Source organism: Castanea sativa, chromosome 12, assembly GCF_040712315.1.
Source record: "Castanea sativa cultivar Marrone di Chiusa Pesio chromosome 12, ASM4071231v1".
Taxonomy (NCBI): domain Eukaryota; kingdom Viridiplantae; phylum Streptophyta; class Magnoliopsida; order Fagales; family Fagaceae; genus Castanea; species Castanea sativa.
Genome location: NC_134024.1, coordinates 12,074,239 through 12,146,327, shown reverse-complemented (window position 1 = coordinate 12,146,327; position 72,089 = coordinate 12,074,239). Strand labels below are relative to the sequence as shown.

Here is a 72,089-nt window from a genome sequence, read left to right as displayed (position 1 = left end):
GTCCCAGCATGAAGATCACTCTTTGCATCTTGAGCAAGATGAGGACCGAGAGGGTAGTGTACATACAATGCATACTAGCAGGAGTAGGAGTCATTCACGAGGTGGAAGCAGAGTTCCTCACGAGGAAAATGCTAAAGCCATGCAGAAGAAAATTGACCACCTGAAGAAGAAGTTACGCCGCAAAAGGCGAAGGCGAACTCCTTCCTTTTTTGATCCTTCTTCCGAAGGCTCTAAGGATGATAGTTACAGGCCAAGGTCAAGAACTCCCCTAGATGAGTCTTTCTCCTATAAGGAAGACAACTTGCATGAACGTAAGGGTAAAAATTCTTTTTCCAGGGGCTTGGGAAATGATGCTATGGGTAGGGCATTACATCAAATCTCTAAGTCACCCTTCACACACAGGGTGGAAGAAGGGAAGCTCTCTCGGTGCTTCACACAACCAACATTCATCATTTATAATGGCCGAAGAGATCTTGTGGAGCCTGTGAGTCATTTCAATCAGAGGATGGCAGTGAATTCTAAAAATGAAACTTTAGTGTGCAAAGTCTTCCCCTCCAGCCTAGGTCCTGTGGTGATGAGGTGGTTTAATGGCTTAAGGGCAAGTTCTATCAATTCTTTCAGGGAACTTACCAGAGCATTTGGTTCTCACTTCATTACATGCAGTAGAGTTCCTCGGCCCTAAGATTTGTTATTATCCATGGCCATGAGAGAAGGGAAACCCTGAAAACATACTCAGACAGATACTAGGAGATGTTCAATGAGATTGATGGGGACTTTGATGATGTAGTGATAAGGACCTTTAAGGTCGGCCTACCTGCAGAGCATGACTTAAGGAAATCTTTAACCAAAAAACTTGTAAGGAGTGTATGTCGGCTCATGGATCGCATTGGTGAATATAATAGGGTTGAGGAAGATCAACAGCAGGGCAAGAGAAAGGTAAAGGTTATTCCTCAGGAGAGCAGGAATTTCAGGTCAGATAGATATAACAACAACAGGCCCAGAAGAGATTTTGCCGGGCAAACTGGTCTTACCACTCCTCAGGTGGTTAATACTATATTTCAGGAACTAGTGCACCAGCTGTTGGAGAAAATCCAGAATGAACCATTTTTCAAATGGCCCAGCAAGATGGCAAGAGACCCCATGAGGCGCAACCAGAACCTTCTTTGCCAGTATCATTGGGAGAGGGGCTATACCACTGAGGATTGTCGGACTTTGTGGAATCATTTGGAGTAGTTGGTTAAGGAGGGAAGGCTAAAACAATTCTTATATCGACCTAATGGATAGGGAAACCATCCAGGAGCGGTGAACCAGGACAGCACTTCATCAAGGCCTCATTTGGGCACGATCAATGTTATTTTTGCTGCTCTTGGAAGGACTGGTTCTCATCCTTCCAGGGTGATGTCTGTAGCACGAACCCTGGACGAGGATTCTAGGTTTGAGCCGAAGAGGATTAAAGGGAATATCCTACCAATTTTAGGTTTCTCAGAAGAGGACAAGGTTGGAACTATCCAACCACATGATGATGCTTTGGTAGTTACACTGAGGATAGGGGCTACGACATGAAGAGGGTGATGGTTGATCAGGGCAGTGGCGAGATATCATGTACCCTGACTTGTTCAAGGGGCTAAACTTAAAGCTTGAGGATCTTACAGCTTACGATTTGCCATTGATAAGCTTTGAGGGGAAGGCTATCATACCAAATGGGCAAATTAGTCTGTTTGTGCAATCAGACCCAGATGTGGTAAACGTGGATTTCATTGTGGTAGATGCCTATTCTCCCTACATGGCCATTATGGCAAGACCTTCGTTGCATGCTATGAATGCTGTATCCTTAACTCTACATGTCAAAATCAAGTTTCCATCTAGGGGATCAAATCGAGGAACTAATTGGGAGTCAATCTATGGCTAGACAATGCATGGCGGCTGCAATTCTGCATCGGCCTGGATTGGAGTTCTTGACCTCAGCTGAGGGGGGCCTATAGCAATCAATGTCTCTGGCCAGACCTAGTGTGGCAGCAATAGAAGAAGCTATGTGTGAGGAATTGGAGAAGGTTCTTATAGATGATGACCCTGAAATTTTTTTTCAAGAAAGAGTTCAATTGCCACCTCAGGAGAAGATGAAGCTAGTTACGTTTTTAAGAAAGAATTTGGATGTATTCGCGTAGAATGCTAATGAAGCCCCCGGGGTTGATCTGAGTTTCATTTGTCATCATTTGAATGTCAATCTAACTGTAGTGCCGAGGAGGCAACCACCTCGGTGCTCCTCTAAAGAGCATTCTAAGGCTGTCAAGGAAGAGGTGCTCAAGCTCAAGAAGGTTAGTGCTATCAAAGTGATGTTTTATCCTGAATGGTTGGCTCATACAGTGGTAGTAAAAAAGAAGAATGGGAAGTGGAGAGTATGCGTGGACTTCACAGATTTGAACAAGGCTTGTCCTAAAGATTCATTCCCAATGCCTCGTATAGATCAGTTGGTGGATGCTACTGTTGGGCATCCTCAGATGAGTTTTTTGTATACTTTTCAAGGTTATCACCAAATACCTTTGGCTTTGGAGGACCAGGAGAAGACTGCATTTGTCACTCCTACGAGAAATTACCATTATAAGGTAATGCCTTTCGGTTTGAAGAATGCAGAGGCTACCTATCAAAGGATGATGACTAGGATGTTTGAGCCATAGCTGGGAAAGACTATTAAAGTATATGTGGACGACATGGTGGTGAAAATTAAAGCAGTTTCCACTCATGTGGAAGATCTAAATGATACTTTTCAGACGCTAAGGAGGTACAAGTTGCGACTTAATGCCTTTAAGTGTTCTTTTGGTGTGGAATCAGGTAAATTTCTAGGTTACATGGTAACTCACTAGGGGATTGAAGTTAATCCAGCTCAGGTCAAGGCAATTAACAACTTGCACCCACCTCGGAATCCCAAAGAAGTTCAGAGGTTGACAGGGATGACTGCTGCCCTCAACCGGTTTATTTCTCGATTTGCAGATAGGTGCGAGCTTTTCTTCTAGTTGTTGAATAAGTGGAAGGGATTTGAGTGGACCGAGGAGTGTGCTTCAGCTTTTCAACAACTTAAAGAATATCTTTCGTGACCACCCATTATGTCTCGACCAGAAATTGATAAAGTTCTGTTCGCATATATTGCGGTGGCTAATCATGCCGTTAGTTTAGTTCTCATACGGGATGATAATGATGTGCAGAAGCCAGTTTATTACGTTAGCAAGTCTCTACATGAGGCCGAGGTGCATTATTTACCATTAGAAAAAGCGATCCTAGCAGTAGTGCATGCTACGCATAGGCTTCCCCATTACTTTCAATCTCATACAGTTGTTGTTTTGACTCAACTCCCTTTTAAGTCTATACTTCGGAGTGCTGACTACACAAGAAGGATTTCCAAATGGGGTACCATTCTAGGGGCTTTTGATATCAAATATATGCCTCGCACTTTTGTAAAGGGACAAGTCCTTGTAGATCTGGTGGCAGAATTTGCTAAGCCTTCATTAGAAGAGAATGTTAAGGGATTGGACATGGATGAAAAATCAGTTGGCATGATCTCGTGTAAAGAACCTTCGATGTGGAAAGTGTATGTTGACGGAACAGCGAATCAAAGAGGATTTGGGGTTGGGTTAGTTCTGGTGTCCCCTAAAGGAGTTACTCTTGAGAAATCCTTGAGACTAGGGTTCTCAGCCACCAACAATGAGGCAGAATATGAAGCTTTACTGGTAGGGATGGACATGGTTCAGAAAATGGGTGGAAAAATAGTACAAATGTTTTCGGATTCACAATTTGGTGGTAGGTCAAGTGGAAGGGAAGTTGGAGGCTAGCGATCCAAGAATGCAAGGATACCTAACCCGGGTCAGGTATATACGGTCCAAATTTGAATCTTTTTCCTTATTACATGTATCTAGGAGTAGGAATACCATGTTGACTCTTTGGCCACACTTGCGACATCCTTAGCGCAAGGCCTACCTAGGGTTATCCTCATTGAAGATTTGTGTAAACCCACTGTGACGAGTGGTAACGCCATCTGAATTCATCAAATTAGGGTACGCAGGAAAGCACCTTGGTTCTGGCTGTCCAAGGACCAGAAATTGTATAAACGCTCTTTTTCAAGACCATATTTGCTATGTATACACCTGGAAGCAACGAAATTACTTTTGGAAGAGTTACATGAAGGGATTTGTGGAAGTAACACAGGAGGAAGGTCTTTATCTCACAGAGCTCTTACACAAGGGTATTGGTGGCCCAATATGCAGAGAGAGACACAGGATTATGCAAAGAAATGTGACCAATGTCAAAGATTTGCTTTTAACATCCATCAACCTGAGGGTGTCCTTAATCCCTTGTCTAGTCCTTGGCCTTTTGCTTAATGGGGCTTAGACATTGTAGGGTCTTTCCCAAAAGTAGTAGGGAATAAGAGGTAGTTGCTTGTTGGAACAGACTATTTCACTAAATGGGTTGAAGCTGAGCCCTTGTCAAGCATTAGGGATGTGGATGGGAAGAAGTTTTTTTGGAAAAATATTGTTACTAGGTTTGGAATTCCTCATACCCTTATTTCAGATAACAGCCTACAGTTTGATAGTAAGGCCTTCAGGAGATATTGTTGTGATTTAGGCATCACGAATAGATATTCCACTCTAGCTTACCTACAAGGGAATGGGCAAGCCGAGGCTGTCAATAAAGTTATAGTTAATGGGCTCAAAAAGAGATTGGATGAGACTAAAGGGAGGTGGGTGGAAGAATTGCCACATGTCTTATGGACGTATTGAACTACACCTCGAAGATCCACTGGGGAAACACCCTTCTCTATGACCTATGGAGTTGAGGCTGTGATTCCTCTGAAAATTGGGTTTCCAACATTAAGAACGAGCTCTTTCATCCCAAGCAGTAATGACAGTTTATTGGAAAAAAAGCTTAGACCTAATGGAGGAACGGCGAGAAAATGCCATCGTACAACTAGCTTATTATCAGCACAAACTTAAGCAGGGATATGATTCCCATATGAAACTAAGGCCACTAGCACCTAGAGACTTGGTATTGAGGAAAGTTTTGAGTACTGCTAAAAACCCAGCATGGGGAAAATTGGGACCTAATTGGCAAGGACCTTATCGTATCACCTCGGTCGCTGGTATAGGGGCATATTATCTTGAAGATTTAGATGAAAATGTTGTACCATGTCTCGAGAATGTAAACAACCTACGAAGGTACTACTATTAATGAAAAACATTTTTATCATTTTATTTCCGTTGACATTGTATTGCGTTGGTTATTATGTTTTCAAGTATCAAACTAAACCTTGGTCATGCGTGGATCCTCGGACCACATGCCTTGTATAAATTGATTTTTTATTAAATGTTGAATAGAACCTTATTTATGTTTGGTCCTCGGATCATCTACTTTGGGGAAATTAGCACTTCAATTCATTTTTCCAAGTATCAAACTGAAACTTGGCCATGCCTGGATCCTCGGACCACATGCCTTGTATAAATTGAAATTTTATTAAGTGCTAAACAGAACCTTAGTTATGTCTGGTCCTTGGATCATCTACTTTGGGAAAAGTAGCACTTTAGTTCATTTTTCCAAGTATCAAAATGAAACTTGGCCATGCTTGGATCCTCGGACCATATGCCTTATATAAATTGATATTTTATTAAATGTTAAACAAAACCTTAGTTATGTTTGGTTCTCAGATCATCTATTTTGGGAAAGTTAACACTTCATTTTTTCATTTTTTTCTACATATTAACTTGAAACTTGATCATATTTGGCTCCCTAGACCACATATCTTGTAAAATATTGATTACATTTGACCCTCGATCGATCCATTCTTGGGTCAATTGGTATCTAATGTGGATTTTGGCACTATATTTCTTGCCGTTCTAGTTGCATATCTTAAAGAATCCCAAAAATGATGAATAAATGGGGGTTCATGAGCATCACTTAAAGCATTTGCAAGTATGTTAAACATGTTTATTGTCTGGTTCATGCCTCGCCTGGTTAAAAAAAAATAAAATAAAATAATAAGGAAACATTAAACACTTAGAGGAAATAACTCGATATCTTCATTAATTTAAAGTCTTTTTAGAAAGAAAAATTGTTTACAAAGCGCCAAGCTACATTAAAATAAAAGGACAACCAAGCTAGGGTGAAGAAAGGACAAGGCTCAATCACGTTTATCTTCAACGGGCCCTTGGGATCCTTTAGAGGCTGGATTGGAGCCGAGGAATCAGAGGCAATCCTTTTGCCTTTTGGATCTTCCATGATGGTGATAGGGATAGTAGCCAGGACAAGCTCCAATGACTCGGTAGCTCCCTTTTCCTTAGTAGGTTCCTTGGGAGCATTGGGAGGTTGGGTATCATCATGGGCCACCCCTTTTGTTGGTTTAGCAATTTGCTTAGTGGCCTTAGATTGCTTAGCGTCCTCAGGCTCACGTTTAATAGAGGCAAGGGCTTCAGTTGAGGTACCTTGTTCGGCATCTGTTTCTTGAGCAGCAGTGCCATCCTTGGGGCTAGATGAAGCAGAAGCTCGGATGGCTGGGGGGTAGTAGACATTTTCTGCCCTCCAATGGGCAGAAGAGGCATCAACCCAGCTTGGGTAAGTGCCTCATTCCACACTTGGAGGCAGTAATGCCTACATACCTCCGAGAACTGTGATTTGAGGTCTTCCGTTGTCTCAGCCACACCAACCTCGTATCCATCTTGCTTAGCTTTGTTCAATGCCTTTTCAGCCTCTTCTTTGGCTCTTATAGCTTTTTCCTTAGCCTTGTTGGCCTCTTCCCTAGCCTTCTCAGAATCCTTTAGACTCTTCTTTATGGCCTCTATTTGTTTCTTCTAAAGGAAAAAATTCTGGTTTTGTATCTCATACAAAACACATAGCAGAAGTAATAAATAAGAATCTATTTCATTCATGATTGATAACGTCCATTATGTAAATTTCAGAATTTAAGAACAAGATAGCGTACCTTGCTGTGGAGAAATTCAAAACAAAGATTAGAAGCACTTGGGAACACTTTTAATCTTCACTCTAATTCCACTTTACGCTCAAGATGTGTGGTCTCTCAATCAATTTTTCAAAGGGAGAATGAAAGTGTATCAGACACTCTCTCACACACTGTTTCTTATTTTTCTTACTAATCTTCTAAAAAAAAAATCTGTATGTTTCTCCCTTTATAACTAACTGATTATCTAATTGGGTTGGCCTATTGGGCCTTTCCAATTGGGCTTTAGTGTGTGGCTTGGAGTGGGACCAAAAGGAACCAATAAGACACTAGCTCCAATGGGCCTTGGGCTTTCCCGTCAACTCTTGACAAGTCCAAAGTTACCATTAATTATATTTGATACCACTATATAAATATAATTGCACTCTAGGCCTTATTAATAAATTATATCCCAAGACTTTATTATACATGTAATCCCTTCATAAAATATTCGTAGTAACACAAAGTTATAAATGTAGACTGCCACTTTGTAAATTACTACATCTTATCCTTGAGTACCCGGTTTAATCCTTTAAAGTTATTCATTATATATTTATGAAATCCAATTTCATAAATATATACTTAAGTAATTTCTTACTAAAGTAGTTAGGCCTAAACTCTCTAAATAACTGAACCCATTAAACTTATCTCAAGGGAATATTTTATATTTCCATCAAGAGACTATGAATTCCATCTTGAGAATATATGTTCCATCAACACTAAATGTGGCTGCCCAACATACTAAGGTTTTGACCGTCACTTTAGATCTCACTCCTGATATATCAAAGTAACCCACACCTCATGATCAGGTCCATTATTCTCTCAAGATTAAGAGTTCATGCAAATAGAAGTCGTGAAATTTATTATTCATTTGACAGTCGTTAGAAGAATAATAAATCTCACAACAGTCCTGTTCAATATGTCTTAACTCTTAAAACATATCAACATATCAACTAGAAGTCTCCACTTCCATGATCAAGACAAATCATCTTAGTTGATACGTTATAGTCTTCGCAGATGAAATGCCCAATTTCATCACCGACTACGAACTATAAATTCTGAGTTTACAAAGAACTTGTGATTTACATCTTCTGTGACTTTTCACATAAATCACATACAATGCATCTCATGGACTATATGATAATGTCCCATATTCATGTTACCATTATTTTAGATAATAATAAAATAACTTTATCAATCACAGTATTAAGTTATACATCATGTCATACATAATGTCATACATAATATCATACATAGCATCATACAATAGGATTTAAGGGCACTAATCCTGACATCTTCGCTGCTGCATTTTCCTCATCGGCTTGGCGAAGTTGCTGACGTTGGGCTTCAGCTTGTTTCTCGGTTGTCTTTAAGGCTGCATCAGCACTCTTCCATTCACTTTCTGCCTTAGCTAATTGAGTAGTCACCTTTTATAGTTTCTTCTCCTTTAGCTCAAGGGTCTTCTGGTTATAGCTGCACCTTGATTCCTCATCTTTAAAGGCTTTGTATGTGTTGATAACAATCTCTTCAGCTCTGTGAGCAGATTGGACAGCCTGTGGATAGTGACAAGGTGGAACACAGAAATATTTTCAAAGTAAAAAAAACCTAAGTACAAAAGAGAAATGAAACGAATGAAAGGTAGATAAGATCTTACCATGGCAAGCTCTTTTTTCAATGTCATAAAGACATTTTGGTCCCTCATCTGCTTAAGCTCATGCATGTCCTAGGGCAGTAAAAGAGCTTGTTCAAGCGCATCTGCCACACAGGCAGCTGTTCTTGCGTTTGAACCCCTAATGGATGCATCGGTGTTAACCGCATGGTCATCCATGGTCATTGGGGGAGCCCAGATTGGGACGGATACAGGTGCATGAGTCTTGGTCCATCTTTCCGACCTTGTCTGCATTGTGCGAGCCTGTTTTTCTCCTTTTTCAGGCTCCACCTCATTGGGAAGGAGGTCTTTCCCTCCCTCAGTCACATCCTTCCCCTTATGCTGATCCATCTTTCTCTTGTGATTAGCTTGGTTAGCGCGTTGGGGTTGGGTAGGTGGAGGAGGAGGGAGTTTGGGATGAGAAGATTTCTCTGGGCCCTTATCCTTTGTCTGAGGAAGTTTAGTTTGAGTTACCTTCTGGAGCTCTTGGTTTCCCACTTGGGCTTCCATTATATCTTTGAGGTTCTATTTAGGCTTGCACTGGATTTCCATCGTGTCGGGGTTATGGGTGTCTTCTTGTGGATGACTTGAAGAGGGGATGCTGAGGACAGCAACTCGATCCTTAGGGGAAGGGGGTCGATTGAAGACTTCAAACTCGTCCTCAAAATTTGATACTTCAACAACCTTTTCTTCTTCCTTTTTGTTGGGTTGAGAGGAGGTTGCTTCACTAGTTGTGTGTTGAGTTGGAATTGGAATGAGGGGAATACCGTCTGGTATGAGTTGTATGGGTTGTCTAACAAGGGTGACTTGAGGAATGGGGGCGCCCTCAGGTAAAAGAAAACCTTCGGCAGCAACGTTAATCCAATGTAAGCGTGGGTCCTTTGTTCTGATCACGCACTTCGGCGCCTGGAAAGCTTTGGATATAGGATCGTAGTCGGGGATTAAGTGAGCTGCTCGAAGTTGATTGTCTGTGTGCACAAATACTTCAGCCTTCAATATTCTGTCTAATCTTGTGAAATCAACAAGATGGGAATGGCGAACCACTGCGTGTGGGTTTGCAAAGTTGTTGAGAAGAAAAACAAGGTTAGAATAAGTAAATGCTTTTATATAAATCCATGTATAAAAAGAATGGTTGTGAATAGTTCAATCAGATCCAAAACTTCACCTTGTTCCCCCTCCCTTGTCGGACAGGGAACACTGTCGTACCAATCCCATGATATGATTAGGAAGTCTTTTTTCATACCCTTGTTAGATTCAGGGAGGTATTGGATTAGTCTAACTTTTGGATACCTAGTTTTTAGGTAATATATCTGTCCTTTTAGGTGGTGGAGATTATAAACCCAATTCACGTCATGATGGGTGAGTCCTAGGTCCATCTTTTCATTTAGTGCATCTATGGAACCCAGAATCCTAAACATAGTTGGGGTGCATTGGGTAGGAGCTAATCAAAAAGCCCTAAGATAATCCCTAGTAATGGACCTTATTGGGATTTTCATCCCTCCTTCTATAAACGCTATCATCGGGATTGCCACCTCTCCCGTTTGTCTTTTTTCATGCCACTCCCCTTCCGTACAGTATGTAACAGAAACCCTCGGTGGAATTCTATACTTAGCCTTAAATTGTTCTATTTTTTCATCTGAATTTACTAGGGATGTAAATCTACCCATTTGTGGGAGTAGGGAATGGGTATGGTGAAAGAAACTAGAAGATGGGTGAGCTGAGGAGAAAGAAGCACAAGAGAAGAGAGAAGAAAAGGAAAAAGGAAAATAATGAAAGAGGGAGTCTAGGAGAACTTACTTCAAGAATGACAAAGTCGCCTCGACTTAATTCTTGATAAATGTGAGGACGCGTGTAGATCGCAAAGGTTGGAAGATACGTTTTATGAGTGTTGTAGAGTGTAAGAGGGTTTAAATTGTTAGTATTTATATCAGTGGGAGTTATGAAGCGGGAAATTTCCCGCCTATGTCCCAATGTAATCCTCAACTGTTGGATGCGCGTCATGTCACTAAGCGTGAGGGACAGAGAGACGTCAAAATTTAATTTGGGGACGCTTCGCATGTCGAAACGTCAGGAAAGCGCAATGGGCAGTTCAAAAGTCATCATCCCTATTAGCAGAGATGTGTGAAGGGGATAGGCCCAAAAAGCCCAATACAATGAAATTTATAGAGAGTGGGCTAGAAATCTAGAATCTAGTGATGTTAGATAACTAAAAATGATGGGCTCGACCACGACATTACACACAAAGAATTTTTTATATGATGTATACAGTCTTTTTTTCTTTGTTTTTCCTCCCATTTTCTAAACCATGTCCATCCCTACCAGTAAAGCTTCATATTCTGCTTCATTGTTGGTAGTCGAGAACCCTAGTCTCAAGGATTTCTCAAGAGTAACTCCCTCAGGGGACACCAAAACTAGCCCAACCCCAGATCCTCCTTGATTCGCTGCTCCGTCAACATACTCTTTCCACATTGAAGGTTCTTTACACGAGATCATGCTAACTGATTTTTCATCCATTTCCAATCCCTTAACATTCTCTTCTAATGAGGGCTCAACAAATTCTGCCACCAGATCTGCAAGGACCTGTCCCTTTACAGAGGTGCAAGACATATATTTGATATCAAAAACTCCTATAATGGTACCCCATTTGGCAATCCTTCCCGTGTAGTCAGCACTTTGAAGTATAGACTTAAGAGGGAGTGAGTCAAAACAACAACTGTATGAGATTGAAAGTAATGGGGAAGCCTACGCGTAGCATGCAATACTGCTAGGATCGCTTTTTCCAACGGTAAATAATGCACCTCGGCCTCATGTAGAGACTTGCTGATGTAATAAACTGGCATCTGCACATCATTATCATCCCGTATGAGAACCAAACTAACGGCATGATTAGCCACTGCAATATATGCGAACAGAACTTCATCAATTTCTGGCTGAGATATAATGGGTGGTCGCGAAAGATATTCCTTAAGTTGTTGAAAAGCCGAAGCACACTCCTCGGTCCACTCAAATCCCTTCCACTTACAATAATAATAATAATAATAATAATAATAATAATAAGTAAAGCAGAGAGAAAATTCAATTAAATTTCAAATTTGAATTCAGTTAGAGTCTAATTTTGCGCCATGTGTCTCATCTAATCTAAATTTTAGAATTTTGTGCCAAGTGAGTTAATTTAGTGTAAAAATTGAATTCCAATTAAAGCTTAATTTTGCGCCATGTGTCCCATCTTATCTAAACTTTTAAAGTTTTATGCCAAATTAGTTAATTTAATGTAGAAAATGAGGAGTTTAATATAATAAACCATAAAAAACATAAACATATAACTAAAAAAAATTCAAATTTATAAGTCATCTATATATATATATATATTAATAGGTAAAGCTTAGAAAAAATTGAATTAGAATTTGAAATCATAATCCAATTTTGTGCAATGTATCTAAATTTATGTGGAAATTACACCATAATTATCCACTTAAACTTGTACCAGGTGTCTACTTAAGTTTTTTAATCTTTGTTTTAGGTGAGTTAATGAGTGCGAAAGACTAAGAATCTAATATTTATGAATTATAATTTTTTTTTAAAAAGCAATCACATGTACTCAATAAAAATCATCATATGTTTCTCAAAAAATAAATAAAATAAAAATCATCACATAACAAAAATCACCACACGTTCTATCTTATTAAAAATTATGAAAAAATGATCATATGTAGTATTAGATTTGGTAGGAATTTTAAAAGTGACTAATCACATTTACTTAAAAAAAATAATTTGACTAATTATCTAGATTTTATGATAAAAATTGTGTTTAATTTTAAATGTATTTGTAGGGTCAATGGGCCCAAGAGTATGTGTTGGGTTGACCCAAGAGTATTTGTTGAGCTAAAGGCTCAATTCAAGGACACTGAATGGTCCGAGGATATAAAAATTTCAAACCACGAAGTAATACTAATAGGTAAAGAAGTGATATTTGATCAAGCATACCCTAGAGGGTGGTCTAAGGAAGAGTATGTCCTCGGCTATGTAAAGTCGAGGTAGGAGAAGGGCTGGTTAACGTCCACAGACAATACTCTAGAAAATCCTATAGGTAAGGGTGAACATGGTAGATGTAGAAGATAAGAAGAAAGACGGTGAAATATCTAAGATAAAGCTGTTATTACCGCATTGAATGCTCTGCAACTACTTCTTTGGCCGCATTAATGGGGAAGTGATGCCTGAGTATCAAGGTTCAACCTTACAACTGCCTCTAAAGACTTCAGGGGTGGTGGATGAGACAAGTATCTAAATCTGTAATCTAATCCATACGTGGAAGAAGGGGAGAAGAGGGAGGATGACATAAAAGGAAATGGAGACGTTCAGAAGGGTGATCCGGAAAAACAGGAGAGAAAGCACTATATACACTTTGGTATCCACAATTGTAACCTATCTTTGGAACGGTGAGATATAATATAAATCATTCTCGGCTTGGGTTTAAGGAGAGATTCTGTCACTTAAACAGTTCATTGTACATGATGTGGTAATCTAGCCCATTATTTTTGTTATCCAACATTACTAGAACCTAGATTTCACGCCCACTCTCTACAAATTTCATTGTATTGGGCTTTTTGGGCCTATATCCCTATTCCTAGTGGGTTTGGGTGCGAATTGTGACCTTACAATTGACGCCATCTATGGAAAGTCTTGTATTTTAGGCGGTGTAGCATTATGGTAGGTTTAGGTCCACACCATGCAAAGTCTATAGAATCTCAGCGTTAGGATCACTTCTTACATCTTGAGCAAGAAAGAGATCGGAAGGCAGTGTGCACACGACGCACACTGGTAGGAGTCATTCTTGAGGGGGAAGTAGAATTCCTTATGAGGAAAATGCTAAGGCCATGCAGCGAAAGATTGACCACCTGAAGAAGAAGTTGTGCCGCGAGAGGCGAAGGCGAACTCCTTCTCTTTCTGACTCTTCTTTTGAAGATTCCCAAGGTAAGGTCAAGAATTCCTTCTAGTGAGTATTTTTCCTATGAGGAGGATTATCTTCTTGGTCGTGAGGACAGGAAGCCTTCTTCCAGGGGCTTAGGAAATGACACTATGAATAGGGCATTGCACCAAATTTTCAAGTCACCTTTCACAAGTAGGGTGGAGGAGGGGAAGCTTCCACGGTGGTTTACCCAACCAAATTTCACCATTTATAATGGTCGTACGGACCTTGTAGAGCATGTGAGTCATTTCAATCAAAGGATGGTGGTGCATTCTAAGAATGAAACTTTAATGTGCAAAGTCTTCCCCTCTAGCTTAGGACCTATGGCGATGAGGTGGTTTAATGGCTTAAGGGCAAGTTCCATCGATTCTTTCATGGAATTTACCAGGACATTTGGGTCTCACTTCATTACATGTAGTAGAATTCCTTGGCCATTGGATTCATTATTGTCTATGGCCATGAGAGAAGGGGATACCCTAAAAACATACTCTGACAGGTATTAGGAGATGTTTAATGAGATCGATGGTGATTTGGACGTTATAACGATAAGGACTTTCAAGGTTGGCCTTCCTACTGAGCACGACTTAAGGAAATCTTTGACCAAAAAACCGGTAAGGAGCATACATTGGCTCATGGATCGCATTGATGAGTATAGGCGGGTTGAGGAAGATCAACAAGAAGGTAAGGAAAATGCGAAGGTTATCCCTCATGAGAGGAGGGATTTTAGGTCGGACAGATACAACAACAACAGGCCCCGAAGAGATTTTGCCGGGCAATCAGGTCCAACCACTCCTTAGGTGGTTAGTACTGTGTTTCTGGAACCAATGCATCAGGTGTTGGAGAAAATCCAGAATGAACCATATTTCAAATGGCCCAACAAGATGGCAGGGGACCCCATGAGGTGTAATCAAAATCTCCATTGCCATTATCATCGCGAAATGTGTCATACCACTAAGGATTGTAGGACTCTGTGGAATCATTTGGAGTAGTTGGTTAAGGAGGGAAGGTTAAAGCAATTTTTGTATTGGCCTAATGGGCAGGGAGACCATTCAGGTTCGGTAAATCAGGGCAACACCTCTTCAAGGCCTCCTTTGAGTACAATCAATGTTATCTTTGCTACTCTTGGGAGAACTGGTTCTCGTCCTTCCAGGGTGATGTCCGTAGTGCGAACCCTTGTCGAAGAGTCTAGTTCTGAGCCGAAGAGGATTAAGGGGAATGTCCCACCAATTTTAGGTTTCTCAGAAGAAGATAAGATTGGGACTATTCAACCGCATGATGATACTTTGGTAGTTACGTTAAGGATAGGAGGCTACGACGTGAAAAAGGGTGATGGTTGACTAGGGTAGTGGTGCAGATATTATATACCCTGACTTGTTCAAGGGGCTAAGTTTAAAACTTGAGGACCTTACTGCTTATGATTCGCCACTGATAAGTTTTGAGGGGAAGGTTGTCATATCAAAGGGGCAAATTAGGTTACTTGTGCAATCAGGTCTGGAAATGGTAGAAGTGAATTTCATTGTGGTGGATGCTTATTCTCCTTACACAGTCATTGTGGCAAGACCCTAGCTGCATGCTCTAGGTGCTATTTCCTCAACCTTACATGTCAAAGTGAAGTTTCCATCTGGAGATCAAATTGAGGAACTAGTTGGGAGTCTGTCTGTCGCCAGACAATGCATGGTAGCTGCAATTCTGCATCAGCCTGGGTTGGAGTCCTCGACCTCTACTGAGGGAGGCTCATAGCAATCAATGATTCCTACCATGCCCATGTTGGCAACAGTGGAAGACCCCGCGTGTGAGGGGTTAGAGGAAGTTGTTATAGGTAATGATCCTGAAAAATTCTTTCAGGTAGGAGTTCAGTTGCCACCTCAGGAGAAGGAGGAACTGGTTAAATTTTTGAAAAAGAATGTTGATGTGTTTGCATGGAATGCTTATGAGGCCCCTAGGGTGGATCCGAGTTTCATTTGTCATCATCTAAATGTCAATCCGGCTGTGGTGCCGAGGAAGCAACCACCTCGGTGCTTATCTAAGGAGCATTCCGAGGCCGTTAAAGAAGAGGTAATTAAGCTCAAAAAGGCTGGCACTATCAAGGAGGTATTCTATCTTGAGTGGTTGGCTCATACACTAGTAGTGAAGAAAAAGAATAGAAAGGGGAGAGTATGCGTAGACTTCACAGATTTGAACAAGGTTTGTCCTAAAGATTCTTTCCCAATGCCTCGTATAGATCAGTTGGTGGATGCTACTGTTGGGCATCCTCGAATAAGTTTTTTAGATGCTTTTCAAGGTTATTACCAAATACCTTTGGCTTCGGATGATCAGGAGATGACTGCCTTTGTCACTCCTACAGGGAATTATCATTATAAGGTAATGCCTTTTGGTTTGAAAAACACAGGCGCTACCTATCAAAGGATGATGACCAGAATGTTTGAATCATAGCTGGGAAAAACTATTGAAGTTTATGTGGATGATATGGTGGTGAAGAGTAAGATGGTTTCTAAGCATGTGGAAGACCTAAATGACACCTTCCAAATGCTAAGAAAGTACAAGTTACGCCTTAATACTTCAAAGTGTTCTTTTGGTGTGGGATTAGGTAAATTTCTGGGTTACATGGTAACTCATCGGGAATTGAAGTTAATCCTGCGCAGGTCAAGGCTATTAATAGCTTGCAGCCACCTCAGAATCCTAAAGAGGTTCAGAAGTTGGCAGGGATATTAGCTGCCCTCAATCGGTTTATTTCTCAGTCTACCGATAGATGTCGACCTTTCTTCCAGTTGTTGAATAAGTGGAAGGGATTTGAATGGACCGAGGAGTACGCTTTAGCTTTTCAGCAACTTAAGGAATATCTTTCGCGACCACTCATTATGTCTCGGCCTGAAGTTAATGAAGTTCTGTTTGCATATATTGCTGTGGCTAATCATGCTGTTAGTTTGGTTCTGATACGAGTTGATAATGGTGTGTAGAGGTCAGTTTATTGCGTGAGCAAATCTTTACATGAGGCTGAGGTGCATTATTTACCGTTGGAGAAAGCGATCCTAGCAGTGATGCATGCTACATGTAAGCTTCCTCATTACTTCCAATCTCAACTTCCTCTTAAGTCTATACTTCGGAGTGTTGACTATACTGGAAGGATTGCCAAATGGGGTACCATTTTGGGGGCTTTTGATATCAAATATATGCCTTGCACCTCTGTGAAGGGTCAAGTTCTTGTTGATCTGGTGGCAGAATTTGCTGAACCCTCATTAGAGGAGAATGTTAAGAGGTTGGACATAGATGAAAAATCAGTTGGCATGATCTTGAGCAAGGAACCTCTGATATGGAAAGTATTTGTCGACGGAGTAGCGAATTAGAGGGGATCTGGTGTGGGGCTTGTTTTGGTGTCTCCTGAGGGAATGACCTTTGAGAAATCTTTAAGACTGGGGTTCTCAGCCACCAATAATGAGACAGAATATGAAGTTTTACTGGTAAGAATGGATATGGTTCAGAAAATGGGTTAAAAAATGGTGCAAATATTCTTCGATTCACAATTAGTGGTGGGCCAAGTGGAAGGAAAGTTGGAGGCTAGAGATCCGAGAATGCAAGAGTATCTAACCTGGGCCAGGTATTTACAATCAAAGTTTGAATCTTTTGCCTTGTCAAATATCTCCAGGAGTATGAATACCCATGCTGACTCCCTAGCCATCCTTGCCACATCCTCGGCACAAGGCCTACCTCGGGTCATCCACATTGAAGATTTGTGCAAACCCGTTGGAACGAGTAGTGACACCATTCGAATTCATCAAATTAGGGTGGGACCTAGTTAGATAGATCCTATAGTGTCATTCCTTAAAAATGATATATTGCCTAAAGAGAAGTCTGAAGCAAATAAAGTACGCAGAAAAACATCTCGGTTCTGGCTGTCCGAGGATCAGAAATTGTACAAATGCTTTTTTTCATAACCGTATTTGCTGTGTTTACACCCTGAAGCAACGGAATTACTTTTGGAAGAGTTGCATGAAGGGATTTGCGGAAGTCACACAGGAGGAAGGTCTCTATCTCATAGAGCTCTTACACAAGGGTATCGATGGCCCAATATGTAGAGGGAGGCACATGATTATGCAAAAAAGTGTGACCAATGTCAGAGATTTGCTCCCAACATCCATCAACCAGAGAGTGTCGTTAATCCTCTTTCTTGTCCTAGGCCTTTTGCTCGATGGGGTCTGGACATTGTAGGGCCTTTCCCAAAAGCAATAGGGAATAAGAGGTGGTTGCTCATTGGAATAAATTATTTCACTAAGTGGGTTGAAGCTGAGCCATTGTCAAACATTAGGGATGTGGATGTGAAGAAGTTTGTCTGGAAAAACATTGTCACTAGGTTTGGAATCCCTCATACTTTTATTTCAGATAACGGCCTACAATTTGATAGTAAGGCCTTTAGAAGATATTGTTGTGATCTAGGCATCACGCATAGATATTCCACTCCAGCATATCCGCAAAGGAATGGGCAAGCCAAGGCGGTCAATAAAGTTATAGTTAATGGATTCAAGAAAAGACTGGATGATGCTAAGGGGAGGTGGGTGAAAGAATTGCCACATTTTTTGTGGACGTATCGAATTACGCTCGAAGATCCATAGGAAAGACACCCCTCTCTATGACTTATAGAGCCGAGGCTGTAATCTCTCTGGAATTTGGGTTTCCAACACTAAGGACAAGCTCTTTCATCCCAAGCAGTAATGCCAATTTATTGGAAAAAAGCTTAGACCTAGTTGAGGAATGGCGAGAGAATGCCATGGTTTAGCTAGCTTACTATCAACACAAACTCAAGCAGGAGTATGATTCCCATGTGAAGCTACAGCCACTTGCACCTAGAGATTTGGTATTGAGGAAGGTTTTGGGTACTGCAAAGAACCCAGCATGGGAAAAACTGGGACCTAACTAGGAAAGACCTTATTGTATTACTTCAGTTGCTGGCATAGGGGCTTATTATCTTGAAGTTCTAGATGAACATGTTGTACCACGTCCCTGGAATGTAAATAACCTACGAAGGTATTATTATTAATGAAAGGCATTTCTGCCATCTTATTTCTGTTAATACTGTATTATGTTGGTTATGCCTGGCTCCTCAGACCACATACCTTGTATAAATTGATATTTTATTAAGTGTTGAACAGAACCTTAGTTATGTCTAGTCCTCGGATCATCTACTTTGGAGAAATTAACACTTTAGTTCATGTTTCTAAGTATCAAACTGAAACTTGGTTATGCCTAGCTCCTTGGACCACATATCTTTTATAAATTGATATTTTATTACCTTAGTTATGTCTGGTCCTCGGATCATTTATTTTAGGAAAATTAACACTTTAGTTCATGTTTCTAAGTATCAAACTGAAACTTGGTTATGTCTAGTCCTCGGATCATCTACTTTGGAGAAATTAACACTTCAGTTCATGTTTCTAAGTATCAAACTAAAACTTGGTTATGCCTAGCTCCTTGGACCACATACCTTGTATAAATTGATATTTTATTACCATAGTTATGTCTGGTCCTCGGATCATCTATTTTAGGAAAATTAACACTTTAGTTCATGTTTCTAAGTATCAAATTGAAACTTGGTTATGCTTGGCTCCTCAGACCACATACCTTGTATAAATTGATATTTTATTAAGTGTTGAACATAACCTTAGTAATGTCTGGTCCTCAGATCATTTACTTTGGGGAAATTAATACTTCAGTTCATGTTTCTGAGTATTGAACTAAGACTTGGTTATGCTTGGCTCCTCGGACCACATATCTTGTATAAATTGATATTTTATTAAATAGGGTCCTCGAATCATTTCCTTTAGGGAAATTAACACTTTAGTTCATTCTTCTAAATATCGGATTGAAATTTCGTCATGTCTGGCTCCTCGGACCACATTCCTTGTATACGTTGATATGTTGTTAAATTTTAATTAGAATCTTAATTATGTCGCATCCTCGGACAATCTATTTTGCCATTTTGAAAAAGCAATGAATACATGAGAGTTCATGAGCATCACTTAAAGCATTTGCAAGTATGTTAAACATATTTGTTGTCTGGTTCATGCCTTGCCTTATAAAATAATAACAAAGAAAAAATATATAAGTATCAATACGTAAAGGAAACAACTTGACATTTTCATTAATTTGAAGTTCTTTGGAAAGACAATTTGTTTACAGAATATCAAGCTACATCAAACAAAAGGAAAACTGAGTTAAAAGGAGGGAGGGACCAAGATGGATCATGACTTCAGTTTTATCTTCAAATTACCCTTAGGATCCTTTGGAGGTTGGATTAGGACTGAAGAGTCAGGAGCAATCCCTTCGCCCTTTGGATCCTCCTCAATGGTAATAGGAATTGTCACCAAGATAAGTTCCATTGTCTTGGTATCCCTTTTCTCTTTGGTGGATTCTTTGGGGGCATTGGAAATCTGAGCAATTTCGTGAGTCACCCCTTCTGTTATTCCTTCCGTGGGATGTACTGTGGTTATAGATTGTTTAACCTCCTCGGACGGATGCCCATAAGAGGGAGGAACCTTGGAAGAGCTGTCCTTAGCGGTGTTTGCTCCTTTGGTGACATCATCAACCTTGGTGGTGGATGGGGCAGAGGCTTGGGTGGCTGGGGGGTAGTAAACATTTTCTGTCCTCCAAAGGGCAGAAGAGGCATCAATCCCAGTTCGAGTAAGTGCCTTGGTCCACACTTGGAGGCAGTAATGCCTACACACCTCTGAGACTTGTGATCTAAAGTTTTTTGTAGTCTCCGCCACTCTGACCTCGTACCCTTCTTGTTGTACTTAGTCTTTTGCTTTTTCAGCTTCCTCTTTGGCTCTTACAACTTCTTCCTTAGCTTTGTTGGCCTCCTCCCTAGCCTTCTCAAAATTCTTTAGGCTTTTCTTTAAGGCCTCTATTTGTTTCTTCGCCGCGATATTTTCCTCGTTGGCCTGGCGAAGTTGCTGATGTTGGGCTTCGGCCTGTTTCTTAGTCATCTTTAAGGCTGCATCTGCACTCTTCCATTCACTTTTTGCCTTGTTTAATTGGGTAGTGACCTTTTGTAGCTTCTTGTCCTTTAGCTCAAGGGTCTCCTGGATATTGTTGCGCCCTGCTTCCTTATCTTTAAAGGCTTTGTAAGTGCTAATGATAATCTCCTCAGCTTTATGAGCAGATTGGATAGCCTATGGACAATGACAAGGTGGAACACAGAAATATATTCAAAGTAAAAAACCTAAGTATAAAAGGGAGGTGAAATGATTAATAGGTAGATAGGACCTTACCATGGCAAGCTCCTTTTTTAATGTCATAAAGACATTTTGATCTCTCATCTGCCTTAGCTTGTACATGTCCTCGAGCAGTAAAAGAGCTTGTTCAAGCGCATCTGCCACATAGGCAGCTGTTCCTACGTCGGAACCCCTAATGGAAGTATCGACGATAACCGCATGATCATCCATAGTCATTGGTGGGGCCCAAATTGGGGCAGACATAGGCGCCTGGGTCGTCATTCTTCTTTCTGACCTCGACTATATTATGCGAGCCTGTTTGACTCCTTTTTCAGGCTCCACATCATTAGGAAGGAGGTCTTTTCCTTCCTCAATCACATCCTTCCCTTTGTGCTAATCCTTCTCTCGCTTGAGATTAACTTGATCAATGCGTTGGGATTCGGTAGGTGGGGGAGGAGGAAGTTTGGGCTGAGAAAACCTTTATCTTTTGTCTAGGGCAGTTTGGTCTGAGTTGCCTTCTGGATCTCTTGGCCTCCCACGTGGTCTTTCATTATGTCTTTGAGGCTCTGTTTAGGCTTGCGTTGAATTCCCATTGCGTTAGGGTTATGAGTTTCTCCTTGTGGATGAGCTGAGAAGGATGTGCCGAGGTCACCAGTTCGATCCTCAGGAGAAGGGGGTTGGTTGAAGACTTCAAATTTGTCCTTGGAATTCGAACTTCAACAATTTCTTCTTCTTCCTTTATGCTAGGTTGAGAAGAGGTTGCTTCCCCGGTAGTGTGTTGAGTTGAAAGAGGGATGAGGGGAATACCATCTGGTATGTGTTATGTGATAAGGGTTCCTTGAGGAACAGGGGTGCCTGCCAGTAAAAGAAAGCCATCGGCAGCAACACTTATCCTGTGCAAGTGGGGATCTTTCACTCTGATTACGCACTTTGGTGCTTGGAAAGCTGAGGAGATGGGTTTGTAGCTGAGGATCAAATGTGCTACTCGGAGTTGGTTATCTGTGTGCACGAATACTTCGGCCTTCAATATTTCGTCTAATTTTTCGTGATTAACAAGGTCGAAGTGACGAGTGGCTGCGTGGGGGTCTGCAAAATCGACAAAAAAAACAAGGTTAAGTCAAGTAAATGCTTTTATATATATATATATATATATATATATATATATATATATATATATATATATATATATATTGTGCAATCTTAGTAAGATCAAGTTCATCAAAAACAGGTTTAACAGGTAGTGCAACTTGTTCCAAAGTCCATTCTTTGGGAAGAGTAATATCTTGCCATTGAATCATTTTAGGGACTTGGATCTTAGCATCGAGGGTGGAACATTGAATCAACATAGTTTTTCCAGCAGGATCTCGTCCTCTAGACCGAGGGGTTAGCTGGGAATCAAGCAATCTATAAAAAATTTGGTAAATAAGAGTAAAAGGTCTACTACCATCATCCATATCATAACCAGATGTCAATATATTCAAAGTTAAAGCTTTAATAATATTAGGATCATCTAAAGCAAGAGTAAGATCAGGATAACAATCAAAGTAAACAGGACCATCATACAAAGAAGCAGTAATCATGCCAAGAATGCTATCATTAAATTTCTTAAATCTAGCATTATGTAAACACATAAGCACAGAAGCATCAATTCCTTTTCTTGTTAAAGGTTTAACAGCAACTTGAACCAAACCAATGTGTAAATATTTAAGATTTTTCTTGGATAAAACTCGTTAATATTTTTCTTGGAAAATAAACAACATTTTTCATGAGTTTTGGAAATAGAAAAGGTTTGTTCAACAGTTCTAGCTCTATATTAAGAGAAAATACTTTTTTCAGACCAATTTAGATCATAAGCAGATTTAGTAGAAACCTTAGGAATATTCCATTTTCTAAAATCTGGGTACTCACTTGCTCCAACAGTGAGGTCTTCTTCATTCACAATATCAGGAGGACAACCAGTCCTAGAGCTAACAGAGAAGTCAGATCTCCACATCCTATCAATATCTATCTTAGTTATAACACTCAATTATCATATTTTTCTCACAACTGTTGCATTTCGTAACACATACCGGTCATCAACCCTATTCCTCTCACGCCTTCACGCTCTCCTGGCTTCACGGGCCTTACTGTTCGGATTCGGGACTTTTTACAATGGCGGTGGCACCAACGACGGTGAGACCAACACAACAACAAAATCACAAGGTCAGGTAGACACGGACAGAATATGAAAGACACAACAACACTTGTCAAACTCTTTATCAAAGTTAATAAACCATGAATGAGTCATTGTCTCATTTTGGTGAAGCATAAATTTGAACCAAGCGTCAATATAATCATGGTATGAATATGGAACAGTGTGCTTAGGGAGATTTTTTTGTAGAGGTAGGGGAATGTCCCCAACTGGCTTCAGTGACAATATTTTTTAGGTAAACACTGTGGTAAATAATTTTGGTTTTATCATCTAAATCAAAAATAGTTTTAATAACAGTAGCATCTTCTTGGTGTAAAATGTCAGAATAAAATTCTAACCTTTTAGCACCATGTTTAGGAACCCAGTGACATAAGGGAGGGAAATAGCTTTTTGCAATCTAAAGAGGGTTCTTAATTGCTGCTCTGTTTGGTTCAACAAAAAATCAGTTTTGGAAGTATTGTTTTTTGACATATTGGGAAGCATTGGGTTTTCTTGGGTAAATAGTTCGGACAAGCTGGTTAACAGGGGTTAAAGCATAAGGGTCATAGGCAGAAACCAAAACAGAGGAATAATTAGGCTTAGGGATTGATCCTAAAGTGGTAAGACGGTTAGCAATGTCTCCTGGGGAGATAGGTTCTCGTTTAACAATTTGGTCGTGAGAGGTCGCAGGACCTTTATCCTTGGATCCTCTACTTGCCATTGTGGCGCTGCAGGAATTCACGAGTAAGAAAATCAGGAATAGAATTTTGAGAACCTTTAATATATTCAATATCAAAATAAAAAACACTTAGAATAGCTTGCCATCTTGCAAAAATATGTTTGGAAGCAATATTCTTAACATCTTTTTCAATAACATATTTAACACTTTTACAATCAATTCTTAATAAAAAATTTTGGTTTAACAAATTACTTTGAAATTTCGAAATGCATAGTACTATAGATAAAATTTCTTTCTTTATAGTGCTATAGTTTAATTGTGCAGTATTCCAGACACTAAAGGTTGTCTAGAATGAATTTAATGGAATCTGGTAATTCACTATAGACTCTATTATGGAATTGCAAGTCTTTGTTCAATACTTCCTGTAAGGTTAATATGATATCACCACTGGAATATGTCACCTCTGCCGGGACAAATTCCTGAAGGGATGTTGCATTACTGGATTTTACTCCAAAAGATGCGCCTTTATGCATTACAAAAGGGTGTCCCGCTGGGAACCTTTCGTCTTGAGGAAAGTCCTGTGCAGGTGCTTTCCCCTTGTCCCTCTTCTCTGCTGAAGAAGTCATAATATTCCACTTAGTAGTGGTAGTATTAAATCTTACTTTGTCCTGCCAAGTAAGGGAAAGGATGTTAAGCCAGTTGGCCATAGTTAATAGTATGATAGAATATTTTTTGGAGAAGTGAGAGTAAATAGTATCAATAAAATTCTTTTGAAAAGTATGTTTCAAAAGCCAAAGGTCAATAGTAATATATATTAGTTGTGCCGAACAATGAGTGTTAGGATGACAATGATTATTTTGGAGAATATTGGAATAAGAGGAGAACATGTTACGGACAAAATTGGACCAAAGCAAAGACTTGGTCAAAAGCCTAATGCAAAGAATGCTTTTTTGAATTTTAGCATCCGTAGGACATTCTTTGGTGAAGATATGCTTTTCACTAAAGCTTTTGTCATCATGCAAGTCAACAAGAAGGATATCAATATTGTCTGGTAACTATCATTTATCAGGACTTTGTGACAATTAGCAATTATTGTTGGCAACAAATGAGCAGAGTGTTGTCCACTAGTCTTCTTAGAGCTATCTTTTTGTTTAATGAAGCTGAGTTGTTTATTAGCATTATCAATATGAGTTTCACACTTTGAACAAAATTTGAATTTTACTTTCTGTCCAAAAGGATCAGTAGTAATTCCATCATCTTTAGTAAGAAAATGGTACAAAGAATCAATAAAAGGCAAACCAAGAATCACTTTATCAGGCATGTTTTTAACAAGTACAGAGGGGATCTTAAAACAAACATTATCATGGCAAACATGAGCATTATTTAATTCATACTTGATTTTCATTTTAGTTCCGTTAGCAGAAACTAATCTTTTAGTAGATTTTTCAAAATATTTAGAAGGGATCAGACTTTCCTGAATACAATTAACATCAGCACCAGAATCAATCATAGCAATAACATCAAAAGCATAATCATGAACAACAATTTTGACTTTAGTGTACCACTTGGGCAACATATGTTTAACAAGAGACAATTGGTTGTCAATCAAATTAATCAAGGTATGATCAGAAATATTACCAGAAGGAGAAGCTTGTTGATCAGATTCATCTCCGTCCTTTTGCTCATCATCATCAGATTGGTGTTTATCCATGGTTTTATCAATTTTTAGAATTAACAATTCTTGTTTAAGATGGTCATTATCATGTTTAATAGTTTTAACATCATTTTTTAATTGAATTATTTCTTGTTTAACAGTTTTTATTTCATGTTGAAGATCGTTAACAGTTACCTCTTTCAATTTATTTTTATTAAATCTTTTCAGAGTTTCTTCAAAACTTATCGTAGAATTAGGTCTTTTAACCTTATCTTCTTTTGTTAAGTTTTTCAAAACTTGTCCAGATAATCTTTCTGTAAATTAGGGTCTTCAATTTTACTTATCATTGTTAATAGTAAATCATCATTCTCTTTACTTTTGGTTAACATTTTAATAGATTTAATCACATTACAACAAGAATCTCTACAGCCAAGTTTAATATCAGGAGATTTAGGAACATCACTACGGGAGTGATATTCAGAATCAGATGAGGAGGAAAAATCCTCTTCAAAGGAATCAGTTGAAGCAGCAGATTCAAGAATCTGAAATAACTCATTTTGATCATTATTATTAATGTTTAACATGTTCAACTTATTTTTCAACTTACCAGGCTTTTGGTTACAGTCTTTACTGAAATGGCCAGATTTGCCACAGTTGAAGCACTTACCTTTACCTGATCTCTGTTTATCATGTTTTCGAAAAGCAGATTTGTTTTTAGCATAAAAACATTGGGTTTAACAAAGTGGGTTCTATATCTTTTATGCTTTTTATGGGAATAACTTTTGTAAACCTTATCATGTTTACTTTTTCCTTTTTCCCTGAAAGGGGCAATATGAGGTAAACCATATTGTTCACAGAAATTACCCATTTCATATTTAGCTTTCTTTTTATCTTTTAACTGTTGTTTTAACCATTTTTCATCATTGCACATATTAATTCTAATTTTCTTAATAGTGCTGAAAATATCACCATAGGTTAAATGATCAAAATCAATAGAATCATTTTTACCAATTAATTCATTTTTTACTTTATGAGCAAAGATAGGAGGCAGACCGTCAATAAACTTCTCTTTCCAATAAGGTTTCGTAGAGTCTTTTCTGAGCATGACTCTAGAAGTAAATACATCTTGGTACCATCTGTAATCAGACTTAGTAGGACATCTCAAATTATTCAAATAGTCAAAAATTCGAGCCGAAATATTGGAAGGAGTACCAACAAAATGTTTAAGAATGGTGTAAACCAAAGTATTGACACCATCAGGAACACCACGGTTAATATTTTCATCAAAAATAGGCATACCATCAGTATTTCTTTTAATAGCATGTTTAATAGATTCTCTGGATTCTTCTGTGAGATGTGAATCCCATCATTCTCGAAGACAACCAGTAAAACCAGATGCAAGCAAATTAACAATATCAGGATGACCAAGATTGTCATGGTTATTTATGTATGCAATACCAACCATAGACATGTGAGCCATTTTGTTAATAATTTCTTGTTTAGACAAACCTCAATATTCCATTCATAAAGTTTATCAGCAGAAACAGAAAATTGAGTTTGAGAAGATCGTTCTTCAAACTGTACATCAAGAGGAGTAGGTTTGGAATACCAATTTTTTGTAAAAGACGTGGGATTGGGTTTTCCAACAAATCTTTTAATTTCTAGTAAACTTATGCCATCATCAAAAGCATTTTTAGAAGATTTTGAAGATAATGAGTCAGAATTTGTGTCGTCATCAAAAACAATTTCTTTCTCATTTCTGGAAATAGCACAAGCAGCGCTTCTAGAAGTAGAAGTTTGCTCGGTTTTAACTTTTAAATCAGCAAGCATTTTTTCAATCTTTTCAACAGTTGATCCTTGGGAATTAACTAAATCAAAAGTCTTACTCTGAGAGGTTTTAAAATCAATAGTTTTTCTTTGACTGGGTAAATCAATCAAAGGTTTCTCAGGTTTTGAAACGGCAGGTTTTTCATCAATTTTTTCTTCAATACGGTCAAGTTGTTGACCAATAATATGCAAAGATTCATTAGTGAAATTTTTTTGTTCAATAATGGCAAAAACAGGAGTTTTATCATCAGCAATTTTGAAAGGGGAGGCTTTCACCTCAGTGCTTTCTTTATCATTTTTGCAAGTAATCAAAACAGTTTCAAGGGGTGGATGGCTAGATTTAACAACAATTTTATCATGTTTAACAAAAGCAGATTTTTTTATTACGTTCAAGTAATTGGTATGAACCTCATTTCTTGAAACATAATGATTCTCAAGATAATCAAAAAACAAATTATGTTGCTTTAACAAATTCATTTTTTCTCTCCATTTCCTTTTGATTCTGTCTTTTTCAGACTGAACAAAAGTACTTTGGTAATACTTTCTTTTATCACGATTTGCTTTAGAAAAGAATTCATTACTTAAAGCAATTATATCAATTTGAAAAGCAGGGGTTTCAACATCCATATCCATCAAATTTATCACACGCAGTTTGAAAGGAGGAGGAGTTTCAATAGGTTGAAAATCAGATCCAAAAGGAGCCTCAAATTTTGCATCTTCTTCTTCTTCTTGATCATATTTTGGGAGAAATTCAGGTTTAGTTGAATAATAAGTTTTGCTAACCTGGGAATTGTTGCTAGCAACTCCTTTTAGCTTTAAATCAAGTGGTTCAAAATTCTTTTTTAAAAATTCGTCAACATCAGCATTTCTTTTAACAACACTTTCAGATCCAACAAAGGACTTTCTTCCTTCATTGATTCTTAAAGGTTTGTGAGTAGGAAAACATTTGGTATCATCAAAAAATATTTTAACAGTTCCATCAGTATATTGTGCAATTTTAGTAAGATCAAGTTCATCAAAAACAGGTTTGACAGGTGATGCAACTTGTTCCAAAGTCCATTCTTTGGGAAGAGTAATATCTTGTCATTGAATCATTTTAGGGACTTAGATCTTAGCATCAGGGGTGGAACATTGAATCAACATAGTTTTTCCAGCGGGATCACGTCCTCTAGACCGAGGAGTTAGCTGGGAATCAAGCAATCTATAAAAAATTCGGTAAATAAGAGTAAAAGGTCTACTACCATCATCCAAATCATAACCAGATATCAATATATTCAAAGTTAAAGCTTTAATAATATTAGGATCATCAAGAGCAAGAGCAAGATCAGGATAACAATCAAAGTAAATAGGACCATCATACATAGAAGCAGTAATCATGCCAAGAATGCTATCTTTAAATTTCTTAAATCTAGCATCGTGTAAACACATAAGCACATAAGCACAGAAGCATCAATTCCTTTTCTTGTTAAAGGTTTAACAGCAACTTGAACCAAACCAATGTGTAAATATTTAAGATTTTTCTTGGATAAAAACTCATTAATATTTTTCCTGAAAAATAAACAACATTTTTCATGAGTTTTGGAAATAGAAAAGGTTTGTTCAACAGTTCTAGCTCTATATTCATAGAAAAAAAAATTTCAGTCCAATTTAAATCATAAACATGTTTAGTAGAAACCTTAGGAATATTCCATTTTCTAAAATCTGGGTATTCACTTTCTCCAACAGTGAGGTCTTCTTCATTTACAATATCAGGAGGACAACCAGTCCTAGAGCTAACAGAGGAGTCGGATCTCCACATTCTATCAATATCTATCTTAGTTATAACACTCAATTATCATGTTTTTCTCACAACCGTTGCATTTCGTAACACATACCGGTCATCAACCCTATTCCTCTCATGCCCTCACGGTCTCCTGGCTTCACGGGCCTTACTGTTCGGATCTGGGACTTTTTACAATGGCGGTGGCGCCAACGACAGTGAGATCAACACAACAACGAAGTATCACAAGGTCAGGTAGACACAGACAGAAAATGAAAGACATAACAACACAGAAAGACACAACAAATTCGGTAAATAAGAGTAAAAGGCGGAAGCACAAATTTGTGTTTGATATTGAGATCTTCCCCAAACCTCTTGTTGACTGTTTCAATTTTTGGAAGCAAGGTTTTAAGGTAAATGCTCATAATGCCAAATTTCCTGCCCTTCTCCACTTTGTTAAACGTTTTAGAGTCCCCTGGATTCTAAAGTGGCAATATGAGAAAGAATGTGATATTCTTACTAGATATTGATATGTTAAATGGTGGGACAAATTTGGATATGTTTCACAAATATTAGATAATGTTTACTGGAGACCACCTCCCAAGCATCTAATCTCTAGTGCCCAGTCTACTTCCAAGGCTCCCTCTACTTCATAGGCCTCAGATATTGACAATTTAAGTAAAGATGATTTATATGCCATTCTCAAGAAAAAGATTGAAGAAGAGAAGAAGGTTGAGAACAGAAATTCTGAAGAAGAAGGATCTGTTACTGAAAGCCCTGTTGCCGAAAGCCCTTACTACCCTTATCCTCAACCTTATCCAAAAGATTGGTTTGCACATGATGAAGAATATGATGAAAATACTCCTGACCTAGGAGCCTGATTTGTTCGACCTAAAGACTACTGATGTTACAATATTCACTCAAGAGTAAAAGTGTTTACTGAAACCATCATGATTATATTGTTGACCACTTTTGGCACTACCAACCAACCTACTTTCGGTCTCAAAAGCCGATTTGATTCCTTCCGAATATTGCGCTCCTAATGCCCCTTACGGGTCCTGATATGAATAGTAAAATGTCACTATTTGTTTTGTACTATTTACTACTTTATTCACTTATATAAGGGGGGTTGTCCCTTATTGTTAAACCAGAATCTTTTCTAAGATTTCCCTTAGAACTCTCTCTAGGACTTCCTTAGATCAAGATATCTCATTGATTACACAAAGCTTGTAACTAGGAACTAGGACTAGCTTTCAAGTCTTGTACTGTTTACCCAACCTATTGATCACTGTAATCTTGTTGCTACTACAACTACTGTAAGTATTTTGATGTATATTCAATAAACACTTCTGTTTTCAATACTTTGAATTATTTTGATATACAACTGCTTGGCTGGTTCTACCGCCTTACTTTCAATTATCATTTACTTTGAATTATTCCATATACCTGCTATCTGTTGTGCTTCCGCCTTCTACGCTGTCGTCCTTCTCCCTTATATATATATATATAAACCTAAGTATAAAAGATAAAACGGTCATGAGGAGTTTATTTGAAGTTAGAACTTCACCTAGTTCCCCTTCTCTCGTCGGACAGGGGATGCCATCGTGCCATTCTCTCGACACGATCAAAAAATCTTTTTTCAAACCTTTGTTGGATTCGGGGAGACATTGGATCAACCTAACTTCTGGAAACCTAGACTTGAGGTAATATCCATGCCCTTTTAATTTGTAAAGATTGTAAATCCAGTTCACATCATGATGGGTTAGTCCTAGACCCATCTTTTCGTTTAGTGCATCTATGGAACCCAAAATCCTAAACATATTTGGGTGCACTGGGTAGGAGATAACCTAAAGGCCCTAAGGTAGTCCCTCATAACTGTCCCCATTGGGATTTTCATCCCTTCCTCTATGAAGGCGATCATTGGGATTACTACTTCTCCTTCTCGCCTTTTCAAGTGTCATTCCCCTTCCTTACAGTATGTAAGGGACACCCCTGGTGGAATCCTATACTTAGTCTTAAATTGTTTTATCTTCTCATCCGAATCTACTAAGGAGGCAAATCTACCCATTTTTAGGAAAGGGTTAAAAGTGTTGATGAATAGATAAAAGGAAGGTGAGTTGAGGTTAAAGAAATACAAAATAGAGAAGAATATGTAAAAAGGTAATGAGTGAGGAAGTTTGGGAAGACTTACTTTAAGAAGAAACGACCACCTCAGACTAAATCTTGGGAACTGTGAGGGAACGTGTAGACCAAAAAAGTTTGCAGGTTGGTTGTATGGATTGTTGAAGTGAGGAGGATGTTTTGAATTGTTGATATTTATATCAGTAAGAGTTATAAAGCGGGAAAGTTCCCGCCTATGTTCCTATGTAATCCTCAACCATTGGATGTGCATCGTGTGGTTGAACATGGGGGACAGGAAGCCGCTAGAATTTAATTAGGGAATGCTCCGTATATCGAAACGTCAAGAAAATGCAGTGGGCAGTTCAAGGGACGTCATCATTGTTAGGGAAGATGTGTGGCGAGTATAGATTAACGGGGACAGATGTCGAGATCCTCTTTCCTCCCGAGGTAGCAGAATTAAGAATCTCAAGGGGCTATTGTAGGGTCAATGGGCCTAGGAGTATGTGTTGGGTTGGCCCAAGAGTATTCGTTGGGCTAAAAGCCCAATCTGAGGACACTGAATGGTCCGAGAATGTGAAAATGTCAACCCACAAAGCAATACTAATAGGTAAAGAAGTGATATCTGATCAAGCATATCCAAGATGGTGGTCCGAGGAAGAGTATGTCCTTGGCTATGTAAAGCCGAGGTAGGTGAAGGGTTGGTTAACGTCCATAGGCAATACTCTAGAAGATCCTATAGATAAGGGTAAGCATGGTAGATGTAGAAGATAAGAAGAAAGACGGTGAAATATCTAAGATAAAGCTGTTACCACCGCATTGAATGCTCTGCAACTACTTCTCTGACCGCATTAATGGGGAAGTGATGCCTGAGTATCAGGGTTCAGCCTTACAACTGCCTCCAAAGACTTCAGGGGTGGTGGATGAGACAAGTATCTAAATTTGTAATACGATCCATACATGGAAGAAGGGGAGAAGAAGGGGGATGATATAAAAGGAAATGGAGACGTTCAGAAGGGTGATCGGGAAAAACAGGAGAGAAAGCACTGTATACACTTTGGTATCCAAAATTGTAACCTATCTTTGGAAGGGTGAGATATAATATAAATCATCCTCGGCTTGGGTTCAATGAGAGATTATGTCACTTAAACAGTTCGTTGTACATGATGTGGTAATCTAGCCCATCATTTTTGTTATCCAACATCGCCAAAACCTAGATTTCACGCTCACTCTCTACAAATTTCATTGTATTGGGCTTTTTGGGCCTATATCCCTATTCCTAGTGGGTTTGGGTGCGAATTGTGACATTACAATATCTAAATATATGCATGAATGCATGTGTTACATGCTTTAAAAAATTAATTTGACTAATTATTTATGTTTTTATATTAAGAATTTTGTTTAATTTTAAATGCATCCATGCATGGGAAAAATGCCATGACACCCCCTAAACTTTAAGGTAGTGGCCAAAAGACCCCCTAAACTTTTATTTCAGCCAATTCACTCCATAAACTTTGCATATCAGCCAAATCAAGACCTCTGTTAATTAGCTGTTAACAAACTAACGGTGCAACCCATGTGAGAGACACGTGAACTTTAAAAAACAAAAAATCTAATTCCGATGAATCTATGTCTCATCGGAAGAATCTGAAGGTTGAGCTGATATTGACAATGACAAGCCGCTCGATTTCAAAGCTTGGCCGCGGCGGTGCCCGTGGCGCTCATATTGGTGGTAGATCGTTTGAATCTCGATGCTATTGTTGTACCAATTGTAGAGACAGTAGGTGTGTCCTGCCTTGAAGGCGTGTTAAACGTTCCAGAGCAAGTTTTCGAAGGCGGATCGGCTCTGTTTCCTCCTCTGTTTTCTTTGAAAAGCTTCACGACAGAATGCTGTAGTTTCCTCTGAGCTGCTTTGCACTGAGGGTCCAGCTCCGAGTTTTGGATCTGAATCGACTCAGTGACAGAAGTCTTGTTCTCGTCATCGGAACTGTACAATGGCTCCATGTCTAGATGCCGCCGCCGTTGCCTGTGCGCCGAGGTTGACCGCTGTGGCTGCTGCTGATGATGCTGTTGTTGTTGTTGTTGTTGTTGTTGTTGGTGTTTAGAAACGGGCAATGAAACGAGAGGAGACATGAACCGAGAGCTGACCTCTCTCACCCTCGGCCGCCGTTGAGTTGCGGCGGAGGAGGCGGAGGCGGAGGAAGAAGAGGTGACTCCACCGTCATGGTGGTAACCAGACCCATCGTGACATCTTCTCTTCGACAGCCAACCACCATTGTGGTTTTTTATTTCTTCTTTCTTTCTTTCTTCTACTCTCTATTTTTCAAATCATTGTGCCAATCTCATTCTTTGGTTTGGTATATGGGGATCCCTGAGTGATTTTTTCTGAAACAAATTAAACAAGCTCACAAACCCATTTAAATATTATAGGAAAGACCTTAACTGACCTATCTGTGAAGGCTTTATATTCCTTGGACCCTTACAGTCATAGACTCCCCAAACTTACAGAATCTCTAAGTGGACACTGTGTGAAGTGCAAGCAATGATTTTCGTAGGCAACTTTTGCTCTCTTAAGAAGAAGAAGACAAAGGTTGGCTAAGGCTTCACAATCATCAGTGTTCTTTTGTGCAATTTCTATTCTTAATTAATCGTATGAGTTTGTGGTTAATATCTCATTCAAAGCTAAAGAAGATCAAAGAACTCCGGTGGGTCTGGTTCCACCGTTTCTCTGTTCTCTCTTGGTCAGATCTAGATTTCTCTTCAATTTCAATCGGTTTTCAAATTCATAGGATAAGATTTGTTTTTTAAAGTTCACGTGTCTCTCACATGGGTTGCACCGTTAGTTTGTTAACAGCTAATTAATAGAGGTCTTGATTTCGCTGATATGCAAAGTTTATGGAGTGAATTGGCTGAAATAAAAGTTTAGAGGGTCTTTTGGCCACTACCTTAAAGTTCAGGGGATGTCATGGTATTTTTCCCTCCATGCATTTGCATGGAATAACATAGTAGTATTAGATTAAAATAGTCATTGCGATGTAAATAATTTAAATGTTATTATCACTATTAGTGGTACTTAATCAATACATATTGAAAAAAACAGATTTTGACTCTTTGTGTTCTAATTAGTGGATTGACTCTCACTTCTATACAAAATCAAACCATAATAGTTTGCAACCGAATAATGAAGCAATCACAAACATGTCACCACAATCTAAATTCATTCAAATAAAGAATAAAGTAGCATTAGGATTTGAACTCTAGACTTCTTCTGCACATACGAACTCGTCCACACCAATTAAGATCTCTAGTAGGTTTGTGAGCTTACTAATAGAGGGTGACAATTTACACGGTTTCAATGGAATCAATTCAGGTTCACAAGTTGGGTTCTTAACATTGAACCAACATGGGAAGTTTTTTGTTTAGAATAAGAAGAAAGGCACATTTAGATCTACTTTGTATAGCAAATATCTTATCTTGAAATTTGTGTCGCAGGGGGCATTTAAAGGTAGGTTAAGAATCATCACTTCAATCAGTTTTTGAGTCAAGGTAAAGACTAATAGTTATGTACAGTCCATTTGGCAGAGGAGTTTGAGGAATGTTGTTTGGGTATTTAATGTTGATATACGTGTAGGTGAAAAAGTATGTAATGTTATTTAAAATGTGAAAATGTGTGTTAAAACTAAGCTACCAAACACTCCTGTAATTTACTCGAGCGATGGTTAAATGAGAATCACGTGAATTTCTGCCTAACTTCAACAATTGCTCAATCAAGTCCTAACTTTGCTTGTGCAGGCCTTAGGAACTTTGCTTCCTTGATGCAATTCATTACACAAACTCTTACCTAGCTAGAATCTCCACCAAAAAAAAAAAAAGAATTAAATAAATAACTTAATAACATTAAATTCAACTCTCTCGACACATAATTTTTCATATAGAAGCTGCCAAAACTAAATCCTAACAATAGTAATTGGTCCCTTCTCAAAAAAGAAGAAGAAGTAATTGGTACACACATTGTTAGTATACTAAAGTTTTAAACAAACTGAATGACGGATGTTAACTGTGTTTATCAATTTTTAATTTATTTTTTATAATTTGATAGTCTAACGGGGAAAGTGAGATTTAAACACTGGATACATTCATTAAAAACATCAAGAAGTACTAGTTGAGCTATAAACTATAATGGCCTGTTTGGGAGTTTAGAGAGGGAGGAGAGTAGAGGGGAGTAGAGGGGAGGGGAGTAGTGGGGAGGAGAGTAGAGGAGAATGATTACCCTCCACCTTGTTTGGATGTTTTTATAATTAGTAAGGGGGAAGGGAGTAATTAGCCCTTCCCCTTGTTTTTAACATTGTAATTTTATAAATATAATAAGGGTAAATTAGGTAATTTACTTTATAAATAATTTTATGTGCTCTACTCTCCCTCCAAATCTCTCTAATTTGGGGGAATTAAAAATGAGGGGTTGGAGGTAGTTGAAACCCCTCCAAACCCCTCCAAATCCCTCCCCCTCCTTTCTTAAAAAACTCCCAAACAAGGTAATTGAATTACTCCCCTCCCCTCTACTCTACTCCCCCTCCTTTTTTAAACATCCCAACATGCCATAAGACTCTAGGCTTCCAATTCTTGAATATGATCAAATGTTATCTTACAACAATGAACATTTCAAATTGACCTCATATAACTAAGTACTATAAAATAAACAAATTATAATTTTTTTGGATTTCTCAAAATATAAGTGACTAAGGCCGGAATAGTATTACTAGATCGAATTGGGATTTGAATATATAATTATAGTAGTTTGAATTCAGAAAGGCTTCTTCTTTCTAAACTCTGACCTGTTTGATATTTTTATTTCGCTTTTCATTTCCGACAAACATGCATGTCTATTTATGAGATGTACATCCTTATTTTGGTAGACTGAAAAAAAAAAAAAAAAGAGAGAGAAAAAAAAAATTAGAATTCTTTTGCAATAAAAGAAAAGGAAGAATTGAACCTGAAGTCTGGTGAAAAAACACTCCTCTCAAATGCGAACTACAGCCATTATTTAACGCTCTGAAAAACGAACACTGAGCTGGTCAAACTAATAGTATAAACAGGCAAGTGATGCACAGTTCACCCCATTGTTCTGTGGATGTCTATCTGAAATAATCACTCAACAACTATTGAAAAACGTTAACACTGAGCTGGTCAAACTAATAGTATAAACAGGCAAGTGATGCACAGTTCACCCCATTGTTCTGTGGATGTCTATCTGAAATAATCACTCAACAACTATTGAAAAACGTTATGATTAAATAGAGATTAAAAGAAAAACAACATTTGTCAGCTTCGAACTGCTCAAATGTTGAAAAAAATCTTCCTCCACAAAATTTATTATATAAAAACATTGTGTCATGTGTAAGCGCATCAACATCATCTTATAAGTGTCAAACCAATGGCAGTGATTATAAGAGTTGAGGGGACTCCAAATTTGAGATGGGTCCAAAAGGATAAAGTGTACCCAAGTTGGGGAGCTTGGCGAGCCTGCTCACACACGATTATGTTGGCAGCTGATCCCAATAATGAGAGGTTCCCAGCTACTGTGCTGACCCAAGCTAAGATTAGCCATGCCTTCTTCTCATCAGCTGCAGAAACTGCAGCTGCCGATGCTGCCACTTGTGCTCCAAGCAAGAGAACTACACAATATTAACATGAGTTATAGGAACTCTCATGTAAATAGTTTTAAAAATGGCCTTTATGATGCCGAATGATGGCTTACAGCAGACAAAAAATTTATCATAAATCAACAAAATGTTGGGGAAAAAAAACGAAATGAAAGAAATGAACATTAACATGAACCTCAAGAATGTTCATAACAAACGGAATGCAGCATCAACTTAGAGACGTATCACCAAAATCATTAGATACTTTTTATTTGAAAGAAAAACCTTACTGGTCTATTAAGGATTCATAGGTGACCCCAAAATTTTGGGACTAAGGCTTCGTTCGTTGTTCTTGTTGTTGTATATGAAAGAAAAACAATTCTTAATCAGAGATGCAGAAAGAAAGATTAAACCACAGTACCAGGCTACCAGCTCATTTATGAAAAACAATCTCACAGATTCAGTGCAAGAGCATCCCTTGTTCCCTATATTATGTACACAAGGGCCATGGATAACTGAGAGCCTTTTCAGCTCACAGTTATCATTACTGGTATAAAAATCCCTTTGTTACTGAAAGGAAATTGACGTAGGACAACCACAATATAATAATAGGGCAGAAAAATGATAGGATAAACCCAAGGAGTCAACACTTAAGGAACTGGAGTCGGCACCAGTGTAAAAGAGAACAAACGTTTTTTTATAATTGTCAAAAGCTGCCTTACAATAATCAGAAAAAGTGTTTAAATAGCTAACAACACAAAACCCTAATTATTAAATGTTCGGGTTTGTTTAATCTCAAGCCCAATAACTAATAGAATCCATCCATAAGGCCACAGGTTGGGCCGTCTTCTTTTTGCCCTTCCTCCCATATGTGTGTATAATTGGGGGTCTATATCTTGTGTCCGCACCAACTCCTCCCGGGTGAAAGGAACTCGACTCCGTCGAGTGGAAAGCTGAAGAGCTCTGATAGTACTCCAGTAAGTCAGGATCCAGTCGCTGTAGCTCATCTCTAGTAATCCATGTGCAATCAGAATCTGGTCGTCCGTGCCACCGAACTAGGAAACGGTGAACTCCTCCATCCCTGGTAGAAACAATTTGCTCATCTAAAATAGCATCAATAGATTCTTTATGTGCATAGGGCAAATTTAAGGGTAAAGGGGTAGGCATAGGGGCATCAATAGGATTAAGCAAAGGCTCATCAAAAGGAGTATCAGGAATAGCTGTAGGGCTTTTATAAGCAACTAGATCCTCAATATTAAAGGAGGAGCTAATACCATAATCATGAGGAAGGTCAATGACATATGCATTTGGGCCCATTCGTTTCAATACCTTGAACGGACCGGCACTACGAGCCTGCAATTTCTTAACGGTCCCAGAGGGAAACCGTTCAGGTCGGATCCGAATCATGACATAATCTCCTACCTGAAACTCTGCATGATGCCGATGAGTATCAGCATGAATTTTATATTGAGAATTACTTACCTGAATTTTTTTGTGAATCTCAGTATGCAAATCATGAACATGTCGTGCGAATACCTCAGCAGATTCAGAAATCCTAACATGTGGGGACATAGGCAAAAGATCTAAGGGCTTCTTAGGTGTATATCCATGCACAACCTCAAAAGGACTAACGCCTATAGACCTGTTGACAGAGCTATTATATGCAAGTTGGGCTATAGGAAGAATTGAATCCCAATTTCGATTGGCTTCACCCACTAGACACCGAAGGAGGTTCCCTAGGCTACGATTAACCACCTCAGTTTGACCATCAGTTTGAGGATGAAATGCCGTGGAAAATTTCAATTTGGTGTCTACTAAATGCCACAAGGTCTTCCAAAAATAACTCATGAAGCGAACATCCCTATCTGACACTACGGTTTTGGGGAGACCATAAAGCTTGACAATCTCATCAAAGTAAAGCTTTGCAATTTTAGAAGCATCAGAAGTCTTAGAACATGGTAGGAAATGAGACATCTTAGAGAAGCGATCAACAACTACTAGGATAGAATCATGCTTCCTAAAGGTGCGGGGCAAACCTAGCACAAAGTCCATACTCACGTCCTGCCACGGGCGATCTGGCACAGGTAAAGGCGTGTACAGACAAGTGTTTTGCTTGCGATGTTTGGCCAGTTGACATGTATGACACTGACCAACTATCTTAGCAACGCCCCTCTTAAGACCAGGCCAATAGAATTGACGTTCCACTTCCTCAATTGTCTTATCTTGGCCAAAATGACCTGTAAGGCCTCCTGCATGTATCTCCCAAACTAGAAAATCTCTCACTGACGACCGAGGGATACACAACTTGTTGGCTTTGAAAAATTAACCATCCTGAAGGGTATAATCATCCAAGACGGGGTGCGAAGCATTACTTAGGCTAGTGTAGAGTTCCCCAAAATCTTGGCATGACTGATAGTCATCCTTAAGTCGTTCAAACCCAGTGACCTTAACACTCATGACTGATAGCAAAGACACTCTTCGACTCAGTGCATCAGTAGCCTTATTCTCAACCCCCGCCCTATGTTTCACCACAAAGTAGTAGCGTTGCAGAAATTCAACCCAACTACCGTGCCTAAAATTTAGCTTCTTTTGGGAATTGAGATAGTGCAAAGCTTCATGATCAGAGTAGATAATAAACTCTCGAGACAACAAGTAATGGCGCCAATGCCAAAGAGCTCGTACAATGGCATAAAATTCTTTGTCATTTGTGGAGTACTTTTGCTCAGCATCATTCAACTTCTCACTGAAATAGGCAATTGGGTGGCGCTCTTGACTAAATACTCCCCCTATGCCAATACCTGAGGCATCACATTCCACTTCAAAAGGCTTGGTGAAATCAGGGAGACGCATGACAGGTGCCTCCGTCATCTTCTGTTTCACCTCCTTGAAGGCCTTAGTAGCAGCCTTTGTCCAAGTAAACTCCCCATGTTTCAAGCAGTTAGTGATGGGGGACATAATGGTACTAAATCCTTTGATGAATCGGCGATAAAAGGAAGCGAGCCCATGAAAGCTTCGAACCTCATGTATAGTTTTGGGCTCGGGCCAATCCATAATTGCTTGAACTTTCTGGGGGTCGGCAAAAACTCCTTCAGATGACACTATGAAACCTAGGAAGACAACCTTTTCTGTAAAGAAAGAGCACTTCTTGAGGTTACCATATAAACTCTCCTTCCTAAGGGTTGTGCAAACTTGAGTTAGGTGGTCTAAGTGTTGCTCCCTAGACTTACTATAAATGAGGATATCATCAAAGTACACAACCAGGAATTTTCCCATAAAAGGCTTGAGCACTTGAGTCATCACTCTCATAAAGGTACTAGGAGCATTGGACAATCCAAAAGGCATAACCATCCACTCATATAAACCATCTTTCGTCTTGAAGGCAGTTTTCCACTCACCACCAGGACGAACCCTAATTTGATGATAGCCACTTTTCAAGTCTATCTTGGAGAAGATCGTTGCTCCAGCCATCATATCCAACATGTCATCCAACCGAGGGATAGGAAAATGATACTTCATAGTGATCTTGTTGATGGCACGACTATCAACACACATCCTCCAAGTCCCATCTTTCTTTGGAGTTAAGAGTGCAGGGACTGCACAAGGGCTCATGCTCTCACGAACAAAACCCTTCCTAAGTAGTTCTTCTACTTGCCTTTGCAACTCGGCATGTTCTATAGGGCTCATCCTATAATGGGGCAAGTTAGGTAGGGTCGCTCCGGGCACAAAATCTATGGCGTGTTGGATATCACGCATGGGCGGTAATTGATCGGGGAGTTCCTCAGGGAAAACATCCTTAAATTCCTGGAGCACGGACCTCACTTCTTCAGGTTGCTCCTCACAGGTATCTCCATGAAGTTCCCTAGCAACCAAGACAAACACAATGGATTCCTGAACTACTACCCTTTCAAATGCCTTTGGGCTTATGATGTTCAGACCTTTCACCTTTGGTACTTCTGGCTTCTTGCTCATGTCGACTGGCTTAGGTTTCAAAGGATTAAGCACAATCTTCTTGCCTCCAAACATAAATGAGCAAGAATTGGATCGCCCATGAAGGGTGACATCCAAATCATAAAGCCAAGGTCTACCTAAGATAATATGCCCTACATCCATGGGAATTACGTCACACCATATTTCTGCCTTGTAGGTGAGGAATTGAAGTGGGACAACACATCTTTCTTTTATGGCTATAGAGGAAGTATCCACCCAAGAAACTTTATATGGGTTAGGGTGTGGGATCAATTTCAAGCCTAGGCGGGAAACAACGTTAGAGGACACCGCATTAATGCAACTCCCACTATCTATAATAACCTTACACGTTTTGTCTCCACACTTAGTGTAAGTCTGGAAGATGGCACTTCTTTGCCAATCATCAGTTTCCCTTAGTTCTGTCAAAGCACGCCTTACCACATTCACTCTAGGGACACCAAAAACAGCCTGGGAATCACCAACCTGAGGGGAGATGGCTCTAATGCACGTGAGGTAGCTGGGATCATCTTCCCATTCGGCCTCAACATCTTGGACTTCTTCAGCATTTGGGTCATACACTAGCTCTTCAACACTTTCTACCTTTTCATCATCCTCTTGAATGACAAGGGTCCTAGAGGGACATCTAGCTGCGACATGTCCAATCCCATTGCATTTGAAGCATTGGAGGCGAGAGCCTAATCTTGAGGGCTCATTGATCACACCTTTTCCCTTGTCCTCTTTTTGTATCGGGATGTTATTGGAGTTGACCTTAGGGGGTAAGGCAAGTTTAGGCTTGCTACCAAAAGGTTGAGGGTTGGGAGGAATGCTTCGAAGCTCAGAACGTCGCCAAAAGATAGATTTGGATGCTAACTCACAATTCCTAGCAAGGTCATAGGCTTCTCTTAAGGTGGTGACTCCTCGAGTGATAATCTCGCCTAGTAGGTTAGCATTTAAACCTTTCTTGAACCTATTGAGTGTGACAACCTCTTCCTCAACTATTCGAATTCGCCTCTGGAATTCCTTGAATTTCTCTATGTATTCGGTCACAGGAGTAGTGCCTTGCCTTAGGCGATCCCATTCCTCAAGGAGGGAGCTCCTATAAGTTGGAGGAAGATAATTCCTCGAGAGGGCGTCCTTCATCTCCATCCAATCAATAATGGGGGGCTCACGTCGTCGCCTAAGGGTTTCCTCAAGGTCCTCCCAGAAAATATCAGCTCTCCCAATTAACTTCATTCTAGCATACCTCACTTTCCTATTCTCAGCCCAATGGTAATAGTCAAAGAATTTCTCCATTTGACGTAACCAATCAGTGAAAACCCATGGATCTAGGCAGCCATCAAAGGTGGGTGCTTCTATCCTTTCCTTAGACATCCTATCATCATAATCCCTAGGACCATAGTGATTATAGTGATCATGTTCAAAGTGTGGAGCCCTATTAAAGTGACCATTGTTATTTTGCCCATGCATGTTATCTCCTTCATGGTTAGTGGTCTCTCTTTGAGATGTTTCAATTCGCTCTACCCTATCCAGCAAATCACGGACACTCTTAGCTAGGTCTCCTATGGTTTGCTCTAAAGAGGGCCTAGATTCGGACGTGGATTGATGTTCAGGGTTTGACATGACGCGACCACTACGTAGATGCATGCAACACAATATTTATGAATGCAGTTGAGATTCCCAAAAAATTCAAGTAATCAATTCTCAATATAAAATTAAAGGTCAAGCAAGGTGCATGTAGAGACTAGATCGATGAATCAAAGGAAGGAATTGCAGACAAATAGTGACAGTGTTCACAGTATTACGAGATAGCCCAAATAAACATCAAATTCCAAGAAGCTCCACAAAAAAGAATAAGATATTTCAAAGAAATTGGTTTTTTTTTTTTTTTTTTTTTTGGAATTTTAGAGTGGGTACTAAAAGAGGACACAAAAAGTAAAACGATTAATCTGAGCACAAATTGGATAGGATAATGGAGTATGGTGGGATATGCACATAAAAAAACATAAAGATAATATTTTTTAATGAGATAAAATTGAATCCACCAAAAATATAGAGTCAGAATTGTACCCTAGTCAGTGGCTCCACGTATTGCATTAGGCAGCCATGGTTTGCTCTTCAAGTGGTGAATTGACTTGGACTGAGGAACCTGTGAAAACAATTAAAGCCCGATACAAGCAATGGGCTGTCACAACAACAGTATCTCTTCTTTTTTTTCTTTTTTTTTTAACAATAAATTTTTTTTTTTTTTTACAATAAAATAACTTCTTCTTTTTTTGGGTGAAATACAGTAAAAGATTACAGCTTAAAACAAAATCTGCTAACCCAACTCCCAAAACATAACGCTGAACTAAAAGAAACAAAAGAAACTAAAAGAGAAAGAAAAGAAACGGTGGAGTCATCGGCTGGAGCATCGACGGAGGCAGCAGCTGGAGTTGCCGGAGTCATCGGCGGAGCTGGAAGCTGCTCGTCTCGGCCTTGGCATCGGCGGTGGTCGAAGTCCTCAGCAGCGGTGACGGTTGGGCTTCGCGGCGGTTGGTGAAGCGCTGGGTTTCGCGGCGGCTGGCGGTTGGTGGCCGGTGACGGTTGGGCTTCTTGGCGGTGGGCGGCTGGTGGCTGGTGACGGTTGGGCTTCGCGGCGGTTGGTGGCTGGGTCCGTGGGTCTCTGCTTCTTCTTTTCTCCTTCTTTTTTTTTTTTTTTTTTGGGTGGGCTGTTGGTGGCTGGGTCTTTCGTGGGTCTTTTTTTTTTTTTTTGTGGGCTGTGGGTTCTGAGATTAGAGGCGGGCACGGATGGTGGTCACCGGCTTGGGAGGCGTTGTTGGCTTCTCTGTTGGTTTGGGGGTGAGGAACTCATGTGGGGCTTGGGGGAATACACGAATTGCAGGGACTGGCTTGGGCTTGTTTAAAATCTCATGGGGCAAAAACTTGAAAGGTACTGTCATTCTCTTTTGTTTTTGATGGCTTTGCTTTGACGTGGTTGGCTACGGTGGTGTTGAATGGATCGGAAGTCTGCTCTGATACCAAAATTGACGTAGGACAACCACAATATAATAATAGGGCAGAAAAATGATAGGATAAACCCTAGGAGTCAGCACCTAAGGAATTGGAGTCGGCACCAGTGTAAAAGAGAACAAACGTTTTTTTATAATTGTCAAAAGCTGCCTTACAATAATCAGAAAAAGTGTTTAAATAGCTAACAACACTAAACCCTAATTATTAAATGTTCGGGCTTGTTTAATCTCAAGCCCAATAACTAATAGAATCCATCCATAAGGCCACAGGTTGGGCCGTCTTCTTTTTGCCCTTCCTCCCATATGTGTGTATAATTGGGGGCCTGTATCTTGTGTCCGCACCAGAAATTTTCTTTTTAGCACAAACTGCAGAATGTTTGTTGTTTAATTGAATGCTATGGCAGAATTCTGAGGGGGTAAACATATCCAAAAATTGTTTATGGTTTTACAAAATGTCAATTGAAAACAACAACTTGGTGAATGGTGAGAAATGCTATTGTCATTGCAATTATCCCGAGACTTTGAGAAATGACCCAGAAGGGTGCCAGTTTGTGTACAAAGTGAAGTGAAAGACACTTCTCAGACTGAAAGACCTGTTCAGTAAAATGGTGGTGTACTATCAGCTTGAGTAAGATTTGAACATGCATGAGAAAGGTTAATGTCAGTTGTCTCAAGTATATTTTTTGTTGTTGAGAAGAAGTGAAATTGGGAAGAATCTTGAGAAAGGTTAATGTCAGTTTGTCTCAGGTAGAGAAAGGATCTTGAGAAGAAGTGAAAACCAGAAATATGCAATTAAAAAATAAAAACTGAGAATACTACGATGTCCCGGAGAGATAATCTGTATGAAAATTCCAAACTATACACTAACATATTCCCCAGAAATCTAAAGACAGCACAACAAACTTATATGCATCCCAATGTTCAATTAGTCTTTGTACCGCTTGAAATTGCTAACAAGAAAGCTTGGCAAACTCGTTTTATTCAATAAGGAAAAAAATTGTTTAAAACGGACTTACAAACAAGTGTTAGTCCAAAAAGCTAATTTCATCTGACATCCAAAAAAAAAAAAAAAAAGAATTATGAAACAGATAATAGAAAAAAAACAATTTATATGGAAGAAATTCATCAACATACCAGTTGGTACATTTGAAGCCAAATTTGACATGACAAGTATGACAATGGCAAGAATTGTTATCCCACTAACACGATCAATTTTTGAATAGGGCTCCATAAAGTCCCATAGAGTACTTGGTATTCCAGTTTTGTTAAAGCCTTCAACTGTGATAAACATTCCACAAAAGAAAACTAACAGAGAATAGGAGACCTGGCAAAGAAGAGAAATAAACTCTCCAACAAGCAATCAATGGTCATAATCACCAAGAAGTTATGATTTACAGTTTATTTATAGGGAAAAAATAATTTAAAAGTAGAAAGTAACGTGCTTGCAGATTATACCTTTTCAAGGCTTGGCCTGGCATCCCTGAAATCAAGAACCATAAGAGCAAGCGCAGCAGTAATTGCAGTCCACGACATATTTAGACCCACAAGCAAAGCAATCAACATTCCTATAGTAACAAGGTAAACACATGGTTTCCACAACATTTTTTTCCATCTCCTGGTCAAATCATCTTTTCCCACTGAAGACAGTACAGAAAGTACATCTCTTAGTCTATCCATTGATGAAATTCTCTTTGAAAGGATTGTTTCCTTCTTTACCTGAGAAGATACATCATTTGCTGCCTCTTTTGATGCATTAGAAATTCTTGCAGACTCCAATGAGCCACTAAGAACCCCTTGGATTTCATTCTCACTCGGAATTGTTCGGGTCCTAAGGTTCTCAACATGTCCCATGGGAATACTCATGCTAGGAGAGCTTTGCACAGCCATAACTTCCAATCTAGAGTTCCATTCCTGAGAATTGAAGGATGTAAAACGTGACATTGTGGCTGGTGAAAACCTATGAGAATTCACTTCCTCCTCTGCAATAAGTTCTGCAGCTAAATCTTCCTCATCCTTTTCAATAGATAACAACTTCCAGTACATGCATAGAAGAAGTAGGGTATTGACAATTACACCCATGATCATTGCAGGGAGAATTCCTATTAGAAATTTCCCAAAAGATATCTTGCTCTTAATGGCTATAACCAAGTTTTGGGGGTTGCCAATTGGAGTAGCTGCCGACCCAATATTTGCACTAGAGGCCAGGGCAAGAAGGAAAGGATGAGGTGGGAGATTATGCTGCCTTGCAATTTTCAAGACAAATTCAGTCAAAACTACGCAAGAGGTATCATTAGTAAAAAAAGCACTTGAAATGGCAGAAATCAGGCAGACTCGACAAATTAAATCCTTTGCCCCTCTACTCTTCCATGAGAGCAACTTTCCCAAGTACTTGAACATATCTGCCCTTTCAAGATATACACTGACAACCATTGTCCCAAAGAGAAGACCAAGGATTTGAAGATCAATTGCACGATATGCTTGATCTGGAGTTATGACTTGAAATATGACCATTAGCATGCCCCCCAGGAGGGACCCTGCAGTCCTCCCAACTGGTAGAAAAGGAACAGTTGGGAAAACCGCCAATACCCAGAAGATTGCTAAAGCAATTGAGCCTAGAACCACTTTTACAAAAGAAGCCAAAACCATTTTTGCTGCTCAGCAAGAGAAAATCTTGTTGTTGTACTATTCCAAGGGCTCTATGTTAATGAAATTCCATAGCTGATGCCATATTATTGCAACATCTACATGCAAGAAAAGAAATACCCTGTTTAGAAAAAACCAATTAATTAATTTAAACTGTGTTTCTGAAGTTGTCATTCATTCAATGCAATATCATGATACTTAAGCTACAAGATAGCAAAATTCATGGAAGAACAGTGAGCAAACAGCTAGAAGGCAAATAGTAAGCGTATAACAAGTGCTAGGAAGATAAGCAAGTAAAGTTGTTGCAGCAATTAATAGACTATAAGGCATGATAAAGTAACAGAACATTCAAAATCAAGAAATGTAAGGGATTGGGGAGTTCAACTAATACTAAGTAACAATATAGACTCTCTTTTTTTTCCCTCCTTTGTTCTTATTTTTCTAGAAATTCTTAAGAGAAGAAGCCGGAATTCATATAGAAAGCAGAATCTAGCCAGATATGAAACTTTCCATCTTTTGCAATACCCATAAATCTTGATATTAACAGAATGAATTATTAGACCATTTTCAAGAAATGTCACTCCCATAACCATCTCAGTAAGATTCCAAGGTAAATCTCGAAAAATCAGAAATTCACAAATTCTCAGTGCAAAGAATTGTAAAAGCATAAATTTATATGAACCCAATAAAACGCCACACGTATGATCAAATGCAAAAATGTCAGACTGGCTTTCTGCATGACCCCACAATTTATATCGCATGCAACTTGATTCTTGAACAGCCATTTCAGACAATTTCTAAGCTAAATCTCAACCAAATATGCAATACCCAGATACCAAAACTCTCTGAAAACGAAAATAAGTGTGAAAACAAACAATTTCTAACCTGAAAAAGAGGTATGTTCTCTACCTCTTGACCAAGAAGAAGTCAACGAAAACTGCAAGCTCCAAATTTTGACACGGGTCTTATTTGCATGTAAAAGTTAAAAATCTTTTCTTGAACATTTGGAATGGATTAGATTCAGTGGCATGTATGTATTTTATGTATGTTTTCCAAAAGAAGTGGAACAAAATAAGATCAAATTATCAAACGGACTGGCATGTATAAAGAGCGGAATCTTCCAGGAGAATGAACAGCAGATTCATCTAATTTTTGTATGGTTTGAAAATAAACAGTATATTTTATCTTTTAGTTATCTATCTCCTAAATAAACTTTTCAACAGATTCTCTATCACATTCTCTATCTCATTTAAATATTATTTTTTCATTCATTCTTTTTTCTTTTTTTTTATCATCATTTATTTTTCCTATATTTATTTCCAACCATTATATTTTTCAAAGAAAAGTGTTATATTCACAATATTTTTCGCAATATTTTCACAAGAATCACATCAAAATCTTATGTTTGTTACTAGTTTTGATTTAAACCCACTGCTAAAATTAATTTTTTACTCACCAATATTAACTAATAACAATCTATTACTTAAAATTTATTGTGAAAATATTGTGGTAGCATTTTTCAATTAAAATTTTTTATTTTTTGTATTATTTTTCCTTTCATTCAATTCATTCTCATCCATTATTTTTTTCTTTTTCTTTTTTCTTGTTTTTCTCCTCCACACACTTGTCCACCTATCTCTACCCACCCCACCCCTTCTTTTTTCTTTTTCTCCCTCACATTCAAGATTATTCCAGATCTCTCTCTCTCTCTCTCTCTCTCTCTCTCTCTCTCTCTCTCTCTCTCTCTCTCTCTCTCTCTCTCTCTGAGAAGCAACAAAGAGAATGAGAGAAAAAAAGAAGCAACAAAGATGAGAGAAAAAGAGAAGCAACAGTGATGAGAGAAAAAGACAAGAGAGAGAATGAGAGAAAAAGAGAAGCAACAGAGATGAGAGAAAAAGAGAAGCAACAGAGAGAATGAGAGAAAAAAAGAAGCAACGGAGATGAGAGAAAAAGAGAAGCAACAAAGAGAATGAGAGAAAAAAAATCTGGAGGAGAGAGAAAGCTTGTATAATTTTTTAATAAAAAAATTCAATTGCTAAGGTACAGTAGCCCATCAGATTTGATGAGCTACTGTTCATGAGACAAAAAAAAATTCAGGGTTTAAAGAATACATTAGAGACCATTTTTTGGGTCTCATTCTCTATTAAAGCATCCATAGCAATGGAGCTAAAAATTTAGCTTTTTAGCTCCACAAAAAGTTACTTTATCTATTTTACCTACTCACTTTACAAAACATACTGCAGCAGTGGATCTATTTTAGCTTTTACACAATAAAATAATATAAACATCACAATAAAATAATATATCCATTATAATAAAATAATATACCCACTATAATAAATAACAATCACAACCACCCGCAACCGCTTCCGCTGCCACTATCGCCGCCACTGACTCTTCCACCACCATCACTGCCGACTCTTCTGCCGCCATCGCCACATGATAGAATAATATATTCTCTACAATAAACAACAATCACAGTCATTGCCACCACCACTGTCACTACCGCCACCATAAAAAAAATTATTTTTTTCTCACCAATATTAGATAGTAATAATCTACGACTTAAAATTTATTGCAAAAATATTATGGTAACATTTCTTAATTTTAATTTCTTATTATTATTTATTTTATTTTTCCTATTTATCTCATTTGGTTTCATCCAAATACACGTTTCTTTCTTTTCTTTTCTTTTCCCTATTTGTTTTTCTCCTCCACACAGGTACTCCTCTTATCTCCTCCACCCTTAGCCACACCTTTTAACTTTCAACCATTTCTTATTTTTTATTGTTTCACCTTTTTTTTGTTACTTTTTCTCCTCATCTCCTTCTCCATTTATTCAATTGTTCTCTGTCCAACCAAGCTTCAGTTCTGCTCAGCCCAACTAAAGCAATGCCACTAGGTCCACCACCACGCCTCTATCAACCTCTGGTTCATAGTTTTTTTTTTGGTTCAAATGAAAAAATTGTAGAAGAAACCATGTTTGCTTCTTTTCTTTCTTTTTTTTTCCTGGTAGTGGTGGGTTTGATGAGTGTGGGTGTGGTTGGGTTTGTGACTAATATGGTGGTGGGGGTTGCCGTGGTGGTGGAGGTAGTGATTGATATTGGTGGTGGTGGGTTTGATGAGTGTGGGTATGGTTGGATTTGTGATTGATGTGGTGGTGGGGGGGGGGGTTGCCATGGTCGGAGCTGAGTCTGTGACGGCGTGTGTCGGTGGCGTGGGTTAGGGGGCAGCGGCATGAGAGGTCTAAAAGTTCAGAGAGAGAATTGAGAGATTGTGAGATTGTTGAGAAGAAAAGAAAAAGAAAGGAAAAAAAGAATATTTTAATCCGGCTGAGGAATAATTTTTTTTTTTTAGCTCTCAGCTACAGTGCACACACATATGTATAGATGTGCATTGTAGCAAAAAGGTAAAAAAATTTAGGTATAGCTCCACTGCTGCAACCTTTTCTTTTTTTGTGTTTTGGTGTAACTAAAATAGCTATATAGCTATTTAGCTACACTGTTGCAAATGTTCTTATAGCTATTATTTTGTTTTTAGCTACACCATTGGAGATGCTCTTAGTACTTCTCTTTTCACATCTAAGGAAACATTAAATAGATCGAACTGAATGTCATGAAACAGTTACACGTCATGGCCTTATGGTAATGCTAGAGACAAATATTTTTACTATTGGTGGTGAGTAGTAACGTTGAGTTCGTAAAATTATTATTCTTTTTTTTTATTGTTCATTGTTAATCTTAATAATTATTGTATTATTAAAATATTAATAACTTGCCTCCGCAATAATATATATATATATATATATAGAGTTGAGTTCAAGTTACACCGGGTGTAACTCTAAGCAATGTTACACCACCCAATAACTTGTTATTGAATTAATATTTTGAAAATCCAACCTTTGAATTGCATGTTCTATATCTTAACATGCATGTCAATTTTCATATCAATCAGGTTTTATTTACCATTTGATCCATAAACTCATATTTTATGCATTATTTTAAACTACAAAAATTTGAATTTTAATAATTGATTGATGACATGGATATTAATTTTTGATCACCTTGAAATTTTGTAAGCATAAAGAATTTATAAAGATAATGCAATCTAACGGTGGATTTGTCAATATTCGCATCTAATTAAAAAATATTGAGTGGTGTAATATTGCTTAGAGTTACACCAGGTGTAACTTGAACCCAACCCATATATATATATATATATATATATATATAATCGAAACTTTTGAAACTCTCACAATTTTCTACATCAGCATAGTATTTAAATAAAACTATCATTTTATTTTTGAAACTTTATCTCTCTAATCCAAACTTTTGAAACTCTCACAATTTTCTACGTCAGCATAGTATTTAAATAAAATTATCATTTTATTTTTGAAACTTTATCTCTCTAATAAGTTCAACTTCCTTCTCACAAAAAAATAAAAAAGTTCAACTTAAACTCAAACTCATCATTTATATATACATAAAATCGAAATCTCTGAAACTCTCACAATTTTTCACATCAGCACAATATTTAAATAAAATTATCATTTTATTTAAATAAAATTATTTTTGTTTAATCTAAACTTAACAAGGAATGAAACTCTATCTCTCTAGCAAGTCCAACTTAAACTCAAACTCATCCTTTTTTCAAAACAAAATTATTTTTGTTTAATCCAAACTTAACAAGGAATGAAACTCTATCTCTCTAACAAATCCAACTTAAACTCAAACTCAAATGTTGTTATTATTATTATTATTATTATTATTATTATTATTATTATTATTATTGTGGAGGAACGAATCTCTCCCTTAGAAGGTATTGTCCGCTTTAGGAATGGGCCGAGAAGGCCGATGCCACCTGCACGGATTTGCTCAATCCCACACTGGGGAGAGATGCCTCCCACTCACAGCTTATAAGCACGAGCTCACAAGTGGAGTGTACCACTACTACACGCGCCTTTTAATGTGGAGGAACGAATCTCTCCCTTAGAAGGTATTGTCCGCTTTAGGAATGGGCTGAGGAGGCCGATGCCACCTGCATGGATTTGCTCAATCCCACACCGGGGAGAGACGTCTCCCACTCGCAGCTTATAAGCAAATCCGTGCAGGTGGCATCGGCCTCCTCGGCCCATTCCTAAAGGGAACAATACCTTCTAAGGGAGAGATTTTTTCCTCTACAGTAAAAATTTGTTTTTACGATTAAAGCATTATATTTAATTGTAATTTTGATTTAATAATTAACAATTTCATCAATCAAATTTTCTCTAATGTTGGTGTAATTTGTATTACTATGTATGTTATATATAGAACCCCAATATGATCTTGGAAAAACCACTCTATAAAAAAATTGTCATCAATAACAAGAAGAAGAGCTTATTCCTGACTATCAAAACCACAAATCTCTTGTCATCAATAATCAATTTTATATTAATGTTGTGATATAGTCCATAGGTTTTTTTTAATTTTTATTTTAATTTTTATTTTAATTTTAATTTTTATTTTTATAAAAAATTTGAAAAAGGAGAAGTGTAGTCCATATGGGAATGGTTTAGATGTTTCCTACTTGATTTTAGCATCTCAAATTGATTAGTAGAATAATATAGAGTGAGGAGGTGCATTATTCTTCATTCATATTAAAAGTGGCAAATCACATTGATAAGAAACTAAACAAGGGCGTGTAATAACCTCTATACATATGGTGGTGGTGTAGCGTTGGTGCATGTGAGAGTTTGAGGACAAAGTTTTGTCTTTTTTATTTATTTAAAATATGCACCCTACTTTGTTGATACTTATATAATACCTATGAGAAACTATTCAAATTCTACTACAATTTCTTTGTTTATATCCCATCTGATAGAGTACCGATTTTGCCTATCTCCAAGTCATCCATACAGGTCGTCCGTAACCCGACTGGAATTGTAAACACTCTCGGAAACCTACCTACAACTACCTCGTCCAAGGAAGAAGAGCTCTGGACGAGATAAGCACCACTAGAGAATGAGGCACTCGTCCAGAGTGCTGACAACCTCGTCTTGAAGGAATTTATCTGTTAGACGGGACAGCCCCTGCGCATGTACCAAAGTACACTCAACTAAGGAATTCCAAGACGAGGGTATCATACTTAGGAAAATCTCCGAATATGATGTGATAATTCCTTACCCCACGCATAACTGTCAGGTATCTGTTGTGAAATAGAAGCATAACTCCTAAACGGTTATGGAAGTTACGTTTAATTCTTGCGCCTCCTTGAATCCAAGGGAGGTTCCAATTTCGATAACCGTCTATGAGAACACTATATAAAGACTGATTCAGACAAGGCAAAGGTACGTTGATTTTACTCCCAGAAAGTTGGAACTCCAAAAATATAGAGAGAAAAACTAACTTTGCCTTCGGAGGGTTTTTGGCCGGCAGCCCCGGTCACTTTTGATTTGCTTTTCTTTCTTTCTTCAGGCCGTAGAGAGAACAAGTGGTCCTTTCAAGTCCGAAGCATCCAGCCTACTGATCTTCTTTGCATCATCAGTTGGCGCCGTCTGTGGGGAAAAATTAAGACTAACAAGAGTAGAGCATACAAATACTATCCAGTCCTTTTTTGTTCGATCGTGTTTTTGTTGTCAAAGGTTACTCTGTCCCAGACAAAAGGCTGAATGGTTCAAACAAGATCAAGGGCTACTAGCCCAGGCCACCAGGAGAGTAGGGATGCATCTAGTAATCCCCTTCGCGATCGCAGATCAGCACCTGTAATGCAACCGCCTTCTATTCAACACATACAATCCATGGCTGCCGCTATGGCAGAACTGACACGTCAGAACCAGGAGTTGAATAGGGAGATCAACCTCAGGAGGCAGCGTCAAGAAGGGCACATGGAGGGACGGGCCCCGAGTCAGGAAGGAGGAAGGGAAAATGTCGAGTCCGAGAATCAGACAAGGGGTACCACTTCAAGAAGGATGCCGCACTTGGAGAGAGAGATGGACCAAATGAGGAAATCCATGGATGAGATGAGGGAGAATATGAGGAGGGCAAACCCAGTAGACGATATGGTCCATCGAACGGACTCCCCTTTCACAGCTTCCATCAACAGTCATCCTCTACCCCCGAAATTCAAAATGCCTTCTTTAGACTCGTACAATGGAAATCATGACCCTTGCGATCACATTGCAACTTTCAAGATGACCATGCACCTGCAGGGGGTCCCGGACGAGATCATGTGCAGAGCTTTCCCCACCACACTCAAGGGACTAGCGCGAGTGTGGTTCAGTAAGATTCCCCCAAACTCGGTGGGATCATTTGAAGAGTTGAGTAAGCTGTTTGTCAACAATTTCATTGGAGGACAGCATCACAAACGTTCCTCCTCTAGTCTACTGACTATAGAGCAAGGGAAAAATGAGAGTTTGCGATCCTTTATCACTCGGTTTAATAGAGAGGCCTTGACGGTGGACGAGATGGATGACAAGTTATTGCTGGCCGCTTTCCATAATGGGTCAATTCTGACTTGTTCATTCATAAGCTCTACGAGCAGGAACCACAGACTATGGCCGAGCTCGTCCATTCAGCCCAGAATTTTATGAATGCTGAAGACGCTATCATAGCCAAGAAAAGAAAAAGGGCAGAACGCTCGGAAGTGGGTCACCGTCGTTATCCGGATCAGGGACCTCGTCCAAAGAAAGTTTGGGTAGACGAGAGGAAGGATAAGGATAGTAAGAAGGCGAGTTCCTCTGCGAGGAATTAGCAATACACCCCCCTGACTATGCCACTAGAGCAGGTTCTTACGCAGATCAAGGACGATCCGTTCTTGAAGTGGCCGGATAAAATGAAGGGAGACCCCAACAAGCGTAATAAGAGCAAGTACTGTCGCTTTCATAGAGACCACGAGCATGACACGGACGAGTGCTTTGATTTGAAGCAGCAGATAGAAAATCTCATTAGACAAGGAAAATTGAGGAACTTCCTTGGACGAGACCAAAAAAGATGAGAAAATGAAAGCCAAGGTGGAAGAATCATCACGACCCCCACTTGGAGAAATAAGGGTAATTATAGGAGGAAACTCGACGGCCCAGTCATCCAAGTCAAGGAAGACATATCTGAAGGTGGTGCAGAACATCCAGCTGTCCGGACGACCTTCTAGGACCGGGGAAGTAGACCAGCTGGCCGTTACGTTCACGGACGAGGAAGCAGGACGACTTCATCACCCACATGATGACGCGATAGTCATCACCCTACTCATCTCTAACTACATGACCAGAAGGGTGTTGATAGACAATGGTAACTCTGTAGACATCCTCTACTACCCCGCATTCCAACAAATGAGGCTAGGACGAGATCAACTTCGACCAGTAAACTCGCCACTGGTAGGATTTGGAGGAATGAAGGTACAACTGGTGGGCACCATCACATTACCGGTGGTCGTTGGAACATACCCACAGCAGATAACCAATGAGGTAAATTTTCTTGTTGTCGATTGTGCGTCGTCATATAATGCAATTATTGGGAGACCAACTTTGAATAGCTGGAAGGCGGTAACTTCTACTTACCACTTGTCTATCAAATTTCCAACTGAGCATGGGGTAGGCCATATGCAAGGAGATCAGCTGGCTGCCAGAGAATGCTATTTAGCTATGCTGGCAATGAACGAGCACATGCAGGCAATGAGTATAGACGGGCGAAGAATCGCGGCGGAACCCACTGAAGTACTAGAGGACGTCCCTTTGGACGATAACCAGCCTGAGAAGTATACTAGAGTTGGGGCGAGCATGGAAGTGGGGGCAAAGCGCGCTTTGGTTCGGTTTCTGAAGAAAAACCTCGATGTCTTTACATGGAGCCATGACGACATGCCAGGCATTGATCCGAGTGTCATTACCCATAGCCTGAGCGTGTGTCCCTATTCGAAACCGGTTCATCAAAAGAAAAGAGTTTTCGCTCCCGAGCGAGACAATGCCATTAAGGAAGAGGTGCAGAAGTTGGTCGCCGCGAAGTTCATCTGAGAAGTTCATTACCCAGATTGGTTGGCGAACGTGGTCATGGTCAAGAAAGCTAATGGCAAGTGGCGAATGTGTGTGGACTTCACTGATCTAAACAAAGCTTGCCCCAAGGATAGCTACCCATTGCCACGCATTGACCAGTTAGTGGACTCAACGGTAGGTCACAGGATACTTAGCTTCATGGACACTTTCTCAGGTTATAACCAGATACAGATGGATGAAACGGATCAGGAGAAGACCTCATTCATCACGAGCCAAGGGTTGTATTGCTACAAGGTAATGCCCTTCGGTTTGAAGAACGCGGGGGCGACCTACCAAAGGCTGGTTAACCATATGTTCCGTCCTCAAATCGGGCGAAATGTGGAGGTTTATGTAGACGACATGCTGGTGAAGAGCTAGGACGAGGATAGACACCTGGACGACCTTCAAGAGACTTTTGATACGTTGCGGTGGTACAACATGAAATTAAATCCAAGCAAATGTGCTTTCGGAGTTTCATCGGGGAAATTTTGGGGTTTATGGTGTCGCACTGGGGAATTGAGGCGAATCCAGATAAGATCCAAGCAATACTGAACATGGAGCCACCGAAAAATATCAAGGAAGTCCAGTCTCTTACTGGACGGGTCGCCGCCCTCAACAAGTTTGTCTCTAAAGCTACTAATAAGTGTTTGCCTTTCTTTAAAGTTCTGAGGAAAGCATTTGAATGGACGAACAAGTGTCAAAGGGCCTTCCAAGATTTGAAGACATATCTCATGACAGCACCGCTGTTGAGTCCATCTGTGCCTGGAGAAGAGTTGTATTTGTATTTGGCAGTGTCCCCGCACATAGTAAGGTCAGCGTTGGTCAGAGAAGATGGGAGAGTGCAGAAACCGGTCTATTACACAAGCCATGCGATGAGGGGGGCAGAAGGACGATACCCGATGATGGAGAAACTAGCCTTCGCATTGATCACGGCTTCCAGGAAGCTGAGACATTATTTCCAGGCACACATCATCAACGTCCTAACAGACCATCCTATAAAAAAGGCAATGGGCAAGTTGGAAGCCGCTGGACGGCTAGTACAGTGGGCCGTTAAGCTCAGCGAATTCGATGTCAGATACCTCCCAAGGAGTACGATAAAGGCGCAGGCGTTGGTAGATTTCATCGCAGAATTCACCCCCAGCCAGAACGACCTGGACAAGGACGAAGGAAGTAAAATGTGGGTGATTAATGTAGACGGATCATCCACACTGTATGCAGGAGGAATTGGAATTGTACTGAAGTCCCCTGAGGGTGACAGGCTGAAATATGCGGCCCGTCTACAGTATCAAACTACCAACAACGAGGTCAAGTACGAGGCTCTACTTAAGGGATTGGAATTAGCCAAGTCCTTAGGGGCAGAATCGTTAACAATCAGAAGAGATTCTCAACTGGTCATTAACCAAGTAAATGGGATGTGCGATACTAAGGAAGATCGAATGGAGAAATACCTCAACAAAGTGAAACGCCTTGCATGAAAATTTTCAGCCATAAGTTTTGTTCAACTTCCCAAGGAGGAAAAAGCGGAAGTAGACGCCTTGGCAAAAGCCGCTTCGGCAGGGGTCACAGACGAGTGCGACAACATCCAATATATGCCGAGCATAGACATCCCTGACATACAGCACATAGGAGGAGGAGAAAATTGGATGAGTCCGATAATGATTTATCTCAGAGATGGAAGGCTTCCAGAAGACAAGGATGAAGCGAGAAAGTTAAGGGTCAGGTCAGCCAAGTACGTCCTCATAAATGAAGTGTTGTACAAGTGAGGTTTTTCCCAACCTTACTTAAGGTGCTTGGCTCCTGACGAGTCAAACTACGTTCTAAGGGAAGTTCATGAAGAATCGTGTGGAAATCATTCAGGAGCAAGGTCGCTAGTCCATAAGATTGTCCGTGCCGGCTACTATTGGCCTACAATGCAGGCAGATGCTAAAGCCTATGTCAAGGTATGTGACCAATGCCAACATTATAGCAATGTGCCTAGACAGCCGTCAGAGTACCAGACCCCAATGATGGCCCCATGGCCCTTCGCACAGTGGGGACTGGATATCCTAGGCCCTTTCCCCATGAAAATTCGGCAGATGAAGTTTTTGGTGGTAGGAATCGATTACTTTACCAAGTGGGTAGAAGCCGAGCCTCTTGCAGCAATCACTCAGCAGAACGTGAAAAATTTTGTATGGAAGAATATCCTATGTAGGTTCGGAGTACTCAGGGTATTAGTATCTGACAACGGACATCAATTTGACAACACACCCTTCAGGGACTTTTGCAATCATTTTGGGATCAAGAATCACTATTCTTCACCCTCCCCATCCACAGGCAAATGGACAAGCAAAAGTAGCAAACCGATCCCTGCTGAAAATCATCAAGACTCGGCTCGAGGGGGTAAAAGGGATATGGCCAGACGAGCTACCAGGTGTTCTTTGGGCCTATAGGACGACTGCACGAATTTCGACAGGAGAGACCCCTTTTAAACTAGCTTATGGGAGTGAAGCTGTCATCCAGCGGAGGTTCATATGGCAAGTCACTGAGTGATGGAGTACCAGGAGAAAGACAATAGGGAATAACTTTGCCTTGACCTCGATCTTATTGACGAGGTAAGAATGGATGCGGAGCAAAGGATGGCAAGGTACAAAAATCTTATGGTCAGACAGCATGATGCCATGGTAAAACCTAGACGGTTCGGTGTGGGGGACCTTGTCCTCAAGAGGGTCTCTTTGGCGACCAGGAACCCAACTCATGGAAAACTGGGACCCAATTAGGAAGGACCCTACAGGGTAATCAACTGCAAGAGGTAGGGGTCCTACTACCTGGAAGCCCTGGACGGGCGGAAGTTAGAGCATCCCTGGAACGTGGAACATCTAAGGAGGTACTATCAGTGATGAGCAAGGACGAGGGAAGTCAGTGGCAAAATTACAGCTATGATTTGCGTGTTTGCTTATATTTACTGTTGCTTTTACTACTATTATGGTGTGTTATGAATAAAAGTGCACTAGTTCTCAAACTTTTGCACTACTTACAGACCAGCTTATGAAAGACGATGCTATGTACTTAAGTATCTTAATAAGGCACTAGCTTATAAGCATGTGCCGCGTTTGTGAACAATGTTCATGTAATAATATGGTTTGAATTTTTTATGTATTTGAAGCATAAATCTAGTTTCCATAATAATACCAACGGACGAGGCAAAAGCCTAAGACGAGTAAAATCTTTGGACGAAGGCAAACTCGTCCAAGCTTTCCTTTAAATGAGGATAAAGCAAAGAGGAAGAATGCTAAGGCATGCTCGTCCAAGCTTTCCTTTAAAAGAGGATGAAGCAAAGAGAAAAATGCTAAGGCATGCGCGTCCAAGATTTCCTTTAAATGAATAAAAAAAAAAAAAAAAAAGAGCCGAGGCCCACTTGTCTAAGAAAGAAAGTAGGCATTAAGGCGTGGCATTCCAAAGACGAGCATATAGTCAAGACGTTGTGAACTCGCGAAAATACGAGTAATAATCGCCTAAAGGGCAAGCAAAATGATCATCATCGTCCTAAGCAAGTCGTCCATAAGGGAATCATGTAAACGATCATCCAACACTTAGGAACATTGCTTAAAAGGCAATTGAATAAAAAATAAAAATGCGTAAACTCGTCCATGGAACAACAATGATAAGTGAAAATAAACATTCATTAGGCATTAAAGGTTGGACGACCACCGACCAAAAACCCTTTAGAAATAAGCCTTGAAAGACAATTGTTCATGAACTCGTCGAAAGTACTCCAGACGAGGTAAGTGTACTCTTATACATTTTAAAAGAAAGAAAAGAAACAAAGAAGAGAAGAAAACACTTGAACAAAGAAAATGATAAAATCTTCAGATAACAAAGGCATCAGGCATCAGGGTCGTCTTGACCAGGCTTGGTCGAGGCATCGTCTTCAATATTGACGTCTTCAGAGCTAGTCTGAAGAAAAGAACTAGCAGCACCCCCTAATTGAAGGACGATAGGGCTGAAATCAACTTCTGGAAACTTTTCTTTCGCCTCCATGCGAAAGTCTTCAAATCCAGCCGCATAGTTGGCGTCCAGAAGGTCAGTTAATTGCTTCGAGGCCTTGAATTCCTCTACAGCATCGTCCTTAGCCTTCACAAGGGAGTTGCTTAGCTCGTCAATCTTCCTCTAAAAGTGGTCAAGACGAGAGTCTTTTTCCACTATGTCAGCTTTTAGTTCCTCGACGAGGTTCAGCAAACCCTTGGCCTCGTCTTTAGCCTTAGCCGCCGTCTCAGCCCAGCCCTTGCAATCGTCCCTGAATTCCTGGATCCTCCTCTCCAATAACAGCCTCTTCCTATCTAGCTCAGTAGCCTGCCTGGACGCAGCTATGAACTTGGACATGGCCTGCACAAGCAATTAAGAATTTTCGAATTTAAACAAAGTAAACAAGCATAAAAAAAATCTAGTGACGAGAATAAGTTCATATCAATTACCTTGAAAAGATCGTGGACACCTGAGTGTTCAAAATCTTTCAAGGACATGTTATAGCATGCAGCCATGTCCTCATCAGACACTGCTTGTTGAAACCTCTCCTAGGCCAAGCCCTCACTCTCAAGAAGGTTATGCATAACGTCAACAGGAGGCTGGGACGAGGTAGGAACACTAGTTTTGGATGGAGGAGGGTGAATAGGCTCAAACGACTCCACGTCGAGGATCTGGACGGACAGCGATTGAGGAGGAGGAACAGGGGCAGAGGGAGAGACGACCCCAGGCTTGGACGACCTCCTGTGCTTGGCTCTCCGGCTGGGGAGGTTTTCAAGATTGATGGCCTTTGACAGGCTTCTCTTGTCGCCAGCAGCAGGACGAGCCCTAGTCTCGGTGTCTTGCTTAGCATGCTCGTCCGCGACTCCCTTGCCTTTGTTCTCCTTCATGGTGGCCATCCCTAAAAAAAAATGATAATAAATATAGGTGAATAAATCAACAAATGTGTCTAAGACGACGTGATTTAAAAAAGAAGAAAAAAAGAAGAAGGGGGAAATGCAAGACGAGAACTCACGTCGACGAACTGTAATCTCGTGGGCTAAGGCTTCTGGAGAGGGCTCTGGGCCAAGTCCCCAAGTCGCAAGATGTTGGAGGGTGACCAAAGAATGGAAGTCCCTCTCTGGGTGAAGACGAGCCTTCTGAACGCGTCCCAGATAGAACTTGTTCAACGATGGCCTTCTAACACCTGCAATAAGGACGAGGAGCTTAGCCCAGAAAGATATGTAATAAAGGTAATGCTACGGTAGTGGTAAGCATACCTTCAGGACGAAGGTTCCCTAACTCTCCTGTCTATGGGGGAAATGAATCCCTGCTCAACTCAACAGGGCGTCCTGCCCAAAAACCTGAGACGAAGAAGAACTCCGTCTTCCAACTCCTATCTGAGGTAACCAAAGATTTTATTATCCTACAATCTTTTCTCCTGGTCGTAAATTGATAGAAGCCACGAGATTGACTAATTTCAGAGGGTTTATAGCAAAAAAGGAATTCGTCCATGGTAAGAGGACAATCCCTTTCGAAAACCTCTCTCCACAAAATTTGCATAGAAACAACTAGTCTCCATGCATTGGGATTTAGCTGACACAAACCTAAACCTAATCTAGTAAGTAACTCCCTAGCAAAAGCGTTGAGAGGCAGCCTAAGACCCCCTAGAAGATAGGCTTCATAAACCCTAATGCCAAAGTGAGGTTGGCAACACCACTCATCACGGACGGCCAATCTAGGATTTAGCTCGTTTGGAATTTGGTACCAGCTTCTAAGGGACGCTAATTTTCTCTCATCTGTCTTGGCTGGAACCCCTACAGCACAGCTGTATACAGTCCCAACCTCGTCCTTTCGAGTGGACGAGGGCGCACTAGAGGGACCAGCCCTAGACCCAGATGCCACCCTCGTCCTAAATTCCTCCTGAAAAACTTCTAAGGGAACCCCAGGAACCCCAGAAACATACTCATCTGTGGTATTACCACTGCCACTACTGCTATCACTACTAGAACCACTATAGCTAGTTGTGTTGCAATATTCGTCTATCTCCCTATCAACACTATTGCTAGACGAAGAAAAAACTTCGGACATTGTGGAAATGTAAGGGAAGCCTAAAGACGAGCGTAGAGAAAATACCTGGCTCTAGACGAAGGAAACTAGGGACGCTGGAATACTCCTAGACGAGGCGATGGACGAGAGATGTCAAATGAGGAAATTTGAAAAATGGAGAGGGTATGGGAGGAAATCCACTATTTATAGGAGTTGAAAAGTAAAACCCGAAACAAAATGTTCAATCAGGAAGAACCACGTGGCAACTTCCTCAAAAACTCTAATTGACACAACGGTTAACCCAAATGAGTGATAACACGTGGCATAATTTGGGGCCGTTGGAGCCCCATCCTCTACCTTGAGACACGTGGGATGATATGTTGAAGCGTGTCCAAAAACCAAAAAGCTTTGGACGACCCTTGAACAGGGGGCAACTGATAGAGTACCGATTTTGCCTATCTCCAAGTCGTCCATATATGTCGTCCGTAACCCGGCTGGAATTGTAAACACCCTTGGAAACCTACCTACAACTACCTCGTCCAAGGAAGAAGAGCTCTGGACGAGATAAGCACCACCAGAGAATGAGGCACTCGTCTAGAGTGCTGACAACCTCGTCTTGAAGGAATTTTTCTGTTAGACGGGACAGTCCCTGCGCATGTACCAAAGTACACTCAACTAAGGAATTCCAGGATGAGGGTATCATACTTAGGAAAATCTACGAATATGATGTGATAATTTCTTACCCCACGCATAACTGCCAGGTATCCGTTGTGAAATAGAAGCATAACTCCTAAACGGTTATGGAAGTTACGTTTAATTCTTGCGCCTCCTTAAATCCAGGGGAGGTTCCAATTTTGATAACCGTCTATGAGAACACTATATAAAGACTGATTCAGACAAGGCAAAGGTACGTTGATTTTACTCCCAGAAAGTTGGAACTCCAAAAATATAGAGAGAAAAACTAACTTTGCCATCGGAGGGTTTTTGGCCGGCAGCCCCGGTCACCTTTGATTCGCTTTTCTTTCTTTCTTCAGGCCGTAGAGAGAACAAGTGGTCATTTCAAGTCCGAAGCATCCAACCTACTGATCTTCTTTGCATCATCACCATCAAATTATTATTATTTTTTTGGATAAATAATAAAACAAAAGCAACCACTGCCTACCATTATGGTCTTTTTTTAAATAATTTAAAATATGCATCCTACTTGATTGATACTTATACAATATCTATGAGAAATTATTTTAAATTATAAAATAAATTTTCTATTACCTTTTAATTAATAGTTTTTTCATTCATGACTAAATTTAACTATCCCATGCATCACATGAGTTAGCAACTAGTAATAAATAATTATGGAAATGATCAAATTTAGGTATAATTGTTTAATTATTGTATCTTAGATTTTTAATTAAATTAACTACATAATCACATTATAAAATTTAATTCAATCATATAATTTTAGTTTTGTTCATTTCAATTCTTCCTCTAGTCTTCATTATAATTGTGGTTAGTGATTTCAAAAGGATCTATTTTGATTTTTGATTTTTGTCTTTTATTAATTAAAAAATGCTTTTTTGAGAATAAATTATTTGGATAAAATACTATTTTAGTCTCTAAACCTTATAAAAAGTTTTTTTTTTATCATCCTTAAATTTTAAGAAGTTCATTTTTCATCTCTAAATTATTGAAAAGTTCATCTTTCATCCCTAAACTATTGAAAATATGTTATTTATGTCCTTAAATTTTTTCAAAAGTTTGTTTTTATCTCTAAACTATCGAAAAAAGTTTTTTTTAATCCTTATTTTTGTTTCTAAACTATTAAAGAAAATCTTTACAAAGTCTAAGGGTGAAAAAAGAACTTTTTAAAGAAAAACAAATTCTTAGTAAAATTTAGGGCCAAAATATTATTTTACCTAAATTATTTTTTTAAAATTTTGAAGGAAAAAAAAAAAATCAAAACTTGCTCCAAAATTTATCACAGTACTCTCTCAATCAAGCTAGTCTTTCAGGTCTGGGCCCACTCTATTGGCCATAGGCATAGCATAGGCACAAGTGGAGCTTGTGAAGATTTCGAAAGCCACGAAGAATTCAGGCTCAGAATTCTGAATTGATGAGGTTGCTCTGTCCACTTATGTGATTTATTTTTTTGTTGAAATGGAACATGTTGTTGAGTTATGGTATTCTCATCAGTTGTCAATAACTTTAAGATTCCTGTATTGAAATAACATATCATCTCATTGTTGGGTTGGCGGAAAACAAACATCATTCTCAATTTTGTTTTCTTTTCTTTCAGAATACCCGTCTTTTCCTCACTTACCCAAAAAAAAAATGTGATGTTTATGTTATTTAATCATGTGCAAAACAAAATTAAATAAGTCTCTCTCTCTCTTCCTTTAAAGAGTGGAAAATAAAATTAATTTAATTTTTTATATTTTTTTAGAAACAAATATTTTTTTTATCTATACTACTATTTAAGAGACTTCTCCTGTTTGAATTCCTCAATTTAGATGCCTAAAATATCCTCAAATTCATTTGTTTCTAACTTCTAAGTCTTAATTATAGGGTTAGACATGTAAAATTAGCAATTTAGAAACTCCTAATTTTCAACTAAATCAAAAAAAAAAACATTGTTTTTCTCCCACCTTCACATTTCTCTCCTATTTTTAGCTAAATTAAAAAAGAAAAACATTTTTTTCTCCCACCTCTACATTTCTCTCTCATGTTAATTAGTTTTCAAATTTTATTTTTTGGATAACTTTCCACTTTTTTTTTTGACTGAAGGATTTTCAACTATTTTAATTAACAAAATCATTTTTTCATTTTTTTTTAACCGATTAGATTTACCATGTTTCACTCCTTAAAAATTGCTTTTAATTTGCCAACCACGTTTTCCACCTATACAATTACTAAACTCAATTTTTTTTTTCCCTTTTACAACAAATTGTAAACCAAATTCATTGTAAAATATATTTTTCATTAGTTCCTTTTCAGTTTCGCAGTTCGCACTTTCTCCCCTAGCCACTATTGATAAGTTATTATGCAGTTATATCGCAAAATAACTGCACTTTCTTCTCTAATAATTTTTTTTAATAAAAAAACTGCACTTTCTTCTTATCTCTTTTTTATCCTGTAACTATTTTGTTTTTACGTGGAGAGAAGAAGATGCTGCCAAAAAGAGATTTGGCCAACGGGGAGAGAAAGCAGATCTTGGCCATTCTTCTTTTCTATCGCCACTCTAGAGTCTAGATTTAGAGCCATTCTGAATCCACTCATCTACTTGACTTTGGTAATTGGTAATGTCCTCCCACCGAACAGCCTTTTTTTTTATTTTTTTTAGTCTCTTTAATATCTATTTTCTTTTAATTTTGCAGTACTGATTCTTCTTCTTTTTCTTTTTTTTTTTTTTTATTTATTTATAAATATTTTCTCCAGCCTTAGGACATTCCGATCATATTAGTAGTTCTAAATGCCCAATTTTTGTGAGAAAAAGTGTAAACCTCAATTGAGATAAGTGAAAAATGTATGATACTAAACCAAAAAAGAAGAGCCTCATTACACCTGCGAAGCACGTGTGATGAGGCTAGTTTATTAATTAATAATTTAAAACTATGTTGTTTTGAGGCACACTTTTTACAAAAACTAACAGGAGAATGAATTAAATAAAACTGAAACTTAAAGAATTGAATTGAACAAATATAAAGTGAAAAAAACTGGATTGAATTTTATGTAAACTTTAAGGGTGCAATTTGTAATTTAACCATCATTGAAAATTTGATCAATAAAATTATATGGTTGAATTTAAATATAAAAAACTAAGGTATAAAATGAAATCTAAAAAAAATTGTACCCAAGTATTGTAAAGTAAAAAAAAAGGTTGCGCCTATTATTAGCTTAATCGAGTGAGGATTGACTGATTGGGGAAGGCTATTACCACAACTATTTTTGGCATTATCTGGAAGTGGACATTGTGGAAGTAGTTGGCATTTCTCTTGTGTGGCGTTTGGTACGGGGTAATATTTTAGAATTCCTAGGAATGTTTAAAAATTTCCATGTTTAGTTGCAAATCATGCTAGGGAATCAGATGCCAGGAGAATCTAGATTCCCCCCTTAAACCCCTCTCAATAGGAATGTAGAGTCCATTTAAAATAGGTGGGAATCCAAATTCCCAAGTTTAAAGGAAATTGTATTTTTTATAAATTGACAATTTTAACCATTTTTCTTATCATTTAAGCAATTAAGATAAAATATAAAACAAATTATTATGGATTAAACTCTTTTAAAAATTATTATTAAGAATAAAAGCATTTGAGAATTTAAATAGTTATTCTTTTTTTGTACCTGTCATTTTGAAATGTTATACTATAATTTTAATGAATTTTTTCATAATTAATAGTTTATATTTGGTTTTTCATTATTTATTTAGAGGAAGATTTTTCTGTTAAAGGACTTGGTAGTTCATATTCAAATCTAAGGATAGAATGAGAAAATAAATAATTCATTTAAGATTCTTAGGAATATACCAAACATTATCATCTCATATTCTTAGGAATCTTAAGAGATTCCTAATGAAATCAAACATAAGAATAGCTACATTCTTAGGAATCTGGATGCCAAGAGTAATGTAGATTCTCCCATACCAAACGCCACATTATGATATTTGTATTCCTTTTTTTAAAAATGGGATTATTTCTTTGCCATGTGACAAACAAAAAAAAAAAAAAACCATAGAAATAGTAGTCTTTTACTGGAATTGAAACTCAAATGTGTTATATCCCATATCATGACATTGTTTCTGTTTAAATCATTTCCTATATTTTATATTCAAAATAATTTAAAATATCCACTATTTGTATATTATTTTCTCACAACAATAATTCTCTAATGACTCCATTTCTCCATTAATATTTTTTTGATCAATCTCTTGATTCTTTCGCTATTTAAAGTTCAAACTCTAGGTTTTTGCTATAAAATTAAATCTGTTAAATAATTAAAAGAATATAGAAAGAAAGATTGAAATCTATATAATTTTTTAAAAGCAATTAAGGCACTAAGTAGACAACTCTCCCAGTATATTATTGTGAATCATGATAGGCCAAGAATGTATTGACCCAATGGATAAATTAACCAATTAATTAGCCAAGTGAATTAATTAAGTCAATTTAACATGCAATACACGTGGTAGTACAAACAAATCACCAAAAAACTAAATGCAACAAAAATTAAATTTGACATAGGTGATTTGTTTACAAATGGAGAAAATCTCAAAGGCAAAACCCCACCGGGTGAATTTACGGTCACCACTCCCGAGAATCCACTATTATCAAAACAATCGGTTACAAGTAAAGAAATCGCAGTACCTTATACTAACCTACAGTTGAACCCTTACCCCAATACATAATTGAACTTGCAATATAGTGACAATCTCTTCTTTCAATGCACAACTCCTAGTATGTAACTAACCAATCGATGCGCGGATCCCAGAACGTGGCTTCATACCAACTTGAAAAAGATGTTGGCTGCAAAGTTCTTCAATTCATCCACACGATGAGGATCAAGAAGCTCCTTGATTACAAAACCCTACGGCGTACAAACGCAACAGCTTCTTCAAAAGAAAGATGAACTAGGGCAAATTGTCTCCAATTACAATTTGAGTGAATAATCACTTTGCATCAAGTTGCATCACCTTAGACGGCCATTAAAATAATCTTTATATATGTATAGGTTTGTGAGAAAAGAAACCTTACATAAATAGCTTGGATATGCATGAAAAATAGATTTGAAAATCTGATTTTCATAATCCTCGATAGATATGCTATCTGTCAAGATGCTCACAAGTTTTGGGCTAAAAGCTCCTTTTAAACCTTGATAGATAGAATCTGTAGCTATCTGTTGAGATTTAAAATACAGCAGATCTTCACTTGATTCTTGAACAAACTTACATGGCTTTAACTCTTGACTTGAACACAATGTTGCTTGAAGACTTAAACCATCCTATATCTACCCAATTACAAATAAAGTGAGTTTTGTCAAAGGATTAGCCAATTCTAAATGACATATGTTTATAACAAGTTCCACATATATCCTAACAATCTCCTTATTTGGCAATTCGTGACAAAACAACAACAAACAAATGAAATATATGAGAAGTCATAAATAACTTAACCCATACTCACTTGTTGAAAACAATAAAATCTAATCTTAACACAAACTCTTGAAAATTTTTGCAAGAAGAGAGTCCATGGCGTGATACATTTTGACAACCTGTATTTCTAAAACACTTTAAACAAAACTCATCAAGGCATCTTAGTGTGAAACAAAAATTAAAAGATTGCATACATAAGAAACATGTGTATAAAGATAGAAAGGAAATAACACATGGAAAGATAGGTGAAAGCGATAACAACATCATCATCATCATAATAATCATATATATACCATAAAGGGGGAAGGACGACAGCACAGAAGGCGGAAGCACAACAGATAACAGATATATAGAATAATTCAAAGTAAATGATAATTGAAAATAAGGCGGTAGAACCAACCAAATAGTTGTATATCAAAATAATTCAAAATATTGAAAACAGAAGTGTTTATTGAATGTGCTTCAAAACACTTACAGTAGTAGAAGTCACAAGATTACAATGATTAACAGGGATAGTAGTACAAGGCTTGAAAGCTAGTCTTGATTCTAGTTACAAGCTTTGTGTAATCAGTGAGATATTTTGAACTAAGGGAAGTCCTAGAGAGAGTTCTAAAGGAAATCCTAGAAGAGAATTCTGAGATTTACAATAAGGGACAACTCCCCTTATATAAGTAAATAAAGCAGTGAATAGTACAAAGTGAATAGTGACTTTTTACTATTCATACCAGGATTCATGAGGGGCATCAGGAGCACCATATCTAGAAGGAATCAGGTCGGCTTTTGAGGTCGAAAGTAGCTTGGCATGTAGTGCCGAAAGCAGTCAACAAAGTTATCATCATCAGTAGAGAAAGCAGTAGTAAATACTTTTACCCTTGGGTGAATATTGAAACATCATTAGGCATTGTGCAGGCTATACAAACATGGGGATCATCAAGCTCCTAGATCAGTTAGGTAGAAGCAGCATCAAATGGATATCCTACATAAGGGTCCCATAAGGAACAAGGATCCCATGGTGGATCATCATTGCATTCATGTTCATGATAAGTTGAATATTGGTTGCAGAAACCACAATACATCAATGGTTCATAAACAGGATCTCTTGTGAGAAATATTCTTGGGTCATCATATTCTGCCCATTATAAATGTCGGACAGCAGAATAATAAGGTTTATTAAGGAAAACAGAGATTCTATCTATATAACCAAAGAAATGGTAGTCTTTCCATAATTCTTTAGTGACATCTAGAATTTGATTATTGAAATAACTTCTCCAACATTCAGCAAGAGCATAGGGATGCTTATGTGAAACATAAGCATTTCCTTCGTACCATTGACCCTGGTGAGTATAACCATTAATGAGAACAAGATGTATGGAAGGTTGAACATTCATCCAATTATTCTTTTCCCATTTGGGAAAAGTACTCCAGCATCGGATAGAAACATAAGGGCTTTCAACATGAGTGACAGCTTTTTGAATAATATCAGGAAATTGGTTAATTTGATCATGACTCGTTAATTTGATGAGTCTGATAAAACCAAATTCGAACATTTGAGAAAGCCAAAAAGGATCAGTATCAAAACCGTCTTCATAATTAATCAAAAGGCCAGGGAAAGGATGTGTTTTTTCATGTACTCTGAGACTGCTCCCAAAGTATTTTCCCCATTTCTTCTTCATGTAGCCTTTATTGGGCCATCAAGTTCAACAATGGTAGGAGCAGTTGAAACAAAGGTTTTGAAATGTTTAAGCCAAAGATCAAGATCTTTGGTTATAGCCTTGCTTTCAAAAATACAAGATTGTACTTCTGAAGGCAAGTTGGCAACAACACTTTTTAACAAAGATTGATTCTTAAGGCTCAATCTAGCATAATCAGTACCCATTCTAGTCTTTTTATCCATTGAATGGATTTCCTCTTTGCTAAAGAGTTGACTAATAAGGGTTGCAATATTTGGTTTAATAGAATGACTCTTATGAGTCTTGGCATTAACAAGGTGTTCAACAAGGTAATCGGCAAAAGCCTTATTTTCATTGGTTGGATCAACAATTTGGGTTGTGAGGTTAACAAGATGAATTTCAAGTGCTCTCATAACTTTCTTGAAAAGCTTATGATGGTTTGATAGGTGGGCAGCTTGAAGATTATCAAGGATGAATTTAATGGAATCTGGTAATTCACTATAGATTCCATTATGGAATTGCAGTTCTCTAGACAAAACTTCCTATAGAGTTAATATTATATCACCACTGGAATATGTCACCTCTGCCTAGACAAATTCCTAAAGGGATGTTGTATTGCTGGATTTTACTCCAGAAGATGCGCCTTCATGTATTACAAAAGGTGGTCCCGCTAGGAGCCTTTCGTCTTAAAGAAAGTCCTGTACAGGTGCTTTCCCCTTGTTCCTCTTCTCTGCCAAAGAAGTCATAATATTTCACTTACTAGTGGTAGTATTAATATTTATCTTCTCCCGCCAAGTAAGGGAGAAGATGTTAAGCCAGCTAGCCATAGTAAAAAATTTAATGATAGAATGTTTTTTTGGAAAAATGAGAGTAAATATTATCAGTAAGGCTCTTTTCAAAAGTATATTTCAAAAACCATAGCGTAATAATAATATGACTTAGTTGTGCAGGACAACAAACATTAGAATGAGAGAGACAAAAAACATTAGGAGTGTCAGGATAATGTAGAGATATGATATGAGTAGTAGGCCAGAATAGGGTATGACTTTGGAGTCTAGTAAAAGGTGAGGTTTCATCAATACATTTTCTCTTATGCCGATAGCTATAAGGAATACTTGGGTGGGGAACACTAGAGTAAACATCACTCCAAACATTACTTATCAATATTCTTTTGAAATTATCAATTCTTGATTGTGACATTTTATGAGAAAGTTGGTCAACATTTTTCTTGTATCTGACATCTTGTTTGATGAAGTTGAGATGTTTGAGTTTTGCATGAATCAGGCTCAATACATCATCATTATCAATTTCAAACTTTGAACAAAATTTGAATTTTTCTTTCTGTCCAAATGGATCAATAGTAATTCCATCATCTTCAGTGAGGAAAGGATACAAAGAAATAATAAAAGGCAAACCAATAATCACTTTATCAGTCATGTTTTCAACAAGCACAAAGGGAATTTTAAAGCAAACATTATCATGGCAAACATGAGCATTATTCAATTCATATTTGATTTCATTTTTGTTCCATTGTTAGAAACCAACCTTTCAGTAGATTTTTCAAAATATTTAAAAGGAATCAGTCCTTCTTGAATACAATTAACATCAGCACCAGAATCAATCATAGCAACAACATCAAAAGCATAATTATGAGCAACAACAATTTTGACTTTAGTGTACCATTTGGGCAACATATGTTTAACAAGAGACAATTGATTATCAATCAAATTAATCAAGACTTTGTCAGAAACATTACCAGAAGGAGAAGCTTGTTGATCGGATTCATCTCCATCTTCTTTTTCATCATTATCAGATTGGAGTTTATCCATATTTTTATCAATCTTCAGAATTAACAATTCTTTTTTAAGATGATCATTATCATGTTTAATAGTTTTTACATCATTTTTTAATTGAATTATTTCTTGTTTAACAGTTTTTATTTCATATTAAAGATCATTAACAATTATTTCTTTGGATTTATTTTTATTAAATCTTTCCAAAGTTTCTTCAAAACTTATTGTAGATTTAGGTTTTTTAACCTTTTCATCTTTTGTTAAGTTTTTCATAAACTTGTCAAGATATTCTTTTTGTAAATTGGGGTCTTCAACTTTGCTTATTAATGTTAATAATAAATCATCACTTTCTTTACTTTTAGTTAACATTCCAACAGATTTTATAACATTACAACAGGAATCTCTACAACTAAGTTTAATATTAGGAGATTTAGAAACATCACTGCAAGAGTGATAATCAGAATCAGATGAGGAGGAGAAATCCTCTTCAAAGGAATCAGTTGAAGCAGCAAATTCAAGAATCTTAAATAGTTCATTTTGATCATTATCATTGATGTTTAACATGTTCAATTTATTTTTCAATTTACTAGGCTTTTGGTTACAATCTTTACTGAAATGGCCAAATTTGCCACAGTTGAAGTATTTACCTTTACCTGATCTTTGTTTATCATGTTTTCTAAAAGTAGATTTCTTTTCATAAAAATCATTGAGTTTAATAAAGTGGGTTCTGTATCTTTTATGCATTTTATAAGAATAACTTTTGTAAACCTTATCATGTTTACTTTTTCCTTTTTGCTTGAAAGGGGCAATAGGAGGTAAACCATATTGTTCACAGAAATTACCCATTTCATATTTAGCTTTCTTTTTATCTTTTAATTGTTGTTTTAACCATTTTTCATCATGACACATATTAATTCCAAGTTTTTTAATAGTGCTGAAAATATCACCATAAGTTAAATTATCAAAATCAATAGAATCATTTTTACCAATTAATTCATTTTTTACCTTATGAGCAAAGATAGAAGGTAGACCATCAATAAACCTCTCTTTCTAATAAGACTTCGTAGAGTCTTTTCTGAGCATTACTCTGAAAATAAATACATCTTGATACCATCTGTAATCAGACATAGTAGGACATCTCAAATTATTCAAATAATCAGAAATTTGAGACGAAATATTAAATGGAGTACCAACAAAATGT

The 72,089-nt window shown here is 38.4% G+C and overlaps 2 protein-coding genes across 4 annotated transcripts; one reads left to right on the top strand and one right to left on the bottom strand.

The window, feature by feature from the left end:
- The first annotated feature begins 14,096 nt into the window (after window positions 1–14,096).
- On the top strand, window positions 14,097–14,927 carry LOC142620196 (uncharacterized). Its single transcript, XM_075793597.1, has 2 exons — window positions 14,097–14,288; window positions 14,631–14,927. Exons 1-2 carry the CDS (start codon window positions 14,097–14,099, stop codon window positions 14,925–14,927), a joined length of 489 nt encoding a protein of 162 aa, XP_075649712.1.
- Window positions 14,928–36,277: 21,350 nt separating this feature from the next.
- On the bottom strand, window positions 36,278–47,379 carry LOC142618319 (silicon efflux transporter LSI2-like). 3 transcript variants are annotated; one of them, XM_075791230.1, is made up of 4 exons: window positions 47,144–47,379; window positions 45,071–46,379; window positions 44,750–44,939; window positions 36,278–36,674 (listed from the first exon to the last, which is right to left on the bottom strand). In XM_075791230.1, exons 2-4 carry the CDS (start codon window positions 46,259–46,261, stop codon window positions 36,412–36,414), a joined length of 1,644 nt encoding a protein of 547 aa, XP_075647345.1. In that variant the 5' UTR covers window positions 46,262–46,379; window positions 47,144–47,379; the 3' UTR covers window positions 36,278–36,411. The 3 variants fall into 3 exon arrangements, with proteins under 3 accessions (XP_075647345.1, XP_075647344.1, XP_075647346.1); XM_075791229.1 differs by having other exon boundaries at window positions 45,071–46,356; XM_075791231.1 differs by having other exon boundaries at window positions 45,071–46,356; window positions 47,168–47,379.
- Window positions 47,380–72,089: the final 24,710 nt, after the last annotated feature.

Excerpts from the sequence above, each read along its gene's own strand:
- LOC142620196 (XM_075793597.1), top strand. The coding sequence starts at position 14,097 with ATGTTTAATGAGATCGATGGTGATTTGGACGTTATAACGATAAGGACT. Across the intron at positions 14,289-14,630 it reads AAGGTAAGGAAAATGCGAAG|GGAGACCATTCAGGTTCGGT; the intron begins GTTATCCCTCAT and ends CCTAATGGGCAG.
- LOC142618319 (XM_075791230.1), bottom strand. The coding sequence starts at position 46,261 with ATGGTTTTGGCTTCTTTTGTAAAAGTGGTTCTAGGCTCAATTGCTTTA. Across the intron at positions 44,940-45,070 it reads CCAGGCCAAGCCTTGAAAAG|GTCTCCTATTCTCTGTTAGT; the intron begins GTATAATCTGCA and ends CTTCTTTGCCAG. Across the intron at positions 36,675-44,749 it reads GGCTTCAAATGTACCAACTG|TTCTCTTGCTTGGAGCACAA; the intron begins GTATGTTGATGA and ends AATATTGTGTAG.